The sequence below is a fragment of the Trachurus trachurus genome (genome assembly GCF_905171665.1).
Source record: "Trachurus trachurus genome assembly, chromosome: 9".
Classification (NCBI taxonomy): domain Eukaryota; kingdom Metazoa; phylum Chordata; class Actinopteri; order Carangiformes; family Carangidae; genus Trachurus; species Trachurus trachurus.
The window spans coordinates 16,035,690-16,096,637 of NC_139895.1; the positions used below are offsets into that span (position 1 = coordinate 16,035,690).

Here is a 60,948-nt window from a genome sequence, read left to right on the forward strand (position 1 = left end):
ATAAGTCTTTAATATAATAATAATAATTTAATATTCACAATTGAGGCCACCGCCTCTTAATGACAGGTGGATGAGCTTATCAGTGTGCACTGAGGCCCACTTCTTTGTTCATATTGGCTGGGAGCTGGGGTAGTCAGCTACTGGTAAGATGGTGATGAAGGAGCAACTGCACAGCTGTTACATCCATCTTAATTATAGTCTATAATTTTAACCAGACTTCTTGATGTTTGTTTATTGCTCAAAATTAGTGTATCATTGTAATTGGTTAAAGACAGAGCCTTTTAGATGCGGAGCTACAGTGCTCTTAAGTAGTTTAGAGTTTGTTGTTGTTTTTTATCATGATTCTTTTATTATCGCCAGTTTTAATGAATGAAAAGTCAGATTTATGTTTATGAATTCCATGTACTTGTTTTGAGGGTAGTCAACAGAGTACGTGAAAGATTGAATCAGTCTGTGTGCAAAAGTAAGTGAACCCCAGCTGTATTGGTAAAGACAAGTATAGACTCAAGTGAAACACATGTGAGTACTCAAGTAATCAAGGAAGCAGACTAATCAAATGAGAAATCCTTAGGAAAGGTTTTATAAGACAAATTATTTACACAAGGGGCACTCAGCATCACCGCAACTCTGACCAGAAGTGCATGGACTGCCATAAAAACGTTCACCAAGAAGCACCAGAAGAAGAATAAATCAGGTAAAGGCCAACCCAGACATCATCTCCAGAGAGTTGCAGACTTCTAGGATAAATGTAGGTGCATCGACAATCAAGTGCAAGTGAATAGACATGGCATTCATGGGAGAGTTGCTAGAAGGAGGCCTCTGCTTTCAAGAAAGAACATTTACAAGAGAGCACTTGGACAAACCAGAGGCCAAAATTGAATTGTTGGCCATAATCACAGGCACCATGTTTGAAGGGTTCACAAACTTTCAAGCAGCACCGTATGACAGTGAGTTGGTCAAAAACATAAAGGTCATTTTGCTTTGAATAGTTCCACACAGGAGATATAGATCACCTCCACGAAGAACAACAGGAACTACTTTTAATGACTTGTACAGCCTTGTAGAGTTTTCCTATATATTATAAATCAGACACTGATGTCTGACATAATTGGTGTTTCAATATTAATTATGTAAGGTGGATTAGAGTGAAATATTACCATAGGCTACTCCATCCTCCTTTGATGGCTGCCTGGTATCACATATTGTTGTAATCCTTCTGACTTTAAGACACTAATATTAATATTGCTGTGTGCATTAAACTGAATTAGTCACTATGCACTTATATGAATGTACCTGACATCTCTTTGGTGCAAAGACCTAGATATGTATGCAATTTTATGCAATGACATTGCAGGAATTTGTTAAAATTGTGAAACTGCGTAACCTGGGAAAAAATGTGATTTGACGAAAAAGAAAAAAACAAAGTGATTCCACCAACACCCTACACACACACACACACACCTGTCTCTGACATTACATCCCTTTTCCCAATCACTTAAATAATTCAATATTTTGACATTTGTTGTAAAGCATTTTCTTTTTTATCATTGGGCTATTTCTTATTCTCTCTCACACATAGTTTCGTGTATCTTCTTGCGCGAGGCAAAATTCACTTCATAACGTTCCCAAGGCTGCAAAGATATATGTGACTTTTTTTGCAAAGGAAACGCAGGGATTCTGAAATCATGCAAGCCCCGTATATTTCGCACATTGTCCAGGGAAATTGGCGATTTATGCGGTGGAAGTGCAACGTTTTTGAAAACAAATGCTCCCCCCTGCACAATATGCAGACTGTGGCTGATTACATGTTAAATTATGCGATCGCATTATTGCATTTTTCTGGAGGGACTGCATAGTTTCCACATGCAGATAAAACTAAACATTTGAAATCGTTGGCATTGAACATGATGTGAGCTGGTCTGGTCGTGGTTACAGGTCGTGTTACAAGGTGATTTGCGTGTTCATTCCCAGCATGCAGTTCGTCTGTGTCTGTCTGTAGCCTACTGTAGGTGGTCTGGAACATTCCCGTGAGCTGTGGTTTAATGTCTCTCAATCAGGGACATCTTTAAAGCCAGTGTAATGACACCCACCTCTGTTTCATGTTCCTCCGTGACCAACAAAACAACACTGATCTCTCTTTTCACATCCATCTGTGGAGCCCTCATTGCCCAGTAGATCCAGTAATGGACAAGGATCGCCTCCTATTCTCCCACAATCCCCTCTGTTTCACCCTGTTTTCTGTTTTCTCTCCATGCTCTCAGCAGTCAGCATCCTCCATCAGGCTCAGACTATTATGACTTTCATCTTTGCCTTGTCATTTGCTGGAGTGGCTTGTGCCATTTACACGTAGCTAGCTAGTGTTTTAGGTTTACTTCCAATGGATGAGCTGGAGTCTTTATTTATCTGAGTGCTGTTGTGTATCTGCTCTTATACAGCGGGACGTTGGCAGTGTGTGCACTCTGCTGTTGGTTTAGCTGTACACTTATCAGTGCCACCTGCTCTTGGAGTAGCCTCTTAATTATCAGATCAAAGGCAGTGAAAAGGTGCTAAGTAGTTAGGAGCTGTAGCAGCACGCTGCTGGCCTTTGATCCGCTCTGGCCCAGCCTCCCCGACAGCAGTCTGACTTAAATTAAATATGGACAGACATCTCTCTTTGAGTTCAGCCCTTTTTCCCTCATAAGCTATTGCATTTTTGTCCATTGCATTCTGTTTGATGTGAGTGACTGCTTAGCCTGACAATGGACGGCAGTGTGCTTAAAGAGGAGTGGCTGGCTAATCGAGGGCCAGAGCCTCCTGCTGTGTTACCAGGAAAGGTCTCGACTCTCTCTGGACCAATCAAGCCGGCTGTTCAGTGTCGCCTATAATAAGACTGTGCTGAATGCATTTGGCCCGGTCTGTTTGATGTATTATTTGTGCGTTGATTTATCTGATGTTAAAGTAAACACCAGACCTTGTGCTTCCTGGGCTGCAGACGCCGAGCGCCGTCTCCCGTACACGCTAGTGCTGCATCTGGTCTGGTCTTGCCCCAGAGTGTCACGCCACCTCTGTCTTCCATTAGACCAAAGACTGTTTACGAGTTTGGTGGGCAGACTTAGTTGAAACAGTCGAGGTCTTGTGTCACCATGTTTTATAGGGCAGGCGGCATGGCGGAGGCAGGCAGTAAGCAAGGAGGCAGAGGGGGGCCAGCGCTGGCTGGGCCGGCAGTCAGGTGCTCTGTGTACCTTTTTATGGGGCAGTCCACTAATGAAAGTGCGGTTCCGGGACCACTGTGGAACATCAGAAGCCACTCCACCCTAACAGACCCCCACCTCCATCTACACAGGAATGTCATAAAGCTTTAAAAGAACCCCCCCTGCCCCCTCCACTAGCTCCTTCCTTTTCATTATTCACTTCCGCCTCCCCTTTCGCTCCACTGTCCTATCCGCTGATTGATTGGTTTTCATTTGTTGTCATGCTTCCAGGTGGCTGCTGAGCTGTCATCCTGACTTTGCCAGGGCGCCACAGGACAGAAGCGATAAGTTATTATTGGCAGATGAAGTGTGAGATGTTCCCTGGAGGAGCTGCAGTCAGAGGCAGCTGATAAGTGAATGTGATAGTCGTGATAGAGCCCGACATGTGAAAGTCTGGAGAAGCACCGCAGCCACATATGGAACAGATAAAGGCAGCGCTGCTGTGGTCAACTGTGATGCTGACACTTCAGAGCATTTAGCTGCTACAAAGAGAATCTAGACGCACTATCTCTACCTGTCAGTCCATTTGTCCACAGCTAAAATCCAAATGTGCATGTTTCTGAAGTCGCCGTCATGTTGTCAAGTCTTTCTGGGACCACAAGGGGAAAAAATGTTCTATAGTCTCAGTCATTGTTGTGGATAAGATCAAATGTGAGGTCTTGACCCTGCTTTCTTTTTTAATAGAATTCACTCAATCTCAAATCTCAGTAGATGCATTGATACATCAACATTAGAGGTTCTATAAAGTGGGATGTCCATGTGTTGTTTCATTATAAAGCAGGTCTGGTTCTATATTTATATTGTGAAAGTATCAAAGCCTCAGTCCACAGGGAAATGCACAAACTGAGACTTAAAACCAGCTGTCAGGACATCTGTAACTTTCTGATGTCACAACAAAGCAACCCCCACTCTCAGCCACGCCCCAAGCCCCTCCCACCTGGACCCACCATCCAACCTTGGAGGATTTAGTCACTTTGAGTGTAAACCTAGAATTTGCTATAGTTTTTTTTTTTTTTTTTTTGAACAGTCGGCCAATCAGAAAAGAAGCCATGTCATCTGATTGGCTCACTGACATCTTGTTACTGAAGCTCCAGAGAGAAGCCTGAGAGAAAAGATGTAAAACATGTTTTTTGGGTCTTAAAACCAAAACTATGCTCTCATGAATCAACACAAATAAAACACAGACGAGGAAATGTATTAAGTACCTTTAACCATACAGACTGCATAATTTATTAGTATAGATCACAGAGGTCACAGGATGTCTTTGTTTCTTTGCTCATCCAAGGCCAAGTCAGGTAAGTCCCACAGCAACTGTGCATTTCCAGTCAGAGAAGACAACATGTGTCTTTCTAGTGGAGTTTTTTTTTTCCCATAATAAATGCATCCTTTTATTCAAGAGTGCCAGTCTCTGGTATCTTTGTTTGTCTTGGAGTCACTGCATTCTTTTTGATAGGATTAGTATTAGGTCTTTTAAATGCAATTTTATATCTTATACTTTAATGTTTTTCCATGTCACTGTTTGAACTGACTCATGTCTTATGAATGGTGAAATATAAATGACCTTGTCTCGCCTAGAGGAGGAGATCAAGTCATTACAAGTCAGGAAATCATTGGTGTTAAGTCAAAGTCAAGTCTTCTTTGGGTTTCATCAGCTTGAATCCATCCGCTCTCTTCATCCTCAGACCAATCCTCTCAACCGCCTCCTTGCTCCCACACATTTCAGCCTTGCTCAAATCAGCAGGTTGAGAAATACGCTCTCTGCCAGGTGCATACACTTATCCAGTATTGCCTGACTGGTCGACAGGAAAGACGGCATGTGGCAAGAGAGGGAGAGAGAGAGAGAGAGAGAGAGAGAGAGAGAGAGAGAGAGAGAGAGAGAGAGAGAGAGAGAGAGAGAGAGAATGTATATGCTTGCATATTTGTCTCTGCTCCCCTTCCTCATGGGAACATAGTTACTGTGATCTCCCCCCGACAGGCATTGACTGGATTACACCCTAAGCCCTGCTCGCACGTTTTAGCCACAGTACAACATGCATGAGTGAAAGAAGATGGAGAAAACAACAAGGGGGTGGGGGTGGGGGGGTGATAGAGTGGGGCGACTGTGCACTGTGTAGTGGTGTGGAATAATGTCCCTGTTTACTTTCTGGGCTGTTATCGTGTTAAACAGCAGTGAGCCAGGCAGCACTGGGCTATTGGAGGGAAGAGGACTTCATGTCAGGCGAGTGCAAGGGTGGGGTGGGGGTAGCAGCTGATGTATGGCATGACTGTATCAGTTGTGTGGAAACTCTTGATAGATACACAGGAGAATGGGCATGAAGAGGACAACAATAGGATGCAGAAGAGGCTGACCTGCTTCTCCAAAGTTATATGCAAATATCTGCCATGGTCCAGAGAGAAGGGTGTTTCGGGTAACTTAGTTGCAGACACTCATGCACCTTCCTGTAGGCTGTGTGCATACCTGTACATGGAGCAAGTTCAATGTTTGATTCAATTACTTTCAGGACACTAGCTGTTAAAGGGGTAGTATTATGGAAATATGACTTTTTGAAGGCTCTTTAACATGTGGGTGTTTGTCTTGCCTTCTGGCCCACAAAATGTGAGAATTGACAAAATAATCTGTAATTTTCAGGTTCCCTAGGTTGAAATCCACCTGGTTTTACAAGCTATTCCCTCAGTTGTCATCCAGTGATGTAACTAGGATTCAAATTTGCATAATGGTTCATTTGCATTTAAAGGGACAGGCACTGAAACCAGCCGTTCTGACCAGGGCTGTTTTGAGAGTATGAAAAGAGAGCTGTGATGTTTGATCCTTGGGGTATTTTGACCAAAGCATGTCACAGATATGTCTTTAAGACATCTGGGAACTATTTTAATTTGTGGAAAGGGGGCATAATATGTCTCCTTTAAAACACTGAATACAAATAAGTTCAACCAAAACTGCCATGTGAACAACTCTCAACCAGGACTCCCTGAAAGAACATATTTTTCTGTTTCATGGGATCTTCCAGGCTACATAAATGATTAATGAAAATTAATTATTATTTAACTATCAATTAATCAAATATACATCTGAGAAATCCAAATCTTATTTCAGTTAAATTCTGTATTTTAATTCTACCACCATCTTTGCTGTTTCTTGCTCACAGTATTTTTTCAAACTAATTAACTGCATTGTACATTGACCTGGGCTAAGATACAGGAGTAAAATATGCTTATATCACACACTCAAGTTGTACAACCTGAGTGTGACAATAGAAAGAAACTTCAAATTGAGCAAAAAGTTTACTCTTACAACCAAGCTGTGCTAATAAATTCCTGGGTGTGCCTCCTGTTCAATTTCATTTTACTTATATAGTTACAGTTATACAGTTTTCTGTGTATTTACGCATAGACGTATATAAGAAAACTAATTTAAAATCATGCATTAAAAAACTCACAAACATAAGTTCATCAGAATTTAGACAACTCAAGTTTATGCAATTCTGCAACTGAGTTCCTGTGATTTTCCTGCAGGTTCAAAGGTTAACCTGACTTCCTCCACACGTCATCCATCTCCCTGTGTTACATCTCATCCATCTCTGGCCACTCCCACGTCCCCCCTCCCTCCCCTCCTCACTTTCTCTTCACTTCTCTTGCCCCAGCACTGGCCTGGGTAAGTGTGCTTAGGGGTGGGGGGTTGCAGAGTGAATGGCAGAAGGGAGTGGGTCAGCAGCGCTAGGTCGATCATGCAAGATTAGCCTGAGCGCTTGTGGTCATTATCAGAGCAGAGTATCAACGTTGCCGCACCAATTAGTTTTGACCCAGAAGGAATAGACTGCAGACCGGGGACGGGCATCGCTCCATTCACAGCAGACTCAGAATTACACACACACACACACACACACACACACACACACACACACACACACACACACACACACACACACACACACACACACACACACACACACAAGGATGAAACCTCATACTGACACACATACATACACATGAGAGGCATCACATCCATTTGTACTGCATCACTGTACATCGCTGGATCTCTCCCTCTCTTGCCCCATATTCTGTTTCTCTGTCTGTTTTCAGTCCAGGTGCCTCCTGGCAGACAGTGACAAGGTGTGTCCTCAGTGACAAACTTTATTTAAATGTGGGTGAACGTGTTGAAGGGCTGACCTTCATCACACCTGGCGGGGTAAAAATTCACCAAATTCTGTTTAATGTGTAAAAGTTCAGGTAATTTTGAGCATATATGTACTGAATATTATGAATTACTTTGTTATGTAATTGGTCAGGGAGAAGTGAACATGATGAATACCAGCAGCATCGCATCACTCATCATCACATACAGTGAAAAGTGTTTGTGAATGTCTCACAGCGTATTCAGGACTGAAACTTTATTATCTTACAGCACATTCACAAACAAATGAATAGCTGTACTTATTTTATTACTTTTTTTTTTTAACTTCTGACTTTTAATACACTACTCTACACTTTTAGTCAGGGAAATTATTATTCTTTTTTTCAAAATGTGACCACACAGACAGGAGGAACAAAAAAGAAAAAAACCTGTCCTTAATGATGCTACATTACATAAAGATAAGGCAGAAGATTTTGAGATATGATCTGAATCTGATCTGAGGTAAGACTGTTTCATTTTTAAATGAACTGTCGTAAAATTGATTTTAGAGTAAACTAAAACTTTTCACATAGTTTAGTTTAGTTTATTTCACTCTTGACATGTCACCTCATTGTACAGTAGCTACAATGGAAATTACATCACACATAAATATAGCAGCTAGACAAGGCTAGATTGAAAAGGTGTATAGGCTGAATCGTATCTTATTTTGCCTAGCCTGTTATATTGAAAAATATGCAATCTGCTTGTTTATTTTATCAACGAATAACAGATTCAAAAAAAAGTTTTGAAATTTTGTAATATTTGACCAGGAAAAATCTCAAGTTTCCTGAAACACTGGGAAACAATTATGGTCATCAAAATGTTTCTATGCCCAGAGAAGTGCAGTTTCTTCTTTTCAATAACTACAAATACTTGTGTTTCCTGACCAAGAACACATCTATTTGCGCTTGACAACAATGGTTAAATTTGATTAAATATCATCCACAAACATAAATATTAAATTTACTCATTTGGCTGATGCTTTTATCCAAGGTGGTTTACAAGTGAGGGACATAAGCTACAGGATAATAAGGGTCAAAGGACCATTGGTTGGACTCTGCAGTTAGGACTACAGTACTGTACGTCTTTCTGGTTAACGTCTTAAATCCGCCCTTGTCAAGGTGCCATCAACATGTGCACCAAGTGTAGGAGTGTCAGAGATGCAGTTATACGCGGATGTTCACATTCCACAATAATCTGTGTAATGTGTGTGTCCCCTCATGTAAACTCTGGCCGTCTCTTCCTCTTCCTCTCTCTGTGTTCCTCCTGGCTGCCAGGTTGGCCCAGGCAGACTCCTCTCTGATTTGTTAAGGTAATGATCTAATCTGCGCCCATTAGGGAGAACAGCCTTTAGTGTTTAATGTGTGGCCAGGTGGTCCAGCTGCCAAGCTCCACGTATTAAAGGGCCCGGGCTCGGCAGTAATGAGTAATGAGCTGTATTTAAAAGCTGCCATACCTGAGCCCGCTTGGCCAGGCCTCAATATGGCCTGGTTCAAATGAACAACTTGACTGCTTTTTCAATTCCCCAGATGCTCAGATGAGCTGTGACTACTGAGCACAGAGTAGATACACACATAGGCTAAGAAACACCTGAGCTAAAACACACACACACACACAGAGACCTCCAGTTAGCGGCGTGTGGACGTCCTACAGTAAGACTTTTCGGTTACTGTTCAATAAAGGAAATGAACATTAGGTATTGTTTTTTTTATTATTAAAACAATCCAGGTGTAATTAGAAAAGATATCAGATTAATTAGCTGGCAGTAGCCTACTGTTGATTTGCTCAGATTTTTTAAGATTTCTCTCCAGACATGTTATAAACTTAAATAAACTATGGTTATACATAAAAAGTGAAAATGAAGTGAAAAAGTGAAAGTCTGAAGCTCATCTCTCATTTCCAGTGTGTCTACCTGCAACAGATTAAGTTCAGCTCCTGATTTACCTGGGTGATGAGCTATTGTGGATGGGCTCAGCAGAAAAAACAGTGTGTGTGGTGTGTTTTTAAGGGCATCTTCTAACTTTCCTATTTTTGTATTTTGGCTTACCTTTTATTGAAGCATAATGTATGTTCAGTCCTCTTTTTGTAAATCCATACAGAAAATATTTCTGTACTTATTTTCACTATACCATTGCTTATGATCCGTGTGTCAAAGCACTTTGTAAACTATTTTCAAATAGATAAAGTCATTCATATTATTCAGACTAAATACAGTTCCTGTCTTGCACAAAAGTTTATCAGACGTTTATCTGGGGCATCCGGCAGTGTAAGATTTAAGTCACATTTAAGTGCAAAGTTCACCTGGACAGTGTCCTGAGCCATGGCTGAGGAAGAGAAACACACTAGGGACATTGTGAAATAAAACACATACAAATCACAAGCCTGTCCATTAATGAAGGTCCCTGAGCTTCTCCTGCCTCATGCGTTCCAGCTGGTTGGACCTTGATCTGTGCCCCACTAACAATCACAAACCATCCCTAAGTCAATGTAATGCTGCTGATCCCACACACTGTAGCCCCTTCTAAATACAGATCCCACTGTAATGCCATTAAGAGAAGACAGCAGTCGGGACTGAGAGACGTAGCAAATATGGTCATAAAATCCTGTCGGCATCAGCTTGAGCATAGATACACACAATTTGTTTTTTGTTATCCCAACATCTTCTTAAAAATTCTATTAATTAAAATAGAAAGTAAAATATGTGTTATAAAATCAGAAAAATTATTATGATTCACATTCAGTTTCAGTTCAATCTTACCATTGCGTTCAGGCAAAGTCTGCAGAGTCAGACTCTTTATGCAGATGTGTGGATATGAATGAGAAGGGGAGATGGAGAATAAGTAGCTTCTGACAAAAAAATAATACTGATGCATGTACTGTACTGTGTGTACATATGAGATACATCTATCTATCTATCCATCCATCCATCCATCCATCCATCCATCCATCCATCCCATTCCTGCAACAGTAGGTCCAGCCCTATGATTGTGAATATCAACTGACTGACTGAATGACTGACAGATGATATTTCCACCACTGCCCCACATTGTGCTGAGTCACAGTCTACTGACTCGCTCTGGTTTCCTGCCTGATTAGGAACTGCAGGGAACAGGGGGAGAACTTCCAATACACTGATCCTTGTGTCCATTACAGCAAATAAACTACTTTCATTATTTCATATTGTTAAAGCTTTGCATTACTTCTCAGAGTTGCAAATTTAGGTTACAATCGGGAGTCATGCAAACAAGACGTACCACGTGTCTTTTTTCTGGTCAGTCGTCATGGAAACATGACACTCTGCCAGTGGTGCAGCGTTTCGACCAGGGTGAAAACAAACGTGTGTGAAAGCAAACTGTACGAGCTGAAGAATTAAACAATGAATGCATCATTTCCATATCTGGTGCGCACCTATAGTCAGCAGCAGTATGTGTGAAAACACCCTTAAAACAAGCCTTGTGATGCTCGTCCACTGGTTCGGTGTTCACCACCTTGGCTCGTAGAAGTTCGGCTGCTCTGACACAGCAGGGCACGACGAGCTAGTAGCCTTACTAGCTGGCTGTGTCCCATGGAACAGCAGCTCAGCTAACAATAACAATGTTGACGTCGATTAGGTTTGACTTCTCATCCCAAAATTTTTGGCCTCTCTTCTGTGACCTGAGGTTGATGTCCCTTTATGCTCGACGAAGTTGTGACGTGAAGTTAGCATGTCATGACAGTTGGTAGCGGTTTTAGGGGGTTGCTTCAGGTGCTGAGACCCGACTTCAGACCCCGTAAGTGTTGATCAAAAGATGTCGCCATTGCTCATTCAACCGCACCACTGTGATTGGTACTACAGATTATAAAATGTATTGTTTTTAAAACATTGTTTTTTTCAGGCTGGTAGCCTAAATATAATTGCATGTCAATTAATCTACCTACGGTCTACCTCCAATTTGTCAAATCAATTAAATCTGCAGTAGGCTACTAAATCTGCAGGAGTCTGTAATCTTGACAGATGTAGTGCCACATTCTGTGTACAAAACCTTGGTACACATTTTGACCGATGACATTAGACTTCAGTTCCTCTCCCGTCTGAAAACCAGTGACATGCTGTATTTGAGAACAGTTCTGGACACTGGCTCTTTGTCTGGGTCAGCCCCGTCCAGACTCCTCGTCAGCAATGATTGACCGCTACTTCAAATTTCATGCATGCATGGTAGAGAGCTGTCATTAAGCAATGTAATTTGAATATTCAGATGACTGTTTTAATTGAAGAGAACAAGTGTTCACACATGGCGGGGCTGGCGGTGTTGTCGAGCGCCTGAGGCCGAGTCCCCGAGCGGCCCAGACCCATCTGATCATGGCTCAGTGGAGACCACGAGCCCACCAACACTACGGCAAAACCCTGGCTTCTTTTAATGCCCTCAGGCTTCCATCACACACACACACACACACACACATACACATACACTTACACACATGCACGCACACAGGCCTGCACAGCACTTGAGAATAAGGGAAGGAGGAGAGGAAAGAAGGGGAGAAGAGAGCGATGGAGTGAGTGACAGCATAATTTGAAACAGCAAACACATTAACATGCACAGCAAATGGGATTTCAACAATGTCAGTGAGACATAAACACAAACTGAATATGCTATGAGGGATTTTGCCTCAGTCAGCGTGAGCGGTGTAACAGCAGTAACCTGCAGAGTGCACTCATTTCCCTGGCGTTCGTAAACATGAATCAGCACAAGTGAGTCACACCGAAGCTCATGTACAAGCATGAAAACACAAACACGTGTAGATGTGTATTTATATGTTAATCTTGTCGACAACAATGAACAATGTAAGTAAAGAATTTGAATTAATTCACTGCCACTGCATACACCTACTGACATTTATTCTAATAGAGACAGTGTTGGACTTCACTTGAACTCAGCATTTAAAACCTATAAATAGAATAGAAAGAATAACATACTTTTCTTTTCTCTAAAACCATGCAGGGAGGTTGAAATCTTCGTCCAGAGCAGTGAATGGTCGACCCCAACTAACTCCTCCACCCATTAGAGGTTTTGGGTAACTTGCATGAGGTCAACCACAGGGGAAAGTGCTGAATATTGATGTGAGCACAACACAGAAACTAAATAATAACCAGTGCTGGAAAGTAATGAACAACATGTACTGTCAATACTTGAATTAATGAAAAGGATTTTGTGTACTTGTACTTAAGTTGTAGTTCAACAGTTTTTAGAATATTTACGCTTTACTTATCTGGGTTTTGTTTGAATTGTACTTCACTCCATTTTAAATCACATCTATTACAAGGTTATAAAATATTAATATTCTGTAATGTGTAATGTAAAAAAAAAACAACATACAACACCATGAAGGTCCCTGACACTCAAGAGGTTGCTCTTCTTTGGGTCATGTAGGTGAAGTCACAACACTTGTGTCCTTTACCTAAAATGACACATTATATCTTCTCAAATGTTTTAAATGTTGTGTTGTGTGTTAAAATGTTTTGTTTTTGCACTTTAATTTGTGAAATGTGTTCCTTTGGTTTAATATTTGCATCCCTTTGTGCTTTTTGCATGACACAAAAGAACCCTCCCTTTTTTTTAAAAAAAGAAACTGAGTATCGCTGAACCTGAGTAGATTTACAATGAGCTACTTTTACTTTCACCTGAGTACATTTTTAGACCGGTATTGTTACGTTTATTTTAGTACTCTTTCCACCTCTGAAAAGAACATAATATCATAATGGTAACAACTTATTTAAGTCTATCAGTATTTTGTCATTGGGGAATAAAAAATACAAACAAAGAAAAACAGATAAAATACAAAAACAAATACAATTCTGTCATTGAACAAAATCTATCACACTCCAACATTTTCCGACAATAGGAGTTCACCGTGTATAAAACAACTAATAACTAACTCTAATGTTTCCTGATGGTCAGCAGGTAGATATTTAGTTACAATCCTCGATGTATGTGTCATATTCATTGTTATTTTTTTATGTATGTTATTATGTTTCAATTCTATGCCTCTCTTTTGTATAAATTGGTCTGGGAATCCACAGTTTAATCCACGTAGTGAGTATAAGTGCTTATATTGTGCTGTTGGTTCCTTGTCCCTTCAATTATTTGCAGGTTTATCATTAGTCACAGAGTCATGATGCAAATGCAGGCAGAGAGGCTGAAAACCTTTCCATGTGGCTTGAGACTTCACACAGAGCAGATACGTTATTACCTTCCTGTGTTCTGAAGGTTTTTAACCGTGAGACAAGTCTAACGTTAAATTGCAAAATTTAGCATGAAAGATCTTGACTGGGCTGCATTCTGCTTTACCGGAGCACTAAATATCTTCTGCCGACTCGAACTCAGACTCAGAGGATACTAAATACGCGTGCTGCTATCGTGCGGGGCGTTATCACTGCACCGAGGCTCATGTGGTTGCCAGGATCTCTGTGGAGAATGAATTGGTTGAGTGATGCTGGGGTCTGCTAGCCCTTCACCCCCTCACGCCTGGTCCTCTTACCGTGCTCAGGCACCTCCTGTCCTGCCCAGATCACCCACTCCTCAGCCGCATTAATTGGCTGTCAAAAATGTGCTGAATTAACGGATTAATGAGCGTGGATTTGAATCCTAAGTTTGGCAAAGGGGCGATGTTTCCCTGCCGTGGCTCAGGCTCCCCCTGCCTCCCCTCTCGTGTGCGCAGGCCTGTTACAGATATGCATCCAGGACATTTGAGCGGATTGCATTTCATTAGTTTGATTTGAGCGGACAGCACTAAGCTGCTGAGGGCTCTGCGCTGACAGCTAATTACAGGAATCAGCCTTGTCCACTGATAGAGAACAATGGGCTGGGATGAGCCCGCCTCGCCAGAGGGACTGGCCCTGTATACAGCCCCAGTATTTGGCTCCCATACAGTCCCCTGTATGGAGAACCATTACTTGTGTTAAAGGATATAGAAAGCCTAATTGAGTGTTACCTTCCTCCTCAACTCTATTTCTAGACAGAAACAGAGAAAGTGATAGAAAGATAGCAAGAATGGCCTTCGTGGAAACCTGAGGGCCCCCCACACCCACCCACCCCCCTCCACACACACACACACACCTCTCTGCCAATTACACTCGCTTCCCCACCCATCCCCGCTATACCCACAGCATCCTCCATCCCCTTTGCCCAGGCCAGCCGGCCGGCTGCGTGCGTGGATCTGTCCGCTTCCATAACTCCGTCCATCTTTAAATCATCAACATTAAAACACGCCGTTCACTCATGTGAACACTTTCCCCCTTAAAAGAGAATTAAATGGATTAGCGCAAACGTCAGTAAATTTAGCGGTGCATTACCCTTGCAACATTCCAAATGGCAGATTGCAGTCAGACAACTGGATTAGCTGAGTTCCTGCTCCCCGCCCCGCCGTAATCTTTTGTCAGGAGTCATGTTTTCTTTCTCTCTGTTCTTCCGCCAACCACGCAAATAAGTTTTTCTTTTATTTCCATCTCTAATGATCAACTTTGTTTGTGAAGCTAAACAAAAACTAGTTTGGATTATCTGCCTTCTTTTAAGCCTCGGCACTGAGGGCAGAGGCAATTTTGCAGAGGATCTCTGTCTATTTTCTGCTCCTCTGTCTTGTTTTGGAGGCACTGATATGGCCAGTGGCTAGTGGCCAGGTGCGCTGACACAGACTATTATTTTGGGAGTGAGCAGCACCATCTCTCAGCTTTTTGTGCCATTTTCAGGTCAGGCCTTTAGGTCATTTTCCCCTACAGATTCTACCAGTCTATTTTCTGGTCGGCTGATGGAAGGTAATGACTGAGAAGCTGATGGTGGTGCTGCCTGTGTCGGCACGTGACCATGTCATCTCAGCTCAGTGACAGGGCCCGCGGTGGCCGGCGTCTGCCATGGGAGCGCAGAGGAGCAGGCAGATCCCGATGCTTGGTCCGGGGGGTCAATGTGAGGTGGCCCCTGTGCTGACTGACAGAACACAAGGGTTTGTTAGGGAGATTTGTCCCTGCTGCGGATCTCCTGTCGGCCCGGTTGTGGCACTCATGTCAATTTGCACCCCACGCACGTCGCCAGTCTAGCTGACAGGTGAGCGGTGGTATGGCGTCCTGTCCGCCTAATTGTACCCCGCAGTCCTGCCTGTGTGTGGGTGCAGAGAGGATGGCTGAGGCCCGGGCCTGTTAGGTCCCTGCTTGCCCTGGCGGCCAGGCCCAGAGCAGCCTCCTCAGCATGGGAGTAATCCAAGGTGAGGGCCTGTCGCTCTGTCAGCTGGTCGTCTGGCAGTTGCGAAAGGATGATGGACATACCGCCCCTTCATGTGCAGATACACACACACAAACAACTAGTCATAACGCACGCAAACCATAAATCAAACCACATTTAAATGAGAGCCAGGGAAGAAGTGGATAGATACACATGCGTTTATGTCATGCATGTTGTATTCTTCAGGGAATCCATGGCTTTCACGGTGTAAGGGGGGAGAAGCAGGGAGGGGGAGGTTGTAATTGTCAAATTGTCCATCTTTGAATTCCCCAAAGAACTTTGTATGTAAATATGTGGAACATGATTCTTAAGCAGTTCCTATGTTGTGTGTTTCTCAGCTCTGGTCTGTGATAAATGGGCTTGAATTAATGTCATGAGACTCAAAGAAAAACTCAGCGTTACACAAATTTTAGTCTCTGTGAATATTAACAAAAAAAAAAAGGGATCCAGCGTGTGTGACAGACAAACGGCAAATCAAATCCCTCCCACTCATCACTGTGTTGTTTCCTCCCACCTTCATTTTCTCTCCAAGAGGAACTGATGATGTTTGCTTGCTTGATGAACAGTGTGAAGAGCGTGTGTGTGTGTGTGTGTGTGTGTGTGTGTGTGTGTGTGTGTGTGTGTGTGTGTAGAGGTGGGGTGGAGGGTGGGGTGTAGGGAGGGGGCTGTCGGGGAGGTGTGCCATTTCCTGGCTCATGAAGGCCTCAGTGCCAGCTGCGCGGGACTGGTGCTGCTTCCTGGGGGCAGATGCCTGCAGTGCTGCCTCCATGATCCCAGCTCTGTTCCTGCACCAGCCCCTGCAGTCTGCTTCACGCCCTGGGGGGGGAGGGAGGGGGGTGTGGTAGTGTTGTGTGTGTGTGGGGGGTGGAGTTGGGGTTATGCATACACACAAACACACACATACACACACACACACACACACACCCCTACCCCACATGCACAGTCACACAGAGCATATACAACTGGAAGTGCAAATACACACACGCTCACATACACACCTCCTAGGCTCTGGAGCATTAATTAGGCAGCCTACAAGTCTGCCACACCACGGTCTACCTCCATCACATGCTGGAAAACAGGCAGAGGAAGCGACAAGCACTATTCAACACACACACACACACACACACGCCGGCGCACAATTCGAGGAAAACTGGGGAGGTGTGCTGCGACCGGAGCCCAAACAACAGAGAAACGAAGAAAAGAGATTCCAGTTGCTTTTTCGCCTCTGAACACGAGCTCCTCCTCGCCTTCAACCAGCTCGTCCATCGCTTTCATCACCCATTCCCTCTGCCCCCACCTCACCCTCATCCCCACCACCACCTCACCCCCACCCCTCTCCTCTCCTCTCCTCTTCAGGCACATTGTTACTGACACCACACTGGCACCCAGAGGCCCTGTGAGGTACTGCAGCCTCGCTCGCTGCCATAAGGTTACCCCCACCCCCACCAGCACCCCAGTCTATAAATAGGCTCTAATTAACCACTGCACTGTACCTTTGGAGATGTTGTTTGGAGTGGGAGAGTGTTTGTTGTCTTGTATCTATAGAAGTCACTCCTCTGTGGGACTGAGGCAGGATTGAAGGTCTCCTCTGCATCTTGATGATAACACACGAGATGTAAATGGTGCTGAAGCAGCTGCAGACATGTGTGGCAGGAGGGTGAAGACCTGAGCTGAACCAGGGTCAGTTCAGGCTGATGGATGAGTCTAATTCTGGATTTGAAATGAAACCACCACCACCACCCGCGCGATGGACGCTCCTTTCTGACCACAGACATTTTGATTAATTATAAGGTCAGATTTTAAACTCTGCAGTGTGACCTCATTAAGAAACATAAATATGTTTAAAACAACAACAACATTTGCTCAGATAGGGTTTCAAGTGTCGTTATCCTTTCTTTTTTAAATGTTTTTTTTTTGTTTCTGTATTGCATAAGTTAATATCAAGGAGACATAATACATTTATTGTTATTTCTATATTTTAACACAAACTTTTGATTTTATAACTATCCCTCCCTAATAAACCAGAACACAGTGAACAATAGAGTGAGCAACAGTTACTACTGATCATAATGTGCTGTTGTTTCATTAACATTTGTAACAAATAGTAGTAAATGACCTTTGCTTAATTTGAAGATGGCTCATCTTTTTCTGTGCTTCTTTTCATCATTGTTGATTTTGCAGTTGCCTTTTCCATATTGTATTTATCTTCTATTGTTTCTAGAGCATTTTTTAACCTCGGAGTGTCCAGTTTTTTGTTTAAGACCTGTGATTCTTCTGATTCAAAATGGATATAATTATTTTTTTTGGGCTCTTGGGACGTGCTCTAAAAGTAGCATTTGATTTTTCTAGATGTCCCTCCAGCTGGAATTGTTTTGTAGTTGACTGTGTTTTATCTGTCTACCAAGCATGATCCTGCCAATACAGTGATTTTATGAAGAGGTGAACTTTTATTTCTATTATACTGTCTTTTATTTATGTGTTTATTCAGATCCTCCATTAGCTTCCACACAGTGGTTGCTGGTCTTCCAAAGGTCAAAAAACAACTAATATTTTACTAACAATTATTCACATCACACTACATCAATAAAACTGAAAATAATTAGAACAACTTCACATGTAAAACAACAAACAATAGTCTTGCAGTGAAAATTAAATTATTCAAATGTGCATAAAGAGCAAAAAGAAACAAATGCACATTTCAATAAAAACATTAACGTTCAGCAAATTTAGTTCTAGTGACATAATTGGAACATAATCCAAATTATGCATTATATTGTTTTCTCTGCAGGCTATTTAAACATGTATATACTAGTTTTTCCACATAAAAAATATGGTGCATTTTGCTTGAATTACAGATTTGAATTTAGCCTCCACTGTTAGCCTGTTAACACATCACACACTTTAACACAAATGTGTTTTCATGTCTCAGGCCAGCACTTAACTGACCAAATAACTGGCAAAACAAGTCACTGAAAAAAAACTGTCTTTTCTTCTATTTTAGGTCTGAGCTTCATTGTGAAATCAAAGATATCTCTTTTCTATTTCATACTTCTTACACAAATTTCATAAGTGGTATTTCACTCATTAGATAAAGTTAATACACTCTGAAGTTGTTTGGAAAATGGTGTGAACAAAGCATTTGTGTTATGGTGATGGTAAATCGGTCCCGTCATCCTGAGATGTACACCCTGTATTTCCTGTCATCGTTATGATTGTGTGTTTTTCCTGCCTGATGTTCAGTGTAATTGAAGTGAGCAGGAACAGTCTCTGACAGTGTGGACACTGCACAGTTAAGTCTCTCCCTCTCCCTCTCCCTCTCTCTCTCTCTCTCTCTGCGTGCGATGGGCCTGGCTGCAGAAGGCTGTGGCAGCTGTCTGAGCGTGTGTTTTGCCCATATGGGGCAGAAATGCTCATGGTGCACTGATTTCCGATAGGTCTTCACCTCCTATGCTGCTCGTGGCCTGCGGCTCCTTCCTCCTTCTCCTGCTCCTCCTCTGCACTCAATCAATTGACTGACGCCGCTGACCAGCTCCCACAGCACGCTGCCGGAGGAGGGAAGTTATTGGAGTCGTGTGTGTGTGTGTGGGTGGGTGTGTGTCTGAATCAGATACCTCCAGTGGGGTTGTGAATGCAGTAATGTTTGCATAATCTGCAAATAATCTGCAGAAATCTGAAGCGTCTAACAATACACACTCTCCACAGCCATCTTCTGAGGAAGGTTTAATTGTCTGTATTCAAAACATGTTTCTTATTTTCATTTTCAATTCTTATCTTTTTCAGCAGGATATAAATTCACTGACATTACTTCATTATGTCACTTCACTCATTATTTGACTTCGGAAATTAAAATTGCTCAATACAATTTTTTAAATGTTCAGTAAAGATGCTGATGTAATAAATAAATCAGTTCAAATTGTTGCTATTCTTTGCAGCTGTAAGGGAAATACTGTGAGCAGAAGCAGGTAATGTGATGTAGGCAACATTTATCTGCTGTGTGAGCTTGAAAGTCAATAAATTGCGCATTTATCACTGATATAAAAAGTCACAAAATCTAAAACCTTGTAAAGTTGCCTTGTAGCAAAATATCATTTGAATAAACAGGCCGAAAAATAGATGTTTTAAGTAACTGTGTAAGTAATCACTGTGAAACTCAAACTGTGCAGCAGAGACTGACGTAATCTTTTCTTTTTTACAAATCAGCACAACAAAAGGATTTATAGAAGAAATACAAACACTAATTGATAAAATAACATTGCAACAACCAAACAACAAAGGCAAAATCATTTAAAACACAATAACAAACCCAGTGACAATAATCTGTAAAAATGCCAACAAGGAGGACACAACAATGATTTAGCTAATAGTTCATTAATTATAATATTTTTTAAAAGGGAAACCTTTGGCCCCCAAGCACATGAACATGAAGCTTTTAATAAATGTAGTCTACAAAGTGAAACTGTGAGATAATGTAGAGAAGAAAGAACATGAATTATCAGAATGAAGATAAAGGAGAAGTTATTTGTATTTGAGTACTTTTACTTTGAATACAAGTGCAATGTTTAGTGGTCTGAGCGGCTATTGGTCAGGTTTCAATAGGAATAGAAATACCTCAGTATGATTATAGATTAGAATCATTAGATTTGTATTAACTTTGTCAATTTGTTTTTATCCATTCAGTTATGAAGGACTGACATACTTCACAGTCAATACAGAACAATACCCATCTTTAGGTATCGACGTGCCTTCTGAACTGAAACCCATGTCATTTCATTCATTTTTGCAGATTAAAGAAAGTGGAACATCAACTTTGACAATATGTCAGAACAGTTTAGAGATCATTTCTCATTTTCCCACACACACACACACACACACACATACATGAACATACGCACACTGCCGATCTGTTCAACTGTTTTTGTGTTATGAGATTTCACCTTTGAGACAGGGGAGCTGTAGATACCAGGTGTGTGATAGAAAGTAAACTCCTCGGGGGAGTGCAAGGTGCCTGCTGTCATAGCCACCAGCCACCGGTGTGTGTGAGTGTGTGTGTGGCCAACACCCCGGGGAGCTGGTCAGCTGTTGTTTCATGCAGGAGATTACACAGCTTAATCAGGCAGCCGGATCAGGTGCAGCTGATGCAGTAGCTTCTCAACACACACACACACACACACACACACACACACACACACACACACACACACACACACACACACCCTTACACCCAATTAGCCCCGTTACCAGGCCTTCATGCCAGGGGACTGCAGACACACCCACCACATACAGGTGAGCTCGGCCTCTGTGCAGGCCTGTACATGTAACATAATAGTCCACACATATACACATACACACACACACACACACAAATATCATCTAAGTATATTCCAGCGATATAACTAAAAAAATAGTTATTTACCATTCATTGCACTGGATTATAATAGTTATATATACACACACACACACACTGCAGGAGGCTCCAGAAATATAATGTACAGCACTCAGTGAGAGAGTAAACCAGGCTACAGAGAAGGTGAGAACCAGTATTAGCTGTCAGCCGTCCTCTGCCTTCATTATTGTTACCAGTAGAGTTTATCTTTCCTTAATTTTTTCAGGGTTTTATAAGGGGGAGAGTGGGCAGTTCTGTCTGGTGCCCCTGCATTTATGATGTCATCCCATTAGTGGTGACAGTGGCTGTGGGTGTGTTACAATACGCACTGCCTGCGTTACACGTAAATGACAGCTGACGTCGCTGGACTGCTGCAGTTCTGTCTCTAGAGTTTGCAGGTTTCATTATAAATTCATTTCTGATGTATTTTGACAGACACATCACTGTCTCCACATGCAGAGTGGATGAGATATACGTAGTTATATATGATTTGTATCATATTTCAATTCATCCATGAGAGAGACAGACAACCATGTAATAGTGGAAGGAGTCAGTTTCACATAAAGTTGCCGGAGTGGCATCAACAGGTCTTTTTTTAGTCTGTGTGTCACAAAAGCGCAGCATCTGCTCAAGCATGTAACATGTCAGGCAAAATAAAAACCAAGATGTTCAGATGCAGCGCTCAAACATTCAGGGAAAAAGAGAAAGTGTTTTCATCCAATGACTGAACAACTCTCCAAAACATGTCTCTATCAAACGCTTCCTCTGCATCTAGTTGTGTTATGATTTTTTGATTTTGTGTGTGCGTGTTGTAGTGTTCTGATGTTGTTTGTTGAGTGTTGTTCCTTGATGGTTTTGGTCATTGTGGATGAAGGAATGAAGTCTTGTTTGTAGCCAAAATGTTTGTGCTTCAGAGGTGATTTTGATGTCTGTGTTGACGATTGATATGGAACGGCAACTAGAGGGAAGAGTGGGGTTTTATAGCAGCAGTATTATTCATCTGAGGTGGTAATTGACCCTCAGTCACACCTCAGTGACTGACTGACTTTCACTTAACATGTTTATCTTCAATTTTGGCTACTTTGGCTACTAGAGTTTGTTGTAAAACTTCAGTGAATTCAGCAGGGCATCCATGTGTTTTATTATCAGGCACTGTGTGTTTCTGAAAGTCAGGAGCATCTAAAATATCAGCTTTCAAGACCCTCAGATGAATGTCTCCATATTTTCATCAACTCACGTCTGCTCTCATCTTATCATCTGTCACATCTCATCTTTGTTACAGCACAGGGAATACCGCAGAGGCAATTTGTTGTTGCATCTAGGGGAATTAATTAATACGTCCTCCATACAGTGTGGCATGGCATCATTTACAGGCTTTTAGCTGCAGATTTTATTTGGAGATGTTTTGGATTATCTACACCAATGAGGAAAATGGACCAGACTAAGTCAAACCATCGGCACATCTCTAGTCTCTCTGTCTGTCTGCTTAAAGTCTCATTTCAGCATCTCTGCCTGGCTGAAGAACTGAAGATGATGATGAGGGGAAACACTGAAAATAAATCATTCCTTACCACAAACTAACAAGGTGATAGTGACAGTACAGAACCGTGACTCAATAGGCCTACATGTCTCCAACTCCTTATGCCAAAGATCTTGCAGATTGAGCTCTACACTTTGATGAAGGAAAATACATGATGATAAAATGCAGACTATCAACAGAAATTAAAATCAATTGCCATCAGTATCATTTCTCATTCACTTACAAGCCTACTCAATAAGCTAAATGGGACAACTGTTACCCTCTCTCCAATCAACCTGACTTGAGCCATTATAGCGGATTACCTGCGATTTTCCAGGGGCGCCAGCGGCAGCTCCCTCCAACAACTTGAACCTGAGTTTAGTCAGGTTTATCCTACAACTGAGCCACCTTAGACCAAGTAAGCTATCATCAAGGCTACCTTCGCTTCAATCAAACACCAAGACATGGCATGAACATGACAGGCAAAAGAGACACAACACAATACAAACGTGTATGAAAGTCCAAGCAGCAATCACAACAGAAAATGTCCTTTTCAGCCAAAACCACACAAGCAAAATGTCCAAAATGTCCCACATCAGCAATTAAAGTTCGTTTAGCACTTACTTACCTTATAGCTGCAGGCTGGTTGGTTGCTGCAGGTGATTCAGGTGATTCAGGAGTCCTGGTGTAGTTCTCATACTACGACGCGGGTATTTCAGACATTATAATCCACAAAACGAGGGCGATGATTAATCCAACGACCGCGGCGCGGACTAAGTTAAAAAAAAAGAAAAAAGAAAAAAAGACGAAAATAGGCCAATAGTCACGGCACTGACGCTGCTGCTGTTACTCAGGTATGGCGAGCCGCCATCTTGCTTTTTACCGGACCATTTTTTAAAAAGTTGGGCGTAAAGTTGGATGGACACCATTGGTCGATGCTGGAGGTGTGTCGGGGGCGTGAAATAACGGCGGTAGGGAGTCCTTTCTAGACGTATCATTTCCTGTCTGATCGCCACACATGTTGCATCATGTGTTCAAGCAGCTGAGAGCAGTGACTGAGGTTTACCCTGTTAGCACCAGGGAACATCAAGATAGTCATTTTCATTTTAGTGGCCTACTGCAGATGTTACAAAGAGGAGACATGATGTGACATTTTATATGCCTTTACTGCCAAATTTATTAATACAAAAAAGTAATGTAAGGGGAAAACACTGTAGTAGCCTAGGCTACTATTTTCAAATGTAAAATAGAGCATGTTTTAAACATAATAGTAGCCTACACCTGGGTCTATCGGATTCAGCTTGGTTATGGATCAGCTCTCCTTATGTTCTCACCACCTGCCACAGTGACTTAATTTCATAAGATCGTGTTACATAAATAACCTATCATTCAGTAGTTTTTTTGTTTTTTTGTTCTTATAGTAGCGTAGGTACTAGCCTACTATGTTACCAATGTTAGCCTACTGAAGGAATAAATCATGTCATCCTTTCCGGGCAAATCCATATCCTAGATTTGCACAACACTCAACGAAACAACCAACTAATAATGATATTACCTACTATACTAATAACAAAACAAAGTTGATTGTTGGATCCTCTTGAACAACTCATTGGGCCTTACAACTTCGTGTACAGCCACCCTCCAAACTTGAGCCTGTCCCTCTGTTCCTCCATATTCTATAAACTGAGACTTGGGCTGGTTCAGCTGAACCGTAGACGAGCCTCAGAGATTCAGCGTGTCACATATTTTCTGGGAGCCTCCTGCAGTGTGTCTTGTCATGTGTCCTGGGGGCTGACAGAAAGACAGACAGAGCCTCTTTGTGGCTGTCGCTGCTTCTGTCTCTATCTTTATTTCCCTCATGCTCTCTCCCTTCCTCTGACTCTCTCTCTCTCTCTCTCTCTCTCCCTCTCTCTGATGCCACTGTCTGTCTGGAGATTAATTAAACGGCTACCCAGCCAGCCAGCGCCACATCAGCCATCATCAGCCTCTCCTCGCCATCAGCTCCCTGCTACAGCGAGGCTGAAGTGCGTGCACGCCTGTCTGTGCGTGTTCACCCACACATGCTATTAAATTTATCTCTTTATCTGTGTTTGGTGTGTGTTTCCTGTTTGGTGGTGTGTGTGTGTGAGTTTATACGGTACCATCCTCAAAGTGTGTTCGACGTTGCATGTTCTGTCTGTGTAACTCAGGATGTGCACATGGTGTGTGTTTGTGAGCAGAAAATTAATTTCAGGATGCGTCTATGTGTGTGAGAATGTGTGTGTGTGTGTGCGGATGTTGTACTCAGCTGTTTGTGTGGTGTGGATGTGTGTTTTCCTATGTACTGTATGGACACTGTGAGAGAGTTGTGCCACAGTAACCATCAAATCTGGCAGAGTGGAGATGATTGCAGTTACCTGGCAGGTGTATGCGTGTGTGTGTGTGTGTAGGGGGGTGGGGGTGTGGGGGTGTGGGGTGCAGTGGGATGTCGGATCTGAGTGTTTACTGTTTGCCATTATTGTTGTCATTACGGCTGGCTTTGGCATCAGTGGCGTGTGTGTGCTCCAGCCGGTCTTATCATTACCATCCCGCCTCACTGTAGTCCTCCGCTTGTCAATTTACTGTACAGACTCCTCTCAAGAATTTCCCCCGCTGTCATGCCACTGAAGGCTTCCTCTTTCTCCTTCCCTTCAGCTTTCCCTTCTCGTCTTTGTTCTTTTCAGTTCTTTACTGCGCTTTAAGGAAGTGTGTGGACATAATGCGTGTGCGCATGTGTTCGGGGTGCAGGGGGGGGGTCAGTGAATCTGGCAGCTCAGACCGGCTCTGCTCGGCTTTTCAGGCCTTAATTGAGACATACTGTCAGAGTGACAAACACATTTGCATGCGGTGTGTTTTTAAGGATGTGCTTTTTTTTCTCCGGCCGCTCACCACTCTGTTAATCAGCTCTCCATCACTCACATGAAGAAATGTTTGCAAGCACACACACATACAAAGTAACTGTACATACAGTTTAAAGAGCAGTCAGGATGGTTGATACTCCCTATCCTTGCGGTAATGAGAAGAAAAAGAGTCAGTTGAAGGAGAAGATGCTAACTGGAACATTAGTTAATATATATAAAGCTGTACGAATATGACCAAGAGTCTGCAGCCATGTCAGCATAGGCTACTCTACATACAGTAAATGCTAACCTGTTTTGCAGGTAATATGTTTGCCGTCTTAGCTTACTAACATAATTTAACCTATATCTGGCTCATAGATTACTAAATCATTGAGATTAATCCTCTGGGGGCCATTGATAATTGTGTGTCTATTAAAAAGTCTTTGGAATATTTCAGGATGCGAGAGATTGGCGAACAGACAGACAGGGAAATCTTGCAGAAACTGACTCAGCTGCCAAACTGGAAGTTTTCCTCAGGACTATTGTCAGTAAATTTTAAACAGAGACTGCCTGTAGTATGTTTTTCATTCATATATTCCTGGGGAGTGAAATGTAAATGACAGATGTATTGGATGCTCTTTATAAAACGCAATCCTGTTAACAACAAGTCAGTGAGCAACTAACTCCTTCATCATCATCAGCTATGTTTTGCATGATGCAGCAGAGTTAGAAAACCAAACTGCCTCCATTTGCAACCTGCACTCCTTCTCCTTTGTCATTTGACCTTATCTATTTGCCTACTGACAAAAGCTTCCCTGGTACCCAGTGCATTATTCCTTAATCACATTATATCTTGGCCACATAGCTTTATTCTTCAAAACCTATTCTACATTCACTGAAGTCCAATCTGAGCAACAGTGGGAGAATGTATTGTAATGAATGCCAAAGCTGAGCACTAAGAGGTATTTTGTTCTTGAGGCTCTTAAGGAATATGGATTATGAATGAGGGCGGGATCAGACCTGCTGCGGTTTCAATATGTATGACTCTTTTCATATGCACCGACCCTGCTCCTTTATAAGCCACAGCAGGTGAGGATCAGGCAGCACTTCTGACACTGGAGAAAAGCAGCCACATGGGTTCGGATTTTTTAGCCCTGTGCTGGGATAAAAAAATATATAATCTATTCCTTAATATACTGAAGCTCATTTGAGAGGTAATTTTTAAGAGTTTTTTCTACTGACCACCTCATAGCAAATGTTATGTATACCAGATTTGGCGATTGCGTCCTATGTCCATTCAGCAGACAAAACTGAATTAATGGGCAGTGGCATCTGTTTGTGAGACCATGACAAACACTTGGGTAAAATTTCCACAATTGGCGCTTCTGGCTTGGTCAGGTGCTTCATTAAACACACTTTTTTTTTTTTTTTTTTTACCAGCGAGGGATCATGTCCTTGTTACTGCAGCTCATATAGTTGGCTACAGCACCTGTGGTAGCAGGGACACGGCATAATACTTAATATGTGTTACATTCGGCAAGCAAAGCCTCTTGCTGACAGGTGAAAACAAGTGGCTTGGAACCCAGTGTGTAGGCTATCAGGAAAACACATGGCTGTCTACACCCTGCCCATGCCAGTGGAGGAGTTAGCAGTAACGAGTTGCTCCAAAATTGGATGAGAAATCGTGAAAAATGTGGGAGCTGTTGTCCTGATTCTCATATCTTAAGGCCTGTTGTGCCATAGCGAAAAATAAATTTTCTGTCAGTATCATTAAATTTACAAAGACTAAAAAAGTCCCAATTTAATTCTAAAATAATCTGATCTGGAAGTTTCAAAGACTTTGCTGGAATAGCTTTGGCCCCTTGCTATAGGTCCAGTCTTAAATAGGTTGTTTTTGGTAAACCTCTAATTTTTCATTTTGATACACGTGCCAATCATGTTTGTATGCTTACTTGCCAGTCAGTGGGACTTTCCCGGATACAAGACGAAAGAGATGGACCAGCTGCAGAAGAAGAAAACAGGTACAGAGGAGCAGTAACACACCTCCTGGGTACAAGAGACTAAAAGGATGGAAGAGAAGACCCAGGCCGACCCAGGAAAACCTTGAGGTACGGCTCTTCAGCTGATTTTAATTTGAACTTGTTGGAAAAATACCTCCTGGAAGAGGAAATACTATCTGTGTCTTTTCAGGATTCAACAATCACAATGGCTAAAACTCTGCATGATGCTATAGTGTGTTGCCTCTCAGCAGTAGGGACAGGAAGACTCATCAGAAATGAGGGACACATGCAGCAGAATATGGAGAGGTACAGTATTTGAAATGAAGAAAAAACCTGCTCCAGAATGCACCTGGCCCGAGACTGGGGACATTTTAGTAAAATGATGGAGGGGTCAGGAGTCTCTGACTAGACCTAAACTCCACAGAACATCCGTAGACAAAACTGTAGGTGATCTTCCTGCTTCATATCCAGCCTGACAGAGCTGGAGTGGAAGGATGAGCACAACCAGCCAAGCCAAGCTTTCAGAAAGCTTTAAAACCGCACGTTTGCATTTAGTTATTATGGGTTATCAAGTGTAGATGTTATCCATAGAAAAGTTAAGGGGTCTGACTACTTCCTAAAACCAAGGTATGAGTGTAACCCCAGCGTCCCTGCTCTCACCAGTGCCTCCCTCTCTGTCACTGGCAATGAGCCACTTGGCTGGGCACTGTCAGCTCCTCTTGACTAATTAGCTCTGTTGTTCTCCTCCTCCCCAGATTCCCTCTGTTTCAAGTACAGACAAACAGCAGCAGGCTTTCATGTTCACCTCCCCAGCTCCTCCACAATACTGCTGTGAGCAAACCCTGAATCTAAGCCCCCACACATCAGCCAGAGCTGTTGACCCCTCTGCTGAGTGTGTACAGTCCATCGGGCCCAAGGGAAGAGCTTCAGCTGAGATTTGTTAGTAAGATTTGAGTTAACTGGACTGTGGTATAGTTGAGACAGGTGATGCTGTCTTTAGACACTGTTGAGGGACCTGGATTGTTGATCATTGACTGGAACACAAATAACCAAAATACCCAAAGTTGTCTGTGTGTAAATTATCTGGAACTTTCCATTGTATTATGGATGGCATCTTTTCTAACTTTTCCATCACATCCCTGTAGACGACCACAGAGGATATGGGCAGCCCTCAAAGGCTTTAAATAAGTAAACAGCAAAATGTCAATCTCAGTGCCAGTTCTTTTCACCAGATGTTTTGATTTGCCGTAGTGGAAATAGCACAGGTGAGAATAAATATGACTGAGGTATGTAAAAAGAAAAGTTAAACAAAGTTAAATATGATTTATAGAAGGACAATAAACAAACAAGAGTTTCATCTTTCTTTTTTTAAGTGTGGACATAAACAATATTCTTTCTTTTGTTGCTTCTGCTATTGTGGATGAACTTTTTTGGCTTCTGAAGGCGGTCACACTGGAAACTCTACATCTCTGTAACTTATCTCTCCATTACTCCAGACCAGAATCTGGCCTGACCTGAACCAAGAGCAGAGGGGTTCAACAGATCCATAAAACTGTTTACATAATACTGTAAACCAGAAATCACTACAGGTGGATATCGTACTGTACTACAACATCAGATACTTGTCAGTGTAATCCAGCCACAATCATATTTCCTACTATTGTACAGAAGTAACATTTTGAGACACTTAAATGAGTGTCAGTATTCATACATTGTATTGAATGTTGTAGTAGTTTTCCCCCAAAATCAGAGGATAAATGTGTCAGCGTGGAAGGAAAAGCTAAATGCTAAATTTAGAAGGATTAGATTGTGTGGCATGTGTTTGTGTTTACATGTGTGTGTGTGTGTGTGAGAGAGAGAGAGAGAGAGAGTGGTGTATTTGTGTGCATACATGTATGTCTGATTGTCTAGAATGTGAGAGGTCCTCACATTTGTGTGTGTGTGTGTGTGTATGTGTGTGTGTGCTGAGTGCATGTGGATGTGGTGTGCATATCTATTTCTGGGCCAGGGGATCCTCTCCTGCAGGTCTAATTACTTTAATGAGGAATGTCTCCCTCTCTATCAGCCCTACCCAAGGGTGCACATTAACATTCCCTCCACATAGTCATACACACCAACACTCACAATTAACCACGAATTCATCAGCAGAGTAAATACTGTTTCTTGCCTCAGTGTGAAACTTACTCCCGCCTTAAACTCCTACTTCCACGAGAGCCCCCCTCCCCACTCCTCTCACACACACACACACACACACATACACATACACACACATACATTCTCCCTCCAGTGTAGTGATTCAACTCAGACTCGACTTGATTCCTGCGATACTTCCAGCCCGTCTGCCTTGACTTCCCCCAGACACTTAAAGGTGAGAAGACACCAGGATTTTTTTCTCTAAACAGATCAGACAATATGCAATTGAGTCATTATTCGACTGTGCTGTTTCGCTCTCATCCACTCATCCAATTTAGAATCCAAGAAAGTGGCTGACAGCTGGATATCTAATGATATTTCTGTTGTTACCCCCGCAACTATTACCTGTGTGTCTTTGTGGGTTTTCATGTGTGTGTCTGTGTGGGTTACTGTGTATTAAGCTTCAGAGAGCAGTCTAGCGTTGCCAAGAGACGGTGCAGGCACCACTAAGGGCCACAGCTTTATTCATGAGAGACCGAGATGGTAGCTGGGAGGGTTTGTTATTTAAACTGATCTGATGAGCGAAGCCTGAGGATGTGGAAGAAACACACTGAAACTTGGACGGTCTCCTTCTGCTTGTCAGTCAGAGCTGCAGCTCGTGTCTGCCCTCTGGTGGTCGGAACAACGAACTGCCACACAGAGGTCAGAGGAGGAGAGAAATTACAGCTCAGATATAGAGCTCCTTTTCTCAAAACGTGATCTGGGTGCTTTCTGATCATAACCACATCATATAAAATATATATTTACTACATAAGAGTTTTAGTAATAACAGTCAGACCATGCCAACTTATGAATACCTGACAGAACCTGGAACAACTGGTATTACAATAATGGTTTGTGCTGAGAAGTGTTGCTAAATGAGGCCTAAAGTTCAAGGGACATTGGGTCTGACTATACAATGTTGTTGTTGTTGTTGTTGCATTATGTAACTTTAATATGAAGGATGCATCAAGAGGTTGTTTTTTACTCCCAGTCTCAAAAATCGATGGAAATGACAATAGATCAGATATTAAATAAATTAAATAGATCAGGTAAAAGGGTTTTTAAAGAGTTTAAATAAATAATAAACGGTATAGAACAGCAGACCCTCCACATATATGACATGTTTATATCTGACACTCTGATCATTAATTAGAAACTTGTTGGGGTTTACGCAACTGTTTATTTTATTGACAATCGCCTTTGCCGATAATTCTTGTCAGATATCATTGGATGTTACTCTCATGCTTTGGTGCTGATATTCACATACACAAACCCTACCACACATCATAAACACAACATGCACATTATGGGAAGCTACACAGAAGAGATTATTCAATTCAGTGGCTGCAATCTTTATTTGGTTTCTGTAAAGTGCTTTGGGTGCCATGAAAAGCGCTATAAATCCAAGCCATTATTATTATTATCATAGGTGTAACTTCACAAACTGGCAGCCTTACCAACACACAAGTTTTTTTAGGCAAACTTGAGGCCTTCAGTACTAACCTAATATTTACATTGTAATACTGTGTAATACTCTGGTGCTGTTTACTGCCACATTATTTTCATTACCGGCAAGTAATTACTTTGGGGATTTGTTTTGTGTTTATAGAGTGTAGATCATGAATCATCATAATCAAATCACAATCATAAACAACTAAATGAAATTGGTTGATAAATATTAAGGGATATAAAACTGCAGCTCCTGTTTACTTGCTGATGAAATGCTGATGTACTGTACTGTATGTGTCTTTCTATATATATTCTATTGTCTGGGCTATGGAAAATACAAAACAGACTAAACCTCAGTCTCATCCCTATAACGTCTTCTGAGCGGTAGTGAGTTGACATACTGCATTAATTAATATTACAATAATGACATTTGCCTGCACCTATATGTGTAAAATGACATATGGCGTGAAGTAGTGACAGAGCTGGGACTCACTAATTTGATCAGTCCTGCACTCACACGTTTCTGGGATCAGCTGCTCATCTTATTGTTATAATGGTCATGGTGAATGGTCAACATGTTGGTATTTTTATGTTTATTACAATGTGATTTCGTAACAAAATAAGCAATGAGTTCAACATGGAGGTACAGTGGGTTTATTATTTACATTTGTGTAACCTTGCTTTTGTGAAAGTGTGTTAATAATAAGAAGAACTCATTAAGCTGAAATACATATTGATCATTTTTGTAACTTTGTGTCAAAGATGGCGTTTTTTATTGGTATCCTTTGTTTGGATCTGCAGCAGTAAAGAAAGGCCTTTATCATCCCAAAAAATGAACTAGCAAACAGACAATAAAAGCAATGAGAGATAGCAGAATATCAAGCCTTCCCTAATTTAGCCTTTGTCAGGCAGCGCAGAGACAGGGGACTTTACAGAGAAAGCCCACCTGGCTAAATGAATAGGCAACGTTGTCAGGGTTTAGAGGAGCCAGTCAGCTGTGAGGCTGCCATATAATACAGCGTCTGTCAGCGCTGACAAGTCTCAGAGACACACACCTCTAATCTCAACCCCCCTCTCTGCTTCCCCTCAACCGTAACGCACAGAAGAAATGACACCCTGCCCAAATATTAAACATCTTCCAAGGCGATTCCAACATCTTCTTTTCTCTAACTGCTTAAACCCAACCGCCACCTCCCCCCACGCTCCCCCCTCTCTCCCATCTTGTCTTGTCTTGTCTCCTCAGAAGCCCTGGCAGCCGGATCATCTCCGTCTCTTAGTGTCAATTAAAAGTGAAATATCTGCATTTGTCAACATATCATTTGTGGTGGCCCCGTGATGCACTGCTGATTTGTAGGCCGATTCCTGACACTGGTGAGGCAATGCCGAGGCGGCAGTCTCCCTCATTAGACCTAGAGCTGGCACCATGATGGTTGACAATGCTGGGAAGCTTCGCTCCCCGCCGACATGATACTAACCCAGGAACAGGCCTCGTCTGTCACTCCTGTCACTTGCCAGCCAGCCATCCAGTCAGGGAGAGCGAGGGGCAGATGGGTGGAGGAGGAGATGCGCAAAGGATGGGCAGGCGGGTGCATCATGCACCCTACTCCCAGGGCCAGGAGAGAGAGACTACAATTAAGTTTATTTGTATAGCACAATGTCAATATGTCATTGTGTCTGAGGGAGATGTGGTTGACATTTCAGGATGGTGTCAGCTAACTGTAAGCTGCTCTGATTTTAGACACTGGTTACATCAGACATGCACACACACACACACACACAGGGGGAAAATAACTTTCATGAAATAACAAAAATTATATCCATAAATAGACAAATAGTGTCTACAACAGTTAGTGATCACTAATAATAACGAAGAACAGTTCAAATTGTCTCCATTTGTCATGTAACCCTCACCTTGTCTTGATAGTTTACCTTTACGTGCAGAAATCTGTGGATAAGATTTGACTTGATGTCACACCAAATACAGTAAAATGTGTTTTCAACCTGTTTTATAGCTACAGTTTTACTGTAGGTTACACCTTTAAAGGATGCAGCTAGCCTCATCACCCATATTGTTCATCTGTCTCTACAACTTGGGATTGTGTCAAAGGATATTGAATTATTATTATTAAGAATATAGGACAGATCCTTCCTGCTAGGAGAAGGAGAACGTTTTTGCAATCGTCCATTGTGAGACTTTATATACAGTAGACTGGTATGTGCCAATACATTCACCAGTGAGGTGCAAAAGTGTCTTGCACACCACTGCCCACTGGAACAGGCTATTCTCAGATACTTCCACTTGTTGTTTGTCATGATAGTGGAATCTATACTATTGTCCAGTTTTGTATTTTATTCTTTTTTTGTTTGTTTGTTTTGTTGCTGTTTTTTCTTTTACATTTCCATTGAGCCAATCAGAAACCCGTCTGTCTATGTCTTTGAAAACAGTTCTTGAGCCTTTTCTGACTTTCTTTGGAGAAGCAGAACAATCTCAGGGTTTCATGCCAGCATTCCTGGCACCTCCTCCCCCTGGGAGGAGGGGGAGGAGAAGGACGCTTGTCCTGCTTTGCCTGGATCATTAGGAAGAGAAGCACTGACCTAGTCAGCAGCCACCATGGGTGGGAGTCACTCAGACACACAAAAGAATGCACCATTACGGCTTCAAAGGGAAGAGAAGGGCAGGGGGTGGGGAGGATATTCAACACCAAAATATTTCTTATCTTTGCTGTTTTTATTCCATCCGCTTTCTTCCATCTGTCTCTTGGTGACCTACTACTCCTACAGGCTTACAGCTGGAAACACAGCTCCAGAGCTGAGATGCAAAGCTGTTGCTAATGGGTGTTATTACTTTAGTTGCTGATATCTGTGAAACTGTTGAATATCACTGCTCTATATTATATTGAAGTTTAGCAGAGACTGAAAACAAAACATTGTTAGCTACAACGTTGTCACAAACTTTTATTTTGAAATGAAAACAGTAATCAGGTTTATTTTTATTCTTGTTTTATTTTCCCTTGAACACTGTCAAAAACACATTTCATATCTACCAATTTTGATGCCATTTCCCACTATATACACATAATTACAGCGTAACTAAAGCAAACATCTTTCTTTACAGATAAATCATAAAATCCTCCTCGTCATACGGACAAGGGTTGTCAGCACAAATGAAAAGTTATATTCCAAAAAACAAAACATAAAATTTGGCTCTGAATGTCTAAATGAGTTGCAGCTAATTTAAAACACCTCCAGGGAAACAATTACTATTTTCTAAAGTGTAATATTTTGGAATAAAACTCCTCATGCGCTGATCCACAGTCAGCTGTACACGGTACAGCTTCAGTGGGAACAACTCCAGTGTAAAACCATTCTGTATATAGCTGCGGTATTTATTTGTCCTGCTTGTATGATCTGGTGTCTAAGCTACAGCATTAAAAAAAACACTGTACTACATTGTATAGTTTTGATATTTGAGCAATGACAGGATAGTTGGGTTTCATGGATAAAGGAGAACATGAAGGCACATACTCTCTCATCGTGCGCACACCTGTATATCCCCCTGTATTAAAGGAGCATTATGTGATTTCTGACTTTAATTTGAAGTGAGAGACACAGTTGTAATCTAGGAGCAGCAATAACCTTAATTCATGCAAATAGACCTAACGGTCTGGCTCACAGTCGGTGTTATAGTTCATCCCAAAGATGAGACAGGATGAGGGCAAATATAAACTATTGCCACAAGCTTAGAAGCAAAAACAACCCAAGGGAGTTAACCTAAGCATATAGCAGCCATATAATGCATTTAATCTGGGGGCACCAAGCAATAAGTAAATATTGGTGCCACTGCCAACCCAACAGAATTTTAACAAAATCCCAAATTAAGATTTTCAATTGAATTGACTATGGAAGCTGAGAAAGGCCATAGTCACTTTTTTTTTAAATCCTGTAATCACAAAACAACTGAACATTGTCCTCTTCAAATTATGGAATAACATTTTTTTCTTTTTCTTTCTTTTTGAAATAATGGATCTTTGTAACATAGAGATGGCAGAATAATTATCCAGTCATCTTAAGATAATGCCATAATTTCATGATAAATTATGTCACTTTCTTTAGATAATTATTCCATGATTTTCATATGACAAAGCTGCATTTTTTTCAAGATAACAAAGAAATGTCTTGTTATTGTAAGAAAACATATCCCAACATGACTGGATGATATGAGTATGGCCTTGCTCGCCTTCCATAAAGGACCAATTCATTTACTAATGCATATTCAGCTGTGAGACTCGTGTACTTTCCCTTTAACATACTTTACTGGGTGTCAGTCTGAATTTGTACCCCATCAGTATCACAGTATCACACTTAATTAATTGTGAAAACATCCTTGTTAACTGCTTTGGTAAAGGTGGCAACACTGGTGAGTACAGAGTCAAAGGCAAGTGAGTGGTGAGACTGGAGTACAGATGTGAGACTTTAAGGGCTAATTCTCAGTGTAAGGGTTCTTAACTCAAAATGAAGAATCCTTTAAATTACCATAAGGTCAAAGTCAGTTTGATCAGTATTTGTGAAACAATACATCACAGATTGAAACTCATCTGAAGCAGCTTCATAAGATTATAGAATGGATCTTAGTGAGTTTTACAAAACAAAATCTTTATTTTTAATGAGCTGCTGGAGTCAAAACTTTAGTTAGCCTAGTTTAGTGCTAAGACTGGATGCCGGAGGAAACAGTAAGCCTGGCACAAAATAGTTGTAACAAATCCTCTGTTTGCGGAAGATGTTTAGGATTGACGTGTTGGGGGGTGTCTGTATTTCACTCTGAACTGTTATTTTCTTTTTTCTGTTTCATGAGTCAACCAAACTGGTTCAATACTCCACAGGAGTAAATGATCAAATATCAGTAAGCCAATCAGCATGCAGCATACTTGGACCAAAATCTAATCGATTCTAATTAGAGCCACCATCATTAAATAGCCAGTCACCGTCTAATGATGGTGACTGGCTATTTAACACTGGATCAGGACGAATTATACATTTTTGAATTAACCAATATTGAAAAGTTAGAGTATCTATGTACACAAATACTGATGCGTCTGACTTTGACCATGACAAAAACATCTCTACAATTAAATAGTTTCCCACAAAGATATTACAAAAAAAAAAAAAAGAAAATACAGTGATTTGAACTTTTGCAGCACATTATACACAACACAAAGACATGGATAAAACACTCATAGGATAATTAATAACAAAAAAAGTGGGTAAAGTGGTTAGCCTTTTAGCCATACAGTGCACATTGACAATATAATACAGCAATTATTCACACAGCAAACATCTGTCTGCATCTTTTCATTCAGAGTGAGGATTGACAGAAGAGATGAATGAAAACCTGCAGACACATGATGGAAGAACACTGAATAGCGCTCTCTGCCACAGTATTATTAAGCACCAATGCTCAAGACAATTTTGTACAATAATAAAAAATAAAAAAACAGAAAAAAAGCACACACATTCCTTCAGACCAAAAAGTTAAAATCACAAATTTGCTGTGGATGGAGATTTTAAAAGAAAAAATTCAAGTTGCAAAACCCATTATGGCAGAAGATTTGAATGCAGGATCAGCATTACCAAGGGAGCTCTAACAAGATAAAGACAGAGTTCTAATTAGTCTCTTTCTGTGGAAATCTAACAATTAACCAGACACCCCTTGTATGTAAGTAATACTCCTACAAGGAATATACTAGTGCAGGAAGGACTCCCCTGATAATATTATGTACTTTATTCTTATGCAAATGAATCTGTAATTTGACAGAATTTGTTTCAGATACATTTTCCTCCCTATTCATCCTGTCTTGCCCAAACAGTCAGATGTGGAATCTGCAGAGGACGGCTTTGAATTCAAATAAGGTTTTGCTTTGCTAAACCATAAATGATGAATCACTTGCCCTTACGTGACTGCATGGAGGGCATCAGAGAAACAGAGTCAGTGATTTTCAATCTGTATGAATCAGCTACATCTCCCAGCGCCCAAAGGTTTGGTGCTTTTTTCTTACTTTGCTCCTCATTGGACTTTGCTCCAATACAAATTAAGCTTTCTATTGTCCTCAACACTTCACCTCACTAGGAGGCATGACGGGTGAGACCGTCCTTTGACCGCAGTCTCACAGGTGAGACAGCACAAGAAGGCGTTGGTCTTCACCTGCGCGCCTCAGACGTTTCAATGTCAGTAGTAGTTCCAGACAGACAATCAGTCGTTGACCTTTCCTCCATCGTTTCCCTGCAGGGCTGGAAAGCATAGCAGTGTGACACTGCAGAGTGCATGTTCTCTAGGCCCTGTAGTCAGATGCACTGACTGGATGCAAAGCTGAGAGGCAGGGCTGCAGCGGGGCTTAGATCAACCTCTCTTCTGGGGGGACTTTGAGGACACTGCCCATCTCCAGCCTGGCACCAGCTACCTCCTGTGAGCTGGGACTGTACGTGCCCTCTGACTGACGCTTCTTCCGAGCCGTCATGATGAGGAAGAACACCACCAGGATGGCCAGTAACATACACAGGGTTGTTAGAGGGATGGTCACCGCCAGCCAGGGAACCCTCTCCTTATGCTCCTCTTTCTGCAAGCACACAGAGCGTTAAGTCAAGAGTTGTTCAAGACAATCAGTCAATAGGAAGTTGTTCATATGTGAAATTTTAGTCCGGATGTTTCATAACAAATTTTTTAAAAGAGGTCACATATTTTAGGGGAATTTCTGCTGAACATCTGGGAATAGTTGGCGTTTTGACACTCTTTGGATTTGCATTGGTAAAGATTTAAGAGGTGTCACATAATGTAACAATGAAGATTAGCATGCCTAAAAAGGATTCTTAAAACAAATCAAAAAAGTGGTGTACCATCAAACTATATTACTTTCATTAATATGACTAATATGCATAGCATTTATAAAGAAGTGACCCTAGAACATACAGGGTCAGTGTGCAGGATTTCAAAGGATGTATGATTAGAGATGGAACATAATAATAATACAAAGTCACCACTAGATGTCACTAAATCCTTCACGGTGAACTTTAAATGCAAACACTGGTTTCATGTGTTGTCTTTTTGCACTCTTTGCTTTACATCAGACACACTGATCTAACTAAATCTGAATAATAAACCATATTTTCCTTCCTTTTCTCTTATAAATGCAGATGTAAAACTTATTAAAGAAAATTGAATTTAAGCCCACTCTGGGTCATAAAATTAGTGTAATAACTCATCTTTCAGACGTTGTAGGCCAAACTTTGTGCAAAATTCTATTTTTGAGTAAATCCGGGATAAAAGTGTGTATTTTTTTTTCTCGCATTGGACAATGTAGGCTCACGGATTATACGTCAGCCTGTACACGATTCACCAGCCACTGATATTGGATCCGTAATCCGTCATTCAAACGTCTGAGACACACACACACACACGGAGCTCGGGCTCGCCCCAAGCTTTGAATATCCCGCCCGCTTGATAACGACCAATCAAATTTGTTTTCCTTACTCGGGTAAACTCGTGTTGCAGCTCGTGACAACTCGGCGCGACAAACAGGACAAACTGCCATTTCTGTACACCTTTAAAGCACTGGAACAGGGCATCACACTATTATATTAACAGAAATGAATGCTATTTTTCTACCCCATGTGCTTTAAACCAGATTTCTCCACGTGTTGTTTATTATCTATAGATCACGGGCTAACATTTTATAATACAGTAAGTACACACTATAAGGCATTAGTAAAGCATTAAATACTGAATTCATCATTTGTAACACATGAATACTTATTAGTATGTAGTTATAAACACAGTAAAAATGTTTTACTCACAGGGTTAGGGTTAAGCATTCATTGTATTTATAAACTACATACTGATGAGTATTCATGCTTTATAAATGAAGAATTCAGTATCTATTAATGCTTAACTAATGCTTAATATGGGGCGGTGCGTGGCGCAGTGGTTAAGGCGGCCGCCCCATGTAGAGGCTACAGTCCTCAACGCAGGCGTCCCCGGTTCGTACATTTCCTGCATGTCATTCCCCCTCTCTGCCTCCCCCTTTCCTGTCTATCTCACTATGCACTATCAAATAAAGGCAAAAACGCCAAAAAATATACTTATAATAAAAAACTAATGCTTAATAGTGTGTACTTATTATGTACAAGTGTTATCGATCACAGTTCTGTGGCAGCCTCAAGGAAACCACGTATTCTGGCTGATACTGATACGACACATGCTGTGACAGTGAATGAACACAGCATCAGTGTTGGTGAAAAGACTTGTCTGTCACTTACGTTGCTCTCACACTGTGTGCCGCTGAAGCCCTGCACACACACACACTGGAAACGGTTGAGTCTGTCCAGACAGGTGGCGCCGTTGAGACAAGGGTTGGACTCACATTCGTCTATTTCTGCCTCGCACCTGAAACACATCAGTGGGGTTTAAACACAACGCTGACTGACAGAGCTGACGCTCACACACCGGCGCTCCTCTGACCTTTACTCTTGGCTAGAGCTCAGACACACTTTCTCCTCGACCGCAGGTGTGTGGCGAGAAGTGTGTGTACCATATGTTGCTCTCACCTGGCACCGGTGTATCCAGGTCTGCAGGTGCAGTTTCCTCCAGAGCTGCCTCCTATACACACTCCTCCATTAAGACATTCTGTCTTTGCGTCACATGCCACTGGAGGAAAACGCCACCTGAACACACATGAACATGTTCTCCATTACAATCAACACTTGTTCTCATTAGGATTAATAGGAACATCAAACTCAAACTAATGTTAACACAACAGCCCTATAAGACATCCCTGAAGCTGCTATCTGTATGGAAGTGCTTTGTTATGACATCACAAAGTGACATAAATCCTGGCAGCTGGTTTTAAGGCTCGGCTTAATACAGACTGTTGACTGTGGCTTTGATACTTTAACAGTATAAGTATAGAACCTTGACCTGCTTTGTAATCACAATACAAATAGACATCTATACTGTATAAGACCTATAAACACGTCTTTCCTGATTCCTTAATGAAATTAATGACAAAATTAGGTGTCGTCACATCTAAACAACCTGCTTGCTGGGTACAAATTCCACGTCTGTAGTTTGTAGCACACAACTTTTGTATTGTAAAGTATTTTTCAGAAAGTCCAAGCAAAACAATTAAAGTAATCTCTTATGTATCATATAATCTACCACTATTCATCCACTATCCCTAAAGTTTATCAAAAGAAGTTACCGCCATCCAAAGGATTCATGGGTAAAACAATAACAGGTTGTACTTGAACATCTGGAATTTTTTAACATTTTTTCAAACCAAAAAATGTGTGAGGGTTGCAGAGAAATGGGATGGTGTGTACTCACTGGCAGCGTTTTCCAATATATCCAGGTGGACACAAGCATGTGTGAGTTTCCATCATCTCCACGCAGCTACCTCCATTCACACAGATGAACTCCTGACAGTTGTCCAGCTCCTCCTGACAGTCCTTCCCTGCGTATCCAGGTTCACAATCACACTGGTAATCTGCCAGGAGGTCTTTACATGTCCCGTAGACACACGGGCCAGAGGAGCACTCGTTTATCTCTCTCTCACACAGCTCCCCCTCCCATCCGGCGCTGCAGCTGCAGTTGAATTCATAAAACTGGTCCAGGCATTCACCCTGGTTGAGACACGGCTGGGAATCACAGATGGGTGCACCCTGGCATCCTACGATTGGCTCATGTCCACCAAGTCTGGAAAACCGGCTCACCTGAGGGGCTTCTGGCACTTTAATGAGCGGCAGGTAGACTCCACCCACTCTGATCTCCCCTAAACATCCAGTGTATTTCTCAGCTATTCGGATTTTAGTATCATTGAGGAAGTTGAGGTTGCCGCCGACGCCCAAACTGCCACCCGCTCTCTGCCCGTCCACAGTGAGGCGCCAGCGGGACACTGACTGTGTGGGGTCCACCATGGTCAGCTGGATGTGGTGCCACGCGCCATCTGCAATGGTCCTGTCGCTTGTGAAGGCCAGCAGCTCCGTGCTCGGTCCGCTGTCCAGTTTGACCAGCAGGGTGGAGTTGAGCAGACCCAGACAGAAGACCTCGTCCATGTTCTTGGCCTGCAGCAGGATCCCGTCCTCATCACGTGTCCGTAGATCCATGGTGACGGTGGTCACAGGGCTCAGCAGGGAGCCGTTGGCGAAATACTGCAGAGAGTTGTCCTGGAAGATGGCTTCAGTCAAACCTGTGGGAGGAGAAGATGGTGTGAGTCAACTAACCAATGAATGTTACTTCAGTATGACCTTATGTAGCTAATGGGCCTCAGACTGAGTTTTACTGGAGTTTGTTTTTCTGACCTCTGCAGGTATTCTCCATGTAACCCATCCATATAATTATTCACAGAAATCAGTTCTCTTGTTGTGGTTTTCGGTGAATCAGAAGGAGATTTGTCTATTCTGGCAAAACAGCCCTGATGATGTTTCTTCAGTTTGGACTTTAATACTCCAGTCAGGGGTGGACTGAAAAAATAATTCAGGACAGGACTTAAACTCCACCACTCTTCAGTTGTTTCTTTCTTTCTCTTTCTTTTTATCTTTGCTTTTGACCAGTGAGGTGAGTGAGGTTAACACCTTGTTAAAGCTACCTGCCAAGAGGAAATATAATCCTAAAAGCCAGAATGCCACCAAAATTCAAAAACTATCTACCTGATTGTTAATTAGGAAAGAGGTTAAAGACAATTAATGTGTCTTTTTTCTGTGGCCTATTACTGAATTTACTGCAGCCTGGTACTGATCCATGGAGGTCATGGACTTCCCACTCTCTGTTGTATTAAGAAGCTTTTCCTTTGGTGTCTGAGGTTAGATGACCAGTCGGAGACTTTTCAAGACTGTGAGTCTAATTAAAGAAGTCAGAGAATAACAAAATAAACACGACCTTACCTCACTGCTCTGCCTCGATTAAAAGAGATAATCGCTAGTGAAGGATTACTGTACTCACACTCATAACCGTCGTGCAGGTCCACGCAGCGGACGCCATCAAAACACGGGTTGTCAACGCACCACAGTCGTGTCTCGCACAGTCGGCCCGAGTAGTTAATGGAGCAGTCGCACTTGAAGTCATTCCAGGTGACCTGACACTGTCCACCGTTGAAACAGGGCTCATCCTGTGCACAGACAAACACAGATGGATGGATTACATGATCACTTGTAAAAATCTGTCACCTGATGTGACCGCAGGGTTTAAAGCTGCACAGAGGACTGAGCGCTAACTTGTGGATCAAAGGGATTCAAAGCCTGAACAATGTTATTAAGAATGAGGCATTACAGACAGTACAGCCCTGCTATCACACAGCTCTGAAAGGTGTTAACACAATTAGCACGAGTTCAGTGTTAGACACACAGACACACACAGGATAAGCACTGAGCTTTTCATTAAAACTGGACATTACACAGTTTTGCCAATATCTAACATGTTGAATATGATGCAGCCTGCTTTATTACGTACAGTAATGTAGCCAAGCCATAGTAATGTCAGTTGGTCAGTGCGCCTCTGGTTTAGACCCTAGTGGATAAAAACCAGTGGTTCTAATGGTAATCCCATAAATAAACATCTAGTGCCACCATCACTTCAGACCACTCACATCAAGTAATTTCATATTGAACTTAAATTTCCCTCGTTCTCTCAGAGAATTAGACAATTTACCCATACCATTAAAATATGATTACAGACTTCAATATTTATTTGATAGAACAATTCAGATGTTACAGCAGACCCCAGGCCTGTAGCAGCATAGATAATTTGTGACATGCTTTAGGAAAGATACACTAAAATCATCTAATTAACTTAAAAACGGACAGTATTATTCATCTATGTGATAATATTTATCAAAGAGTAGTTGAGTTTTGTTTTGTGTAGAATAGAGAGCCTAACCTCGAGTCAAAATTGGCACAATTGATCTATTTTGGTGTTGATGATAAACAGAACAGGTAAATATAATATAAGTCCATGAGAGGCTAATGAAATAATCACTTACAGGGCTCTTAGGATCTTGTCTTCTTCTTACCTCTTGTACTAAGAAGCTTTTCTTTTGATGTCAGTGAGGGTCTGTCGTTGGCATGTTGTTGATATCATTAAAAAAATTAAATAACCTTCCCCTTGTGTCTTAAAATGATTAACTATTTGTCACTATGGGACAGAATTCTCTATTTTGAACTGAAATGTTGAAACACACTGTGGACAGCCCTGTTGTAATTTGGCTGCTTCACTGGAGGACAGCTACAGTAACTTGTTACAACTGTCTCCAGCCTGGCGGCCATGGCAGGACATCATGTGCTGGACACACTGACCTGAACACATGCTCATCCTGTCATTTAGAATTAAATGAAACAATGATTCAAACACAGTAAGATCTAATTCATCTTTTCATTGCCCATTTTATGCAATGTCTTACAATGATTTAAATCAGTTTATAAATTATTAATAAACCATTTATAAATCTAGAGTGGTATAAAGTGGTACTTTGTCGTCTATTCTGTTAGTGAGTGAATATATTTCTCTTACCTTGCAGGTGTCATCACTGTGACATCCTGTCAGCACGTTCTCCTCTGTGTCGGCCGGGTAAACCTCCACCGTCTCTGGATGATCTTCAGCAGCCAGATGCTTGTGGTCCAGCCGAATGTCCTGCAGGCAGCCCTTGAAGTTTCCTCCCCAGGCGTTCATGCTGCTGCCCACAGGGAGCCCTCCAACACATACCACATCCCCCGCCTCTACACTCACGTTCCCTAAGGCGCGATGGTTCCCAGCTTTGGGGAAGACGACATGGCCGTTGTGTACCTTAACAGTGACCAAATTGTTGTTGCCATCAGTGACAAACGTGGCCTCTGACAGCAGAGTGGTGTGAGGGCTGTAAATAGCAACAGTGCCTTCCTTCAGGTAGATAGTCAGGTAGGGGTCGCCGTCGCGGCTGAGCTGCAGAATCAGACCGTTGTGTTTGAGGGACCGCATCAAAAAGGAAATGCTGAAGTTGTTTCCGTGGCTTTCCAGGATGTTGTAAGCAGAGTAGCTGGTGGTGTTCTCACGGCCAAATGTCCAGGATGGGTACTCTGTGGTGGAAGACAGGAGCACAAGCTTGTCAGTATCTCATCCCAGCAGCACACAGTTTTAATGAAGTATCAAGTTACATTTATGAGGAATCCTGTGGTCTTTTTGGTTTGATCTCTCACAAAGATCCAGTGAGTGACATTATGTGATGTGTGAGCCAGTGTTTTGATGATGTTTTACCCACAGTAATCACAACAAAGTCTGCAGTTTGCCCTGACTCCACACATTCAGATTATTGCTTTCTCATCAATGTTTCTAGCAGCAGCGAGCCTTTTTTTTTTTTTTTTTTTTAACTGTGCACAACCTGCCCAGCACCGAATAAGCCAACTGTGACTTTGCATTGGAAACAAAGCTACCACCAGATACTTTAAAAAATGATTTACACTAGAGTATTAAAAAAATATATATAATTGTCTATGTACATTTGAGCTGAAATGACCACTTGCTCACAGGTGAGACATGAAGCAAAATGATTAAATACTCCATTATGGGAAAGTGCTGGAGAATCAGTTTGGGTTTGTGAACAATAACTGTGGCTGCGGTGAATCTTCCTCGACTGAGATTGAAACACTAGTAGCATCTAAATGTATTTCACTGCTTGAATCACACAATACAAGGTCACTGCAAACAGTAATAACACTGGTTTCATATGTACTTCAGTACTGCACCGCACTGACCGCATGCAGAGACAATGTTACAATTTGCTGGTTTTGCATGTTTCTCTCTGAATTAATTTATGTAGCATTAATCACTGATGTAAGTAAAGAAGCTCAGACTTTGTTTCATCCAGCTTAGTCTAAAGCAGGGGTCTCCAACTGGGGGCTCCCAGTAGCTCAGCCCCTTGTTTCAAAGTAGCTGAAGGGAGTGGGTTATGGTCTGTGGAAACCATGGGTGTGTGTGCTTCGAACACTAAACAACACAACTTCACTAAGAAAATATGTTGGTCCAATGCAACATCAATCTGATACACAGAGAGATCCCTTCCCTCAACCCATTAATCATTATGAGTCAGTTTTTACATCAGCTGTGCAGCTTGGTGTGATAGCGACTCTTCTGATAAGAGAATAGATCTAAACTAAGCTTTCCCGACAATCTAGAAATATGTTGGCACGGATACACTAAGTTACAATGTGAGCTTCAAGTTGCTGAGCTTCATTTTCTTTATTTACACTGAATTAGCTAATTTATTGTTGGTATTTTTTTGTATTTGTTTTTGGCCATTTCACGTCACTATTATTCAATAAAACTGTGAAAGGTGAATGGTTACAGACCAACCCACCTACAGTCACCAGTTGATTAGAAATCATAAAAGACATTCACGGGATGGAAAGACTGACCTTTCTACTGAGATTGAGAAAAGACTTATATTGCGCAAGATAGACAAAATGGAGAAGATAGTTAATGACCCCCCCCCCCCTCATTTTTTTTGGTTTGTCACTTAAACTCTATTTGAAAAGCTAATATAATCTAAATATTACTCTGTAGAAACCCCTGTCGAAAATCCATACACATTGCGTTGAGTATTGATATTGATGAGTATGTCAAGTGCCTGGCCATGATGCTTCCTTTTATTTTGCACTGTGCTGTTGTTATTTTTGTCATAAAAAAGATTTTAAAAAATTTAGTATCAAAAAAAGGGACAAGGAAATGGTACAGGGAGAAGGGGAATGACACAGTCCAGTCTGACTGAACATGACTCAGATTTGAATTCTTTTAAAGCAGTTTTCTGAGACATGAGGAGCTCTCTACCTTTGATTGAAGGTCTCAGGGTAAAATAGGTCAGAGACACCTTCTCTAGTGCTCACTGATTGTGCATTTAATCTGTCATACAGTCCAAAAGCAGGGCCCTGGCTTCAGTGGGAAACAAACATTCTTGGCTGGCTTGAGGATTGGCCACAAGGTCGGGATCCCAACGTTACTACTTTGCTGTGAAGGCTTTAGTGTATTCCTGCAGTGCTCTCACCTTTCTCACAGGTCTCTCCGTAGTAGGGCCGGTGACACTGACATCTGGCACGAACCCACATGTCCACACAGTATCCGCGCTGCATGCAGGGTTCCTCCTGACACCAGTCTGTTTTGCTGCATCCCAGCTCCAAGGCGTGGTTCTCCTCTCTGATGAGGTCCTGAGGCAGAAGCAGCTTACGGTCCACATAAAGGTCTTCCATGCAGCCGATGAAGCCCCTTCCACTGGACATCTGGGCTAAATACTCTTGTGGTGCTCCTCCCACATACAGCTGCTGAAAGGAGCTGGGCTGGAGGAAGAACAGATAGTTGTGGCCCTCGTTCTTCACCCGACACCCGTCCATACAGCCGGGTCCTTTCACAGTCAGAACCAGCCTCTCATCCATGGACACAGAGACCTGGTACCATTCTCCATCATTGACCGAGCCGGGGTAAACCACCTGCAGGACCTTCCCTGCCTTTACCCGAGCCTGGAGGGAGCCGGCGACAAGCTCCAGGGAGACAAACTGCTCCATGGTGCCTCTGTAGTAGAGCACCATGTCAGGCAGAGTGGTCCTGAAGCGAAGCTGCATGTGGAGGCCGTGGTCGTGGTCGTCAGCCTCTCTCTCCGTCCTGTTTTTGGAGACGGGCAGCTGCATGTGGATGTAGCCCTCGGAGTTGAAGGAGAAGGTTGTCGACGTGTTGCAGCGTTCTCCGCTCCAGCCGGGCGGACACAGGCAGGTGTAGCTCTGCTCCCCGTCGTCCGTCAGCACGGGGACACAACCCGCTTCGTGCTGACACTGGTGCTGCTGGCAGCCGACCAGGAGCACGTCACAGTCTCGCCCACCCCACGGCTCCTGACCGGGCTCCGGTGACGGGCAGTGACACCTATAAGCGCTGGCGGCATCTTCGCACGTGGCACCGTTCTGGCACGGGTCACTCTCACACTCGTTGATGTCCACCTCACAGTGGACGCCTGCAAGGGGAGACGCTCAGTCAGTACTATAACAACAATGGCTCACCTTTCAATTCATCAATTATTTTATCACATAAAAAGCAATCAAATGTCAAGGCGAGTGCAGAAAGAGCCTGGAAGGCCAAACTACACAAAATGACATAATAAGGTAGGGTGCTGTGTGCACATTTAGCTACAGATGAACAGGCAGATCGGTTTGAGGCAATGCATGAATATTATTTCCATCAATGTCATTTGCAGAGGAGGAAATGACTGGAGGAAATAGGCTTTCATTAGAAATAACAGGTGAGGTGAATTGGATTTGTGTTCCTTCCTTTGTGCAATTAAACTAGTTAATGTCAAACTAACTGAATCAGTTGGACATTGAAATATCACTCTACTATGCTACTCTCACTATATTACCCGCATAACCTGTGCACACACACACACACACACACACACACACACACACACACACACACACACACACACACACACACACACACACACACACACACACACACACACACACACACACACACACACACACACACACACACACACACACACACACACACACACACACACACACACACAAAACACATTAGGAATTTAGTTTTTCCAAGTCCAGTTTCAAAGGCTTCATGTTACATTAGGAAAAGCCGCACACAGTTACACAGTCGCTGTGCCTGGTGTCTGTGGTCAGAGCCGTCTCATCAAACTGCATTCACCATTAAGCCCTGGCAGCAGCAGTCAACTTGCATTAACATAGTCCTTTAAAATACTCTACACCCGAGGAACCCTAAAGCTGCTCATCCTCTCTCTCTCTCTCTCTCTCTGCCAAGATGTCGCCATTAGTAACACACGAGCGGCGCAACTTTCTTCAAGTGTTATGAAAAAGTGCTGTACCATACTGTACCTGTCAGCCCCCAGGGCCCACAGCAGCAGCAGAGCAGCAGCAGCCGCAGCAGCATCAACCTCCTTCCCCTTCCCTCCATGATCCACTGAGTCAACAGTCAACACACTCCTCACGCTGCAGGGTGGCAGAAGTGATACAGCCAGGTGCTCTCTCTCTCTTTCTCTCTCTCTTTCTCCTTCTATCTATCTATCAATCTGTGTGTCTTGTCTGTGAGTGTCTCTCTCTCCCTCTTAACAGTAGCTTACAAAGCAGAAATGCTGTCACTCCTCCACTTTCCACCAGGCAGACAGGCAGGACTGATTAAAATACAGCCCTGCCCAGTTTTTCTTTACCTCCCTCTTCTCCCTCCTCCATCCATCCCTCCCTCCCTCCCTCCCTCCCTCCCTCACACCCCCTTCTCCTCTCCTGTCTGCAGCCCAGCCCGAGCAGAGTGGTAAGCTTCCAGCCTCCAGCTGGCCTCTGTCAGTGTTTGACAGGAGGAATGAGTGCTGCAGTCTCCTCTGCTGGCCTGTGGATGCCCACTAGTGGCAGGAGAAAACCTGCAGAAGTTGCTGCACATTCAAGTCCTCAGGTGGACCAGGGCCTGATGCAGCTGAATGACAGTCGGCACTGACTTCATTACTCACATTTGATTTATTCCCTACAGCACTTGTATATCTCATTGTCCTCCTTTATAGTGATTAAAGTTATAATCTGCAATTTCCCCACAATAAAATGTATAAAAACATCTGCACCTCTGTTCTAAGAGAAATCTCTTACAGTATTTTAATCATGGTAACAACATGTCATTGGTTGCCTGTCAGTGACATCATATCCTCTACAATTATCTGTCAGTGTTGTGTTTTAGTTTGTTTGTAAATAATTCGACCACAGTCAAAACTTTCTGAACCACTGACACTGAAGGAATCCAAATCAGAAGTGTCTGAGCAACTCCTATGATCCCACATGACTTCACGAGAGACCTCTAGTGGCAGAAGTAACTGATGATCTTGATTTACAAAGTCACAAATATATTAACAGATAAACCTAACATAATATCAAAAATAATAACAATAATTTTCTATCTGAGTTATCAAGTCAAAATGTGTCCAAACTCCTGTTTCAGACCTGTGATCATATCTTTATTTCTTTTACATTTTTATTAAATTCTAAGTTATATAGCTTTGTTGTCTTTTTGTTATGAAGGGTAGACCTCTGCGGACTGATACATGATTGTAGACGATAACGTCATTGACAGGCCACAGAAAGACACATTTGGCAGTCTTAAAGCTGCTGTTAGACATTTTAATGTGGAGAAGCTACAGATTAATGTCATGCTACTGTATGCGTTGTTGACAAAATTAAAAAGCATAGGTTACATCTGTTGTTCATCATGTAATTAGATTCATTTGAGGCAGCCACAATGTTCAGTGTGTTATTTCACTACATTTGCATGACACAATACTGCAATACTATAATAACCTTGAACCAGACATTTTTAATGCAACATGTCCTACATCAGCCTTCCAAAGCTCAGTGGAGTGGTCACAAAGGGGCTCATCTCTGCTGGATTAACAACCAGTGTGGACCCCCTCCTACACATCAACCTGTTGCTCACACGCCATACAAAGGTGATCACACTTTGGGAGTTTTCCTTTATCTTTTCTGGCTGTTGCCTATAGAGACAGATTCATAGTGCAGTTTACCTACAGGATGAATTGCACATAACGTTTTTTTTTAAAAAGCATGTTTTGCATCATCTTTGTCTTTTTTTCATTAGGCTTTAATTAGCCTCCTAAGCAGCTTTACTGTAATCTCCCATCCCCTCAACAAATTTCCGAAGAGACCCCTGTTTAATGCCTGAGATGGATGCCTGACATATGGCACCTTTTATTGGCTTTGTTGTTTTCCATACCATATGCCCCGCCATCCCTCCCTGCCCTACACTGAGGGGGCCTGAACCCCTCGTGGCTAAAACCAGGTCCTGTTCACTGTTCGCTTCTTGTTGTTCTTGACTTTAATTGACTTCCTCACTCCTCAGTCCATGCGTTAGTTTTTCAAGCGTTCAGGTTTTTTAGTGTGGTTCTTCCTGTTTTGAGTGACGAGGAGACAAAGCATCACTAATGAGGGATTAATGCTTTGCCTGGTCATGAGGAATGATCAGCGGGAGGAAGATTAACCCTTTATTGTTTGGCCAAGGAGCAGAAACATGGCGTGAGGGTTACCACTGAGCTACTGAGGACAATCAGCTCTGTTCAGTTCAGCTCAGGTCAGATCAGTTCTTGTCAGGTCAGAGCTTTGGTTTATAATTATAACCATAAAGGTCCTTGAACTATTTTATTAGGCCAGAACATAATCTTTTCCTAAACTATTCAAACTGTGACGGCTGATGTAATGTAATGTGGTTGTTCAGGTAGAAGGAGTTGTAATAGTAGTTTAGAGGATGAGGAGCGACAGGGACAGGACACACCCTGTGGGCTGCCGGTGAGAGAGGATGTTTTGTTAGGTGATAAGAGTATCAGAGCAGATAAGAGGTCCCTCCTACCTGTGAAGCCACTCGGACACACGCAGCGATAAGAGTTGACCAGGTCCTGGCAGCTTCCTCCATGCTGACAAGGAGCAGACTCACACTCGTCCACGTTGACTGAGCAGTTGTCTCCTGAAATGGGAAGAAACTAGTCAGAGAGTCTGTGTCTGGATCTATACTGAAGGTCTCTCTGTTGTGAACTGGCTTACCGGTAAATCCGGGCAGACAGCGGCAGATGAAGCCAGCTGCTTGTTCATACGTGAAATTGGCCGTGTTGAGTTCAGGGAGCGTCCCGTAGTTCACAGTATCTGATCGCTGGAAACACTGGCCGTCATTCTCACAGGGAAGCAGCTCACACTCATCTATATCCACCTCACAGTTATCTCCCTCATAACCTGGACATACATACATACACGTGTTTAAAAGATCAGGTTTGACTTTGTTTTTTCTGTATGTAACATTCAGAAAAATGTAATGTCTCAGTTACATTTATACAATCTGTTCACAAATTGGTCAAAACACACAGAGGGAAGAGTCAAAGTATATGGTTAACTAGAGATGATGTCTGTTCTGATAACACAACTCATCATTTGTGAATTCAGGCATGCAATTACACAAACCAACCTATCAGACGGCACATTTACCAAGCCAAGTGACAGAGCTAACTACCTGGGGGGACTCCATTTTTTCCATAAAATATGTTATAGTATAAATACTACATAAAATATGGATCTTTTATGTAACAGCTTTCTTTGTGTGGGAAACCTCCAGCCACCAGAGGACATCCCTCTCTGTAACTTTATATTAGGTCAAATGTTGAACTGTAGTGTTATACCTGGCCAGCAGAGACAGTTATACTGGTTGACCCCCTCCAGGCAGGTGGCTCCATGTTTGCAGGGGTCAGAGGCGCATTCAGGAATATCCTCCTCACAGTGGTCGCCGACAAAGCCCGTCCCTTCACAGTCACATTCATAGCTGGGGGAAAAAGCAGAGATGCAAATGAGCCTGTCACACTCTGTGATTGCCATAACACTGTGATGAGGAACAGAGATGAGGAAAAACCATGAACAGTCAGCTAAATGTCAGTTACAGGTGAATAACATAGAAGTTAATTTCACTGCTCAAGATAAACCAGATTTAGTTGTTTTGACAGATATATCAACCTGAACGTGTCTCCAATGGTAAAATAAAGCAGATTATATCTTATTTCATTTATTTAATAGTTTATCTGTGATGCAACATCTTAGTATAAAACATACCGTACTCAGGGTTAGGGTTATTAATATAAAAATACTACGTGTACTGAATTAAGCTAACATGTTTTATAGCCTCACCATTCACCATTTATAAGAAAAACGTGATCTCAATTTGAATATTCACAATATTTTCAAACATATTCTGGGAAATTTTTACATAGACAGAAAAAATATTTGCTGAATCATTGTATGAGTAAGTAGGCCTATACAATGTTACAAGTATAAAAGCTCAACACAATTACCATAAAAACATGCTTATTTCAGTAGATTCACACACATAACACAATAATAAAATCAAAGAATCATATGTGACCTTTTCAAGAGGCACTGAAACCATCACTCAGCCACCTTAACTAGTGTGTAGACTATAAGTGTACGGTGTGTAAATGACAGCCCTCATTCCCTCCATCCTCCTCACTCCCTGCTGTTCCAATCGGTTTTGCTACAGTACAGCACCGGGTATTATCAGCACCTCAGCTCTTTAATGACTCATCACAGTGACTGACAGTGGATTAATTCTTATCCCTGGTCAACTTTAATGTGCCAGGCTGACACAACACACTGCTGGATGATACATCGGCTTCACCAGGCTCAGCACGAGAAGGAGAGCTGTAGACAGGTGCAGCAGTAAGCAGCAGATTTCTCACGATAGGATCAGTCAAATATACGTATATGTATGAGTCCAGCCTTATAATTACAACTGAGCTTTTGACCAAATTACACCAAACTTCTCATTATTCACATCACATTATTGTTCCTCAACTTGCATCATATTAACAGACAAAATTAAACCAGTTTAAGATTAAATTACAGTATAAATGCCAGACTAGTTAAAATTTTAATTATCACAATAATAATATCATGATCATAATGACATATACTTATTAATCCATTTAGGGACAATTCAAATTGTCAAGTAGCTTATAAAGCACTGGATACACCCCTGAATAAAGCTATACAACACTTCTGTTGACTGCTTGAGGAATTTTATGTAATTACAAAAAACCCTACTGGCGATACCACGTTGGTGGTACACGTCAGTCACACACACACACACACACACATACACACACATACAGGCACCGGCAGTCAAAGGATAATCGTCTGCGGCTGCAATGTGGCTGCAGTCACACATAACGTGAGTAACAGTGGCGATTATTCTCGTTCACTTCCAGTCTATGAGAGCGAAGGGAAATATATATATCATGGCTAGATGGCGTACATGAGCTGCAGGAAGTGACGTAGAATCGTACCAAATCTTGTCGAGAACTCCCGACTGGTTAAGTTTAGTAAAACTGACTGACATGTAAAATAGGAAAAAAAAAAAAAAAAGTAAGTGAAGCCATTTACTTTTGTTGGTCTAGGCACAGCTAAGTAAAGATTGCATGTTTTCTAGGACATCACTTCCTGCAGCTCATGTACGTCATCTAGCAACAACCGCATCTTGGCGCGGAGTCAACCGAAGGGTCGGCACTTCACAGTCATCAGCTCTACGAGTGGAAACTACCAGACTGCCTCGCCTTAGCTTACCCGGCTAGCGAACTGTCAGCTGATGTACCATAAACCCTCTCCACAGTCTGATGTAATCCACTTTGTTGACAAAGGAGTGAACAATTGCTTGCATGAGGCACTAGCTTGTGCGAAATAACATGTGGCCTGGCGTAGACACCTCCTGGCTTGCCCCGACTCAGGTGATCTGTCACGCCGCCTTAGAGCCATCTTGACTGATCTTTCGGTGTAGAAACCGAGCTCCCCCAGAAAGAACACTTTGCAGGTGTTTGTTGTAGCGGGGCAGATGTCTAACATTGTCTGTCAGTTTTACTGTCGCACATTGACATTTCACACACTTTCCATCCACACACTTTTCCAGTCGTTCCACACGAAAGCACAGAATTTTCACTGAGAGAAGCTGCTGCAAATATTGGATTCGCCACCATGTTCAACGTTACACACAAGACATTTCACCCATAGCACTATTGATAATACTACATTACACTCATAGCACCATTTCCAAGATAATAATGCATTATCTAGGCCAGTAGGCCACGTATAGCAACACATCCCACTCATAACAGCTGTAAAGTGACATCCATGTCCACCTTCAGTCCAATTTCTGCTTTCAGGGAGAACAACACCAATGCAAATGAGTGTATGTCTTATCTTTTTGTCCCTTTCTTTCTTTGGTTGTCTTCCTTCTGCTGAATGACCAGGTTTACAATCCACTTTATGAACTGTTGTCAGCCATGTTTCTACCTGTCTCTGGGAGACTCACGACCCCCCTTTAATGTAGCCTACAGTTTCTGTAGCTTTGTGTAACTGCTCATGCATCAAAAACCCAAATCACTCTACCTACACTAAAGTTGAGTGTGCAAACATGCAGGTGTGTTATCCTACCTGTTGATGCCGTCTATGCACCTGCCCTCATTCAGACAGGGTCCGCTGGCACACTCATCAATGTTGACCTCGCAGTCTTGGCCTTGAAAGCCAACCAGACACTCACACAGGTATGCAGCAACGAAGTCTCTGCAGGTGGCGCCGTTCTGACAGGGTTTCACCTCGCACTCGTCGATCTCCACCTCACAGTTAATCCCTGGTGGGAACAGGCAGAGTGGCAGCGGGCCAAGGAGGTCGGTTACACACCTAATTATCTTAACACACCTACAGATACAACACAATAACGATGTGGCTGCCAGGAGCTCAGCTCCAGACACACAACAGCAGCACTAAAAGCCGCTTAAAGTGAGCCATGAAACCTCTTCTCATGCAAGAAATGAGATAAAAACATCTTACTCTCATGAAATAAAGCCACAATATCTGCTCAGAGAGGGAGTGGCCTCTCTCTGTCTGTGTGCTACTGTTACAAAAAAGCCTGATGGGAGAAATGGCTTTACCTCAAAAATGCCACACAGAGTAAAACATTTTAGTCTCGGGTTGATTGACCTGAGCTAAATGGCTCTGCTTGGCTTTGTTTGTTTGCTTTTACATGAACTGTCGACATTTTAAAGATGTTGTATAGGACAGTAAAGCAAAACAAATGTTCATAATTCATTAATTATTCTTTTCTGTCACCATACATCTAATTACTGTTTTACAGCGAGATCTATATCAATACTATATCAATAAATTGTCAAATAAATTATATTCATTAAACACATCATCACCAAATGTCAATTTATTAGCGATTCTTATGGTGTGTTTACCTTTGAAGCCTGGAGCACAGTCACACTTGTAGTGATCCACTTCATCCAGACATGTGCCGTTGTTCTGACAGGGCCTGGAGGCGCACTCATTGATGTCCAGGTCACAGTGGTATCCTTGAAACCCAGGCACACAGAAACACTGGTAGGCGTCGACCCCGTCTTTACAGATGGCTCCGTTCTGACAGGGCTCAGACTGGCATTCATCAATGTTCTCCTCACAGCTCGTCCCCTGGTACCCGGCGGCACACCGACACTCACAGCCACTGTCGGGGACGTCCACACAGGTGCCACCGTTCTGGCATGTGCCCTCTGAACAAGTGGTCAGATTATCCTGGCAGTCCTCCCCCCCTGATCCAATGGGACAGTGGCAGGAAAATCTGTTGATCGTGTCGACACACAACGACTTGGTGCCGTTGCAGGGGCTGCTTTGACATTCATCTACATCCTCGGTGCAGTTAAGTCCTGTGAAGCCATCTGGGCAGTGGCAGGTGAACTCTTGGGTCCCAGGTTTGCCGGTGCAGTTGGTACAAGGTGCTGTGATACACGGATCAAGGAGCTCATCGCAGTTTTTGCCCATGTACCACACTGGTCCTTGGGGGCACAGGCACACATATTCGCCCAGGTGGTCCAGACAGGTGGCACCGTTGTTACAGGGAGATGAGAGACAGCTGTCAGCTGCCACTGTGCAGAGAAGGCCTGGCAGAAACAAGAGGAACATGTGTCTTGAAAGATGTCTTTTGTACAAGTCTAAACTTCTATGGAGAGTGATAGATCTGCATTTCCTCCAATTCATCCATCCATTGGATAGCTACAGCTTATTTGTGTCCCCAAGCCAAAAGACCTCAAATGCGGAAATCTTATAGTTCATAAGATTTATGGGGTTTTAAGTCCATTTAAATTAAAATAAATTATTCTCAATTATTATTCTCACCTCGTGGAGCACGTACCACATGGACACAGACCTTACTGTAGTGGCCATGGGTTTCAGTCTGACTATTTGCTTCATACCATCCTCTCCTCCTCTGTCTATCTCTCCCAGTCTTAAACCTTACAAAATAACCGAATTATAACATAACATATTCTCTCAACATCTCTCTGTAATTTACCATGAGCAGCGGCTGACTGTATAACCCCTTCCAACCAACTGTAAAGCTTTATATGTTGTAAATAATGTGTGTGTGTCATAATAATAAATTAATAAACAGCTGCTGACTAACACCTGAGTCACTCTTAACTATTGGATACTTATTACTGGCAGATTAAAGTGTCCTAAGCCGAAGCTATGACACTGCAAAAGCAGTGAGCACTAACAAATTTGGTTAAATCAATATATAAAGATAATGGTATATAATTGTTTTTTTGTTTTTACCAAAAGCCTGATTTGTGCACGACAGTGAATGAGCACTTCTACAAGCTGCAGTGAACTGAGCTCTTCTCCTCCCCTGTGATTGGCTGTAGAGCTTACAAACTGGTCTAACTATGACTTCAATGCTTTTTAGGAGCTTACAACCAAGTCGGGTGATGAAGCCCCTCTTTCCTCTAGACTTAGGATCACAGCAGATGGTGTCACGAGTAAACTTATTACATGACTGAGCTGGCAGCTGTCAGTGTTGTCGATGAAGGTTTCACTCATACTGTTAACACACAGCTCAAGGTCTAACAAGTAGATCAGTAGTGACATCAGTAGTGACTTCTTTCTTTTTGTCAATGATTTCCACCAAAAACACTCCGAGTCATCTCCATTAACTTCAACTTAACTTAACTTGAGGATGGATTTAAGCATTGTATAGCATATAATATAAATCCCACTTGTTATAGGAAGATTGCACTCATTCTTTAAAATGTTGCACACTCTGTATTTAGTATTCCTCTGTGTAAACCCTCAGGCAGAGGAATCACATGACAAAACCAACAGTGACTCTGACTTTCTCCCGTCTCTCCACAAACACACAGCACTGTATGGTTATTTGGATAAAGTCATCCGACACAATGGCAGACGATCTGCTCCATCAAGTCAACGACAACAACAACATCCCAGGAACAATGAGTATATTTTCCCCTGCAACACCTCAAGTCGCCGATGCATCCTCTTTAACGCCAACAGTTCCTTTCACATGTGCCTGCTGCTGTCACACCCTTTATCTTTTCTCTTCACATCACTCTCTCACTACCACCACTCTGTGCCTGATAAATCCTGAGAAGCGCTGTGCTGTCTGTGCTTCCTTTGTTTTAATTTGAAAGCTGATTAGACAGACTGTAACAGTGTTAGAAGCCACAGTGCCGTTCACTTGAGTGTATGAATTTATCATGACTATATATTTCCTCATGATTTTTAGTCTTTATGTGAATGGTTGTTAGTTTTATTGTGAGGGCGAGGTAATATTTTAGTTTGTGCAGCAGCTTATTTCATTGCAAATGTAGATGATTCATTTATTTAATTTAGAGGCATTTACAGCTGAGTTTATCCAGAGCCCTCGCTAACACAAAGAGTTCAATACCTGGCTTCCTGAATATCAGGACAGATTTTAAAATACCACAACTGGTCTTGGGCCCAAACACATCGTCTGATCGATTTCATCCAGACCGCTCAGGTCACCTGGGACAGGTACTCAGCTATAGGTACCCAGAACCAGGCAAGGGGCAGCAGATCCTTGTTCCTCTGCTCTAAAACTGTCAGATCATGTGAATAAAAAAATGAAACATCCGTTTTGTGTAGCCTACATTGTTTTTAAATGTTGTTTTAATGTTATCTATTTTGAATGTATCTTTCTGTAAAGTACTTTGAATTTCCTTGTTTCTGAATGGTGCTAAAAATAAACCTGTCTTGCCAGGTCACGTTTTAAAGGATGGTTTTTATTTTCTGTACTGAAAAGTATTTAATACAGTAAATCTCTCATTTTGCTGTGTTTCCTAGAAAAGCTGGATGTTACAGGGTGTCTTCATGTGATGGTAAAGCTGCTTTGTTCTCATCTTTCTCTCTCCTTATCTCAGCCCATGCTGTGAGGTGTCATTGCCTCTGTCTTACATCATCTTTATACATCTCCATCTGTTAGTTCTCACTGAAGTCAGTTATACTTTTTTTCTCCTAGATCCTCCCCATGCAGGACTGACTTGTAAAGCTGAACTCAAGTCAGAATCATGAACTTTAACCTCCACTGCCTGTAATCTCATGAATCCCCTGGACATCGAGGGTCTCACTCACTCTTTGCCCCCGTCATCCAAACCCAATCAACCCCTCACACATTCCTGGAGGCTGATAGCTGCTCCTCCCACGCACAGCCCACCCCCCCTGCCTCATACACCTCATAGATTATTGCCGGACAGGGTTGATCCCTGGCACTGAGTGGTACCAGCATCTCCAGCCAACAATAACACTGAGCAGAGCTGCTGACTGATCAAACCGATGACGCTGTCCAGAGAACCTCTACAAGGATTCACCAAACCTGGTCAGGTGAAGGCTGGATCTCTACAGATAGCAGAATCAAACCATGGCCACGATTAGAATTGATTTAAGACACTTTACATCACATATTCCTTACATTTCCAAGCTGCTTTTCACCTTATGACCGGACATGCTGCACCGAGATCCTTAGGTAAAATTAAAGGCCAGAGGAGATCATGCGCTGAATTTCTGCCCCACTTTAAGTCACTGCTCAACACATACAGCTGCTTTCATGCACAACTTATAAATAGAAAAGTAAAGTTAGGAACACCATCAGCAAACTGTCTTCATCCCTAACATGACTGCATTAACCTAATGCAGAAATATAAAAGTAAATGGCTGCTGTGTTCCCATAAGTGATCCCCGTTACTGAGTTGTTTTTAGAGGTTTTAGGATTTTGTTTGTGTCTTTGTGGGTGCAAGAGGCCGGAGCCGAGAGAGAGAGAGTGTGTTTACACCGTGTCACGACAACAGCGGCACAGAGTCAGTAGAGAGTGACGCTGCGGGGCAGAGGAAGCAGCAGCGCCGTGAATCACAGAGAAAGGGAAGCCTCTGGCTAATGCACAAGTTGAGCTCAGAGGAATTTTATTGATTCACGACAAGAGACTGGCAGCACTGCCTAGATTCAGTATTGTGCCCCGAAGGCTCCACAGCAGTTGGTTACTTTGCTTTAATACCCAAAAGAAAAAAGCACAAATCCTTTGCTGAATCAGTCACACTTCCACTCTGAGTCAGAGACAAATATCCTTTTGTCTCCTGCATCACTCGGGGGGCTAAGATACAGTATGTTAAAGCACCTTCATCATTCAGATTTTTTTTAAATTTTTATTAATGATACTATAGTAGTAAGACTTGCCATTACAGGTGCAATTAACTTTTTTTTTCTTTGGTCCTGATTTAACATTTAAGGGTGAAGCATCCTCCTTTAGTTTTTATATCCACTCGATCAGTTTTATAGCTACTTCTGAGATTTTGGGTCACTGGTTTCGAGAACAAATTCTCTTTACATTAGTCACAGTTTTACACTGAGACCCACACATGCACTTGTCTCCCCTGTGCATCATCTGGTGATGGCAGCCCTCCAGAGGCCCCTGAAGGAGAGGGAGGACAGCTCCTTTGGTATTTTTCCTCTCTCATACAATTCCATTAAAAGCAATAAACCCTGTAGTACTCGAGGGCCCTTTCCCCAATATTCAAACCCTATCCTTGTCATCCTCATCTTCAACACACACGCACTCTTCTTCCTGTTTGTGTTGTCAGCCGCCGTCTGTTTCTTTAAATTCTCAGGCGCTCTCAGTGCCAGGTCTCTTGCCACGCTCCTTAAGACCCCGTCATTCCTCTCTTTCAGAGATGAGACAAAAAAATCTGTGCAACCAGTGCAGCTGGACGCCGAGCTCGTTACCATGGCGATCCCCAACAATGCCACCCACAGCCAATCCCCGCTGCCGGCCCGCCACCTTTTAAATGAGCCTCAGACCCCTTTACATAGACGAAGGTCGCGAGAAAACTGGGTCAAAAGAGTTTCATAAGGTGACTGCCCCCCACCCCACGACCACCACCACCACCACAGCTACCCCTGCCCCCTAATCTAAGACACACCCCGAGACTGGTGCCTCCACATTCATCACACATGAATGAATCAGGAGGAAACCAGCTACTTAAATCCTATCAAATTAGTTCATTATCTGTTACACAGTAGTTTGAGCCAATGCAGCGTCAACACTTGAGACAGTTTTAGCAATCAACCCCATAAAAATCATCAGGATGCACTTTACTTTACTGACACTGACAGAAATAATGATACTGAAGATCCTCTTTGATGGCAGGTCTCTTCTTCTTGTAATCCGTAGCAATAAAAACACATGTTGATTCATCATTTCCTGATAATTTTCTATAGGATGTTTCATGTAAAGAACTAATAACATGAAAACATTTGTTCAATTTATGAATCATCCCATATACGACTGTCTTGGTTACTCTTGCAATCAATAGGAGCTATTGGAACAATATGAAGTATGAAAGTTGAAATGTTTTCCTTGTATTTAGAGCCAAATTCAGTTGTTATTTACAGCAAACTGATTATGAATATTTATTAAAGGAGATGTAGAGCTTCTCAACACAGATATGCACACATAAACATGCCCATGTGCTTCAAACACAAGCAAAGGTCGTAGCTACAGTCAAGAATGAAAAAGTGAATTGTTGGTTTTCACCCCTAACATGTAAAAAAAAATCAGTGAACTAATGTCTGATGACTTACCCAGTTTGAACATCATCACGGTGATCAGCACCGTCCTCTGATATCTGGACCAAACTCTTCCAAAATCCATGTTGAGGTTCAGTCCGCTGGTTTCCAGTCAGAGCACAACGATGCTGTCAGTCCACAGGTTCTCCATCCGGCCCGCCACGGTGCTCCATCCAGGCTGTCCCAACTTAGCTGCTTGGAACGAGGGGCAACACATCCATGCCAGACCACTCTGTATGTGAGTGTGTGTATGTGTGTGTGTGCGTGTGTAAAAATGTGTGTGTTGGAGAGTGAGTGAGTGAGTGAGTATCCCTGGGGACCAAGCTGGGCTGGAGTAAAGCAGAATAATCACCCCAGC

General features: G+C 42.4%; 1 protein-coding gene across 1 annotated transcript; it reads right to left on the minus strand.

The window, feature by feature from the left end:
• Positions 1-37,426: 37,426 nt before the first annotated feature.
• Positions 37,427-60,730, minus strand: LOC310991689 (protein crumbs homolog 2-like; the record flags this gene model as incomplete). The annotated part of the gene is made up of 13 exons (XM_083979559.1): positions 60,606-60,730; positions 54,905-55,600; positions 54,099-54,294; positions 51,284-51,423; positions 50,658-50,843; positions 50,467-50,580; positions 46,091-47,044; positions 43,588-44,129; positions 42,025-42,190; positions 40,411-41,272; positions 39,633-39,749; positions 39,345-39,471; positions 37,427-37,648 (listed from the first exon to the last, which is right to left on the minus strand). Exons 1-13 carry the CDS (start codon positions 60,673-60,675, stop codon positions 37,427-37,429), a joined length of 4,392 nt encoding a protein of 1,463 aa, XP_083835685.1. The 5' UTR covers positions 60,676-60,730.
• Positions 60,731-60,948: the final 218 nt, after the last annotated feature.